The sequence below is a fragment of the Elaeis guineensis genome, chromosome 9 (assembly GCF_000442705.2).
Source record: "Elaeis guineensis isolate ETL-2024a chromosome 9, EG11, whole genome shotgun sequence".
NCBI classification, from domain to species: Eukaryota; Viridiplantae; Streptophyta; class Magnoliopsida; order Arecales; family Arecaceae; genus Elaeis; species Elaeis guineensis.
Window position 1 is genome coordinate 4,306,965 of NC_026001.2, and position 72,089 is coordinate 4,379,053.

General features: G+C 39.4%; 2 protein-coding genes across 2 annotated transcripts; both read left to right on the top strand.

Moving 5' to 3' along the window:
- The first annotated feature begins 12,581 nt into the window (after positions 1 to 12,581).
- LOC105052025 (G-type lectin S-receptor-like serine/threonine-protein kinase LECRK2) lies at positions 12,582 to 15,203 on the top strand. The gene has a single exon (XM_010932709.4). The coding sequence runs from the start codon at positions 12,598 to 12,600 to the stop codon at positions 14,950 to 14,952; it is 2,355 nt and encodes a 784-aa protein (XP_010931011.2). The 5' UTR covers positions 12,582 to 12,597; the 3' UTR covers positions 14,953 to 15,203.
- A 679-nt stretch (positions 15,204 to 15,882) lies between these two features.
- Positions 15,883 to 20,823, top strand: LOC140851646 (uncharacterized). The gene is made up of 3 exons (XM_073243611.1): positions 15,883 to 16,055; positions 19,667 to 20,390; positions 20,794 to 20,823. The coding sequence occupies exons 1-3, from the start codon at positions 15,883 to 15,885 to the stop codon at positions 20,821 to 20,823; spliced, it is 927 nt and encodes a 308-aa protein (XP_073099712.1).
- The last annotated feature ends 51,266 nt before the right edge of the window (positions 20,824 to 72,089 follow it).

Here is a 72,089-nt window from a genome sequence, read left to right on the forward strand (position 1 = left end):
AAAGAATTAAAAAAAAATAGAAATTATAATTGTAATTGAAGAACAAAGTTTATAAATTTTAATTTTAAGAAATAAGAATTATAATTGTAAATGAAATTAAAAATTTTATTTTAAATAACTAAATTAATTTAAATATAAATTTTTAAAAAATATTTTAAATAAAAGAAAAAAAATACGTAATAGAATATCAGAAAGATAAAAATAGGAAAAAAATAAAATTAAAATTTAAAATTATAAAAATTATAAATTAGATTAGAAAAAATATATCATAAAAGAATAAAATTAAATTAAATTATTTATTAAAAGATTACAAATAGATAAGTAAAAAAATAGAAAATAAATAAAAAAAGGAGAAAGTGCCATTCTCTCCCCTCCCCAAACCCCTTTTTCCCCTCCTTCTTCCTTCTCCCTTCTCCTTCTCCCTTCTCCCTTCTCCCTTCTCGATCTTCTCCTTCTTCCTTTACAAATTTTAGTAAAGGAAAAGAATACGTAATATATCATAAAAATGGAAGGAAACTTAAATTATATTTTTAAATTATAAAAATTATAAATTAAATTAAAAAAATATATCATAAAAAAAATAAATAAAAGAGAAAAAATAGTAATAAAATAGAAATTATAATTTTTAAAAAAAAATTAACTTTAATTTAAATTAAAAATTATCATTCAAATTACTATCCTCATTAAAAAAATTTAATAAATTAAAAGAGAATAGACAAAAATAATTAAACAAATAATGAAAAAAATTTAAAAATTTTTTTAAAAAAGAAAAAGAATAAAAAAATACCGAAGGGAACGGCGTTTTCTCCTTCCCCCCTTCTTCTCTCCTTCTCCCTCTTCTCCTTTCTCCCTCTTCTCTCATCTCCGGCATCTCTCCGACAGCACGGCGGTGAGCTGCCTCCTCTCTCTCCCTCTTCCTCTCTCTTCCTCTTTTTAAAAAATTTAAAAAATAAAAATTACCAGAAAGAAAGCCAAGGGATCGACTCACAGAGTGTGGCAACCAAAAATTTTGCGTGCCGTTAAACTCTTTTAGCCATGAATCGATTCATGGGGTCGACTAAAAAATATAAATCTTTTTTTTTTAAAAATACGCTTCCAAAAATATTGAAATTACCTCTAATAGATTATATATCTTTTGTTCTTGCTTTTGAGACTTCAGAATCATATCTGATAAAATTATAATTTTTTTTTTGAAATACAATAAATCTTTGTAACCATCAAAATCAATTCAAAGAGCAACATTTGATATATTATTATTTACGTTATAATTTTTATAGTCCTTTCAGCATAACATTTTCTCTCCTAATGTTTTGAGACACGTTCGAGTATGTGTATCCATATGCACAAATCATAATATCCAATCATTTAAAATTAAATAATATAAAATGAAATCAACATTTAATATTATTCAATAGAATCAAAATGTCAAATATACCAAAAAAAATAGTACAATAAAAATGTAAAAATACTAAATACAAATACAACAAAGACTAAGTCCCACAAGGACGTCGCGGCGCCCGTGGTCGCTTGGACCTTCTCAGGAAGGTCCTCGCCGGCTGCTCCTGCTGTGATGGCTCCTCTCCTATATCAGTGGAGGAGATCTGCTGATCATGCTGCTCAGGAATAACTGATGCTGTCGGATCATCTACGGACTGAGAGACCCGTTCAACTCTCTCATCTGGATACACGGATGGACCTGAAAAAAAAGTATCATACTCATGTGGCCAACTGGTACCCGGTGATGGCATCTGAGGGATGTAGGAAGAAGAAGACGCTGCCATCTGTGGATGAAAAGGTGGTGGCATCTGTGCAGTATCGAATGATGACATATGCAGAATATGCGGTGATGGCATATGTGAAGCATATGGTGACGGCGTATAACTCATATCTGGCACCCGAACTGCTCCATACCAAGGCGCACAGGTATGTGGATCAACACCAATCGCCACCAATGTTCCAGAACCTGTTCTCTCCATCTCCCGCAGTATCTGAATCCGCTCATCCTCATCAGTCGTAGATAAAGCACGACGAGCGTCCAATACGAGATCCGACATAGAATCAATCTATAAAATAAAAATAGAACAGTTAGTATAAAACAATCAGTAGTGTACAATATAAAACAAAAATATAACACAAATAACATGAAGTAATTTTCATAATCTTACCAAAAGACGTACAGTAGAACTTTCGCCCTCGTATCCAGAAACTGCATACTGAGACTGTCCAATGACTCGCACCGTAATGCTAAAAAACCAAGCTATGTAGTCATCAGTATATGAACGGCCTCTCAAAATAGGATCACCATGAACAATGTGATCTCGACGTGCATCCCAAATATCGATGTACTGTGCATGTCTGATACGCCAGTCGATACGAGCTCTCCCTCGTCGATCAATACGATGAAGTCCCTGACTGGTATCAAACTGCTCTGGGATGCCCTGAATCTGACCAAACTGCCGCAGGACACGATCGGGAAGATGCCACTCTACCACATCAAAATAAATAAGTGGCACCCTAGCAGTCCATATGTCGTGTCCAACTGTACACATCTGCGGCAGTATAGCCAATATCCCATCTGTATATGGCTCCCACAAAAACTGATATAATATAGTTAAAATAAAAAAAATTAGTAAAAAATTATAATAGATTATGAATACTGTAAATTGATATTTGTAAAAAATTCAAAATTTATCCGTCTAGATGTATCAACTAATGTATCCAACTGGCACCTATAAACCCGTGCCACTCTTGTCGATACGTGATGAACGTTGAATGCAACGTTCCATCTGTTTCACAATGTACTAATATTAAATAAATTTAAAATAAAAAAATTTAAATAAAAAAAATAATATTTCGATACCTGTATCCTAATGGTCCGTCTAGTCTGAATGGAACATCAGGATCCTGCTGCTCTGATGGCATCTCGAGCAACTGTCGTCGTAATGGACTGATAGTCGACATACGCTCCCATACCCAAATCTGCAAATTTCAAAAATTAAATAAATAATATATTCAATATAAAATATAATTAAATATTAAAAATAAAAAATTTAATTCACATACCTGTAATAATACAAGATAACCGCCAATCTCACTCTGATCACCATAGGAACCCCGACACATAGCTCGATATAGACAAGCTAGTACTGCACTGCCCCAACTGAGTCGACGAGCGAAGTCTAAATCCTCTAATAATGGCAAAAACATCAACTTCATTTTATTCGATGAAGTATCAGGTAACAGGACACCATCTAACAATCGCAGCACCTGACCCCTAACATACTGCTGCACCATCTCCTCTGGTGCATCATCCGCAATATGAAAATGACGATAACGATCATCCAAATACTCAATCCTGAGTCGTGAATGATCGAAAAAATATACATCGAGCTCAAACCCTAACAATCGCAAGCACAAAGCCTGCCACTCTGGAATGGTAAGTGCGGGATCAACTCCGGTAACTGGATCTCCATCAACTGGTAGTCCAGTAAGGATGCTGACATCCTGTAAACTGATGGTCGTCTCACCAAATGGAAGATGAAATGTGTGTGTCTCTGGACGCCATCTCTCAAGCAAAGCAGTAATAAGACCAACGTCCATCTGTATACGACCGATCCGATATACTCCATAAAATCCCAGATATCGTAAATAATCTAACACTCTATCTGGGATATCCTCTGTCCTCCAGAAATCTGCATCGGATCATCGTAGACGAAGATGTCTGGACTCCTGTAATAAAATATAATAATTAGATAACGTATATAATTTTTAAAATAAAAATTTAAAGAGTAAATAAGATTGTAATGCTTACGCCGCCATCTAAAATAGTCTGTGATCGATGATGCTCCTGCAATGTAAGAATACTGCTGTCTCGAGGACCGGGATATCATGGATCGTAAGCCATAATACGCTGTCTCAAGCAATATTATCACAGATATATTAAAAAAAATAAGACAATATATTTTAAATTTTTTTTTAAAATACAATATTATCACACAATACAACTTAAACACAAAATTCAGTTCATCCCAACATATTACACACGTAAATTCAAATACAATCTCACAGTAATTCATAAAACAATGACAAAAATAAATTTTCGAAGCTTTCAATTTCTTCCACTGCTTGAAGTTGAAGTATGTTGAAATATCCTAGGACAGCGACGACGATCATGACCCTGTTCCCTACAAATACCACAGTGGTTCTTATTTCTTATTTGCCTATCATCCATCTCATTTCGTAGTCTCGTTGACTTTGGTCTACCTTTCTGCTTCGGTCTCAAACGATGATGATCAGGCATACATTTGAACATACGTGTATGCATCCAATAATCTTTATGTGATAGTAGATTAAAATTACCGCTCCAAGCATTCATATATGCTGTAATTGTATATGCATCATCCACAAAACCACTAAAATGTACAGCAATTTCTTGACACACAGCTAAAACATGTGAACATGGATATTTGTACGTGCTCCACTTTCCACAAGAACATTTTCTTTCAGCTAATGTAACAGTATGAGAATTTTTTCCACCTCGTAATCCTCCGCCTGCTCTTCTCGTAAGCACTTCATATATACCTCTTTGAAGGTTGAATGCTGTTACTCGGTGCTGGTTAGCCTTAACTTGATCTTCAGCAATTTTAATTGCAACATGAGGAGTAAAAAGATTATTTTGATTCTCCTCTACATATCTCAAGGCTTGGGCATGCCTCGTATTGAAATATTTGACAAGACGATAAAATGTTAGTTGAACACAAGCTGTAATTGGCACATTTCTAGCTCCTCGTAAAACACTGTTAAAAACCTCCGATAAATTTGTAGTTAAAACACCATAGCGTAGACCATCATCATGTGCCAATGTCCACTTCTCCTTTTCTATCTCGGACAACCAGCTCCAAGCTTTTTCATTCACTGTTCTAATCCTACCCATGATAAAATTGAATTTACGAACTTGATGAGCACTTCCTGCTTGCCATACTGCTCTTTTCAGCTGCACATTTTTAAAATGAGTGTTAAAATTACTGCAGATATGTCTTAAACAGTATCGATGATAGGCACGTGGTGGACTCCATCCAATAGACTCATCTGTGATGGCATTTAATATACCTGGATGCCTGTCAGAAATTAAGCATATTCCATTTCTATCTTTAACGATATGTGTTCTGAGCTGGAAAAGAAACCAACTCTAACTTGCAGTCGTTTCCTCATCGACAATTGCATATGCTAATAGAAATATCCCATTCTCTGCATCAATGCCTGTTGCAATTAACATCTTACCTTTAAATTTTCCATACAAGTGCGTGCCATCAATGCTAATTACAGGACGGCAGTGCATAAAACCCTGAATAGATGGTTCGAAAGCCCAAAAAATATAATTTAAAACACGAACATTGGAATTCCCGGCTTGAAAAAAATTCCATGAAACAACTGTACCAGGATTTGCATATTGAAGTGCAGCCATATAATAAGGTAATTTAGCATAAGATGGCTCCCATTCTCCATAAATATCAACCAATGCCCTATGCTTTCCACACCATGCTTTCCTGTATGATACTGTATATTGAAATTGATCATTAACGGCTGCCACAATAGCTTCAACTTTAACACCGAGATCTTTCTCAACAATATGTCAGACTAATGTGCTAATCATCTTTCCACTGACATGTTTGTGGTCTCGACTCAATCCTATAAACAAACAAGTGTGAGGACCCTCATATTTTGTGATTTGAAAATATCCATGTTTTTTCAACGATGCAGCACGAAGCCTCCATTTACAATGCTGAACATTATCTGATGATGCGCATCGTACAGACCATAATTTCGAATGCGACTGAACTACATTGTATGTCCGATGCTTCATAATGTGATAAAGATCAACAGCTCTCCTTACATCATCTTTACTCTCAAACATTAAACCTTTAGAAAATTCAGTCATCGAAGAGTCCCAAAATTGATTGTCAGAATTCAATCTTCGACCAGCACTAACACAACCACCATCATCTAAATTTATATCATTAAAATATTATGGAGGTTCGTGCAAACGAGATTGAGATTCTTCCACATTAATATTAGCTTGAACATCTTCATCATCATTCTCATCTTCATCATCATCGTCATTACTGCTACTGTCCTCATCCATCCAACTGTCTTCATCTTCATTTTCATCTGACTCAAAACCCAGACTATCAGAATTTATTCCACCGACTACCCAATCATCATTTCCTATATGAGTGTCGTCTCCCGCACTTACCACTACTTGTACCAAAGGAGAAGTCACCATAGCAGAAGACACAGGAGAAGTCACCACAGCACTTGGAATAATTGGACAGCTAGGACCGGCAGTAATGGAATATTATTCTGCAAAACCAGCCTCAACACTATCGGTTTGAACAGCTTGAGTTAAAAACCGACTATGATATCCAAAGCTTGGTACATCTGCTTTTTCAATATATAATTCTAAAAATTGACAATCTGAATATTTCAAAGGAAAGGTCAGCATTTCTTCGACATCATCATCGTCATCAATTGGAACCAAGATATATTTACTCTGTATTAACTGTCCCGACAGATTAGGAGATCTCCATTTCAATTTTATTTCATATTTTTCTTTGTCTACAGGAATACTACTGTATAAATGATCCAATAATTCTTGACGTGATAATGATGAAGATATTCTAATCATCCGATTTGCAGGGTGACTATACTACACACCAGTTTGATCATTCTGTATCATGCCATCATAATACAATAAAACATGAACTCGAGTACTGGCCATTTTCTCAAAAAAATCTACAATAAAATCAAGATTAAAATATTTAATATTATTAATTATTTTATCATTACAAAAAATTTACATGATACATGTATCATATCATCAACAAATAGGTACAGATAGATCCTATCCCATTCGGGAATTACATTAATTCTATAGATTAATTACATTAATCAAACGATCCGCAAAAAGGACCGAAAGAAATTTCGACAGCATTTCCCCGTAGTTCTCCCCACACGACTCAAAATGTGTGAGGAGAACTAAAGAAAAATACTGTCCGAAATTTCTCTCGAACCCTCCGCATATCATTCGAATAATGTAATTATCTATAGAATTAAATGCAATTCCCAAACTGTCCAAACTGGACAATCAATTGACCAATGTATGTATTTTACGATATCCATATAAAAATATATATTTCATATATATTTTATATGGATAACGTAGAATATTATACATTGATCAATTGACGGGTCTACGTTTTCATGAAATGCAATATATTTAAAAATTTAAAATACAATTGAATCTAATTAGATAAAGATAAAAATAAAAATAAATTAATGAGATAAAAAAAAATAAGCGTCGGAACCCATGAGCCCCACCGTTATCGCAACCCATCGCATCGGAGCCATCGCCACGCGGGGGGCCCGCCTTCAGGGCACGTGGCCCCACCGACCGTCTGGGCCCACCGTCGAGACGCGGGGCCCGCCGTCAGGGCACGCGGCCCCATCGAGAGAGGCGGGGGCGAGGACCGCCGTCGGGGCGTGGGGCCCACCCTGGCCACCGGGGCGCGGGGCCCACCGCCGGCCGTCTGTGGCCGACGGCCAAAAAGAAGGGAGAGAGAGAAGAAGAGAGAGAAGAGGGCGCGGGGCCCGCATCTCGGGATGCGGGGGCCGCCGCCGGCCAAGGAGAAGAGAGAGAGGAGGGGGCCGGGGTCCACCGTCGGGGTGCGGGGCCCGCCACCGGGATGCGGGGCCCGCCGCCAGGATTCGGGGCCCGCCGCCGGCCGGCCAAGGAGAAGGGAGAGAGACAGAGGAGGGGGCCGGGGGCCGCCGTCGGGACGCGGGACCCGCCGCCGGGGCGCACGGCCCGCTGCCGGGACGCGCGGCCCGCCGCCGGCTGTCTGTGGCCGGTGGCCAAGGAGAAGGGAGAGAGAGAGGAAGAGAGAGAGAGAGGAAGAGAGAGAGGAGGGTGCCGGGGGCCACCGCCGGGACGCGGGACTCGCCGTCGGGATGCGCGGCCCGCAGTCGGGAGGCGCGCCCGGCCGCCGGCCGTCTGTGGCCGGCAGCCAAGGAGAAGGGAGAGAGAGAGGAAGAGAGAGAGAGAGAGAGGAAGAGAGAGAGGAGGGGGCCGGGGGCCACCGCCGGGATGCGGGACCCGCCGTCGGGATGCGCGGCCCGCCGCCCGCCGGCCGTCTGTGGCCGGCGGCCAAGGAGAAGGGAGAGAGAGAGGAAGAGAGAGAGAGAGAGGAAGAGAGAGGAGGGGGCCGGGGGCCACCGCCGGGACGCGGGACCTGCCGCAGGGGCGCGCGGCCCGCCGTCGGGGCGCGCGGCCCGCCGCCGTCCGTCTGTGGCCGGCGGCCAAGGAGAAGGGAGAGAGAGAGGAAGAGAGAGAGGAAGAGAGAGAGGGAGGAAGAGAGGGACCCACCGCCGGGATGCGGACCCGCCGTCGGGACGCGCGGCCCACCGCCGGCCGTCTGTGGCCGGCGGCCAAGGAGAAGGGAGAGAGAGAGGAAGAGAGAGAGAGAGGAGGGGGCCGGGGGCCACCGCCGGGACGCGGGACCCGCAGCCGGGGTGTGCGGCCCGCCGCCGGGACGCGCGGCCCGCCGCCGGCCGTCTGTGGACGGCGGCCACGGAGAAGGGAGAGAGAGAGGAAGAGAGAGAGAGAGAGGAGGGGGTCGGGAGCCACTGCCGGGACGCGCGGCCCGCCGTCGGGATGCGCGGCCCGCCGCCGGGACGCGCGGCCCGCCGCCGGCATGAGAAAAAGAGAGAGGGGAAGAGGGAGAGAGAAAAAGAAAGAGGGAGAGAGAGGCGGGAAGAGCTCACCGCCGTCGAGACCTCGCCGCCGTGCCGCCGTGCCGCCGAAGAGACGCCGGAGAAGATCGAGAAGGGAGAAGGGAGAAGGGAGAAGGAGGAGAAGGAGAAGAGGGAAAAGGAAGGAGAGGGGAAAAAGGGATTGGGGAGGGGAAAACGCCATTCTCTATGGCGTTTTCTCCTCTTTTTTTTTTATTTCTTTAATTATTATTTGTAATCTTTTAATAAATAAATTAAATTAAATAATGAAAATAATAATTTATATGATAATTTTTAATTTAAATTAAAATTAAATTTCTTTAAAATTTATAATTACAATTCTTATTTTATTATTACTTTTTTATTTTTTTTATGATATTTTTTTTTATTTATTTTAAAATAGTTATCATTTGAAATTATAATTTCAGTTTTCTTCCATTTTTATCTTTTTAGCATTCTATTACGTATTCTTTTCTTTTAATTAAAAAAATATTATTTTTTCTAAAGTTCAATTTATAAATTTTTTTTTCATATTTTTTCTCATTTTTTAACTTAAAACTGTATTTATTTTTTGATCAAAATTTAATTCAAATTAAAATTTAAATTTTCCTCCCATTTTTTTTCTTTATTTAAAATATTTTTTTAAATAATAATATTTAATTTAATTTAGTTATTTAAAATATTATTTTTAATTTCAATTATAATTTTAATTCTTATTTTTAAAATTAAAAATTATAAACTTTGTTCTTCAATTACAATTAGAATTTCTATTTTTTTTCAATTCTTTATATTTTTTATGAAATTTTTTTAGACGATTTTTAAATTTTATTTAGAAATTTTTTTAATTAAATTAATTTTAATTTGAGAAAATAATTTTAAAAAAAAAATTATTGCAATTAATCTTTAATCTTTTATTTTTTTACAAATTTAAATTTTTAATTCTTATTTTTTGTGACTTTTTAAATTTTAACTTTCTAACTTTTTAACTTTTCATCATTTTTTAACTTTTTAATGTATTTCTTTTTTTATCAAAATTTAATTCAAATTTAATTTTTTTAAGTCACATTTATAAAATACCCTAACAAAGAAATTGTAATTAATTTAATTTTATTTTATTCTTTTATGATATATTTTTTCTAATCTAATTTATAATTTTTATATTTTTAAATTTTAATTTTAGTTTTTTTCCATTTTTATCTTTTTGATATTCTATTACGTATTTTTTTTCTTTTATTTAAAATATTTTTTAAAAATTTATATTTAAATTAATTTAGTTATTTAAAATATAATTTTTAATTTCATTTATAATTATAATTCTTATTTCTTAAAATTAAAAATTATAAACTTTGTTCTTCAATTACAATTATAATTTCTATTTTTTTCAATTCTTTATGTTTTTATAAAATTTTTTAACCCTATTTTTAAAAAATTTTTGAATTTTTTTAAAATAAATTATTTTTAATTTCCGAAAGTAATTTGAAATAATATTTTTATTTCAATTAATCTTTAAATTTTTATTTCTTTTTAATTTTTAATTATAATTCTTTTTCTTTGATTACTTCAAATTTTTTTAAAAAAAATTTTTAAGACAAATATTTCGAATGATGTTTTTCAATTAAATTTCAAATTTTTATTTCTTTCATATTTCTTTCTCTTTTTTTTTATTTTCTATGATAATTTTTTTTTTCTTAAGATTTTTTTTTGACATCTTTTAAAAAAAATTTGAAATAAAAAATTTAAATTAATTTTTTTAATGAATTTCAAATTAAAATATTTATATTTTAAATTTCAATCCAAATTAAAATTTTAATTTATTTACTAATTTTAAATTTTAAAAAACAAAATTTTTCATTATTCCATGATTTCTTCCTTTTTTTTTTGTGGGAAAATTGGAAAACGTCATTTTGAATGGCGTTTTTAAAAACGCCATTCAAAATGGCGTTTTTAAAGACGCCATTCCAATTGGCGTTTCTTCTTGTTTTTTTTTTTGTTTTTTTGGGATGATGCCATGGTGGAAAAGGGGGGTGACGTGGAAGGAGAAAAAACGTCATTCAAAATGACATTTTTTCTTTTTGTATTAGTTTGATAAATAAATTTTGTTTTGAATTATTTTAATATTTAAATTTTTTTTTTAAATTATTTTGAAAAAAAACTCAAATTTATGTCCTTCAAAAATTTGGCTCACAAAAGTCTCCATCCCTAATTGCACGGCAGACTTTTCTGTCCTTTAAAAGGACAGCTGGCGGTAGGCCACTTCAAAAAGTATGCACAATGGTGGAGTTGGACGGGACAAATATCCGTAACTTCTTAGATAACGTAGTACCACCCGGAATGGACGGTAACGTCTAATGTGATACTGATGTTAGAAAGTAATTTTCACTTAAAAAAATTTTGAAAAAAAAGGTAGATAGTAATTTGAACCCGTGCATCCATAGTGGCCTTCTTTTTCATTGTAAAAAAAAATCTGTTACAATTGCGGTTCATATAGAAGTTTTCGCAGAATAGTGATTTTGATATTCGCGATTACCTAAAAGAAGGCCATATCTTTTCTGCCAGAAACAATATGTACGTACCTCCCATTTTTATGTTTACAGATTTTTCATGGTCCAAGTTGTGTCTTCTAAGAAATTTGTAGCTATTAAAGAAGCCTGTCACGCTCGATGTGACCACTCGTTGTGGAGTGTGTGATGGCATGAAAAGGTTGTTGGTTTCTGGTGTCGTTACCTTGGGGAAGTATTGATCTTTGTTATGACCTGTTGCTCTACCGTAAATGGTGAAAGTGGTTCTTGTTTGAAGGGAACGGGTGAGGAAAATCAGCATAATTATCCAATGATCATCTTATCTTTAGATGATTGTATAATAACCAAGATTCGAAGGCCAAACTATAACAAGCAACTACAACAGGAAGATATAATTAAGGGAAAATTGTAACTGTTGTGCAGAGAATTTCCTTCTCTTTTCTAACTATGAATATGAAAGTAAATGAGGGTATCATGCATCTTGTATACATTGATTGTTACTTCTTTGTAACTCGGAAAGCGAAAAGATTATTCCCAGCTAGTTAACCACAAACGTTAATATATAGATAGTTAGATACGTCTGTAAAACCACAGGATTAGGGCATTGAAAATGACTAAGGATTTTTCTTCTCTAGAAGACTGAGATGGAGCTATGCGATAATATCGGTATTAATATTAGAAATGAGATCCTCTATGGTACTAAAAAAGTATCGTAAGATGCTGTGCATATATTGGGACGTGTATAAAAAAAAAAAAAATTGTGTGATGTTTATCTAAATTATTCAAATATCTTTGGAGTTTATCCATTTTTTTTTACTTAATATTTTAACACGTGCGCGTAAATATGCACGATCATTTATCTTTTAATAGATATTTTCTAAATATATACAGTATCCTATATTTTTTAAGTACAATAAAAGATCTATTTCCTTAATGTTATCGGGTATTCTCAGTCGAGGATAGCGTGATCAGTTGTTTGTTTAGATGTTGAGGATGCAGACGCCCATAGCATGTGGAAGCTATGTAGTCTATGCGATCCGATCATTGATATAAATGAAAGAAGTGGACGCTATAGCCAAATTGCCTTGCTAAGTCAACAATGGAAGACTTCTTCGGGCACCGGAGGCAACCGACTTACCATCAGAAAAACGACACGAGAGGTTGAACCAGCGTCCAGGACATGCAGATAACCAATGAGGTGATGTTTAGCCAATCCAAAGCGAAGAAAATCTGATGGCTTCTTTTCATAAATATATCCCTCAGTGAAGGACAACATTCTCATCTTCCAACCATGGCTTCCGTACTTCTCTCAACCCCGTTAGTTCTCCTATTCTTACCTTCTCCAGCTATAGTGAATGCTCAAAAACAGACCAACGTCACTCCAGGCATGTCCATCTCTACCACTTCTGGATCCATGAGCTGGTCATCCCCCTCGGGCCGCTTCGCCTTTGGATTCTATCCAAAAGGCCAGGGCTTCGCCATTGGAGTATGGCTTGCAACAACGCCCAATATGACTGTCGTATGGACAGCCAACCGCAACGATCCCCCGATCTCCAATGGCTCCATTCGGTTTAGCGTTGGTGGTAGCCTTCTCTGGAGCGCCCCTGGTGGCCGGGAGGAGGTCATTGCTCAGCTTTCTGAGCCTGCCACCATGGGTTCCATGCTTGATACAGGCAACTTTGTTCTCTACAATTCAAGTCATGGGATTGTATGGTCCACTTTTAGTATTCCAACGGACACGCTCTTGCCAGGCCAGAGCTTACCGTCCCAAAATCAGCTCTATTCGAGCGTATCTGAAGCTGACCAAAGCCAAGGAAATTATCGGCTCAACAATCAGGAGGACGCAAACCTGGTGCTGTATGCGGTGGGCACGTCTGATATCGCAGATGATGCCTACTGGGCTTCAAACACCTTCCTGATTGGCTTCCCCTTGACACTGAGTTTGAACAGTAAGGGTGTGCTATACTTGGTAGGAAACAATAGTCGTTTCACAAAGAACCTGACACAGGCCAAGGCTTCCAGCTCTCAAGGTGGAGGCGAGATATATTACCGGGCGACGCTCGATCCAGATGGGATTCTGCGGCTTTACTCGCACACTTTCTGGAAGAATGGCAGCTCGACGAAGGCGGTGGAATGGGCTGCGCTTGACGACCGCTGCCTCGTCAAGGGTGTCTGTGGGCTTAACAGCTACTGTAGTCTCAAAGAAGATGAAGAACCAGAGTGCCTTTGCCCCCCTGGATTCGACTATGTGGACCCCAACCAGATTCAACGTGGTTGCACAAGGAACTCTACTTCAGGAGATTGCTCCAACGACCACTCCAATGGAAAGGACGCAGGACTGGAGATGCATGATATGAAGAACACAGCATGGCTCAACAAACCATTCTACATTTTTCCATCGACTACAAGCTTAGATGACTGCGAGGCTGCGTGTTTGTCTGACTGTTTCTGCGAGGCAGCCTTGTTCAAAGACAATGTGTGCACAAAACAAATGCTTCCGCTGAAGTACGGGAGGACGGATGGCAATGACACGCTGTTAATCAAGGTCGGAGCCATGAATCCCGGTGAGGGAGCTGTGACTTGTGAAAAGAAGAATGATGCTCATGCCAAGGTCATAGCTGTGAGTATTGCTTTAGCTGCATTCTCAATCATTGTGTTGGCCATATCAGGCTTTCTTTTCTGGAGGTATTGGAGATTCGGAAGGTATAAGACACTGAAGCATGACAACTCTGTTCTCGATGAGGAGACTACACTGAGATCTTATTCCTATAAAGAGTTGGAGATGGCAACAGAAGATTTCCGGGAAGAGTTGGGCAAAGGAGCCTTTGGCACAGTATTCAGAGGGGCATTCTCCAAAGGAGGAAGGATGATTGCTGTGAAGAGACTAGAGAAGATGGTGGAGGACGGAGAGAGGGAGTTCCAGAGAGAGGTGAAGGCTATAGGACGAGCACATCATAGAAATCTCGTGAAGCTGTTCGGCTTCTGCAATGAAGGCTCCAATAGGCTACTGGTTTACGAGTTCATGAGCAATGGTTCGCTCGCAAAGCTCCTCTTCAAGACCAAGACATACCCAAGTTGGGAGGAAAGAGTTGGGATCGCAATGGATGTTGCCAAAGGGCTGCAGTATTTGCATGAGGAGCTTGAGGCCCATATCATTCATTGTGACATAAAGCCTGAGAACATTCTGATTGATGATTTTGGAACTGCAAAGATAGCTGATTTTGGGTTGGCCAAGTTATTGATGCCTGATCAGACAAGAACCTTTACAGGGGTGAGAGGCACAAGGGGGTACCTTGCACCGGAATGGTACAAGAATGCACCAATAACAGTTAAGGCTGATGTCTACAGCTATGGAATTGTGTTATTTGAAATCATATGCTGCAGGAGAAACATGGAGCTGGAAGAAGATGGGAATGTTCGCATCCTTTCTGAATGGGTCTATGAACGCTTCCTGGCCGGTGAGCTGGAATGGCTGAAGAAGGATCAAGAAGTAGATGACACAGAATTAGAGAGAATTGTGAAGGTGGGGCTCTGGTGTGTTCAAAATGACCTCAACTTACGGCCTTCAATGAAGACTGTGATTCTGATGCTAGAAGATCACATACAAGTGCCTCTTCCTCCAGCTCCAGCTTCTTTTATGCTGTGAGACCATCTATAGTAAGAATAATCAGCCTTTTCTGCGAAGATGATCGAGAATTTCCGAGACTGGAGTTTATGTAGAAACTAATAAGGATGATGAGAGTTGCAAGATGTATTTAAGTTGTTGTAGCATCTTACATTTGAGTGTTGAGGGTGAAGCTAGCTTTATGTGGGAAGGGAAAAGAAAAATTCTAGCCTTGTATCTTTGTTTTAATTAATGGACCTGAAATCCAAGCTTAGCTTGTATCTTTTTAAAAATTCTACCAGCTATCTTTGCTTTGGCGAATAGAGGAGAAAGTAAGACACTTCCACCAAACTCTATTTACGGAAACGTAAATTACAGGTGATAGAAGGTGTCAATGCACAGATCATCTTCCATATCTGGTTGATCTATATTTGTCCTCTTATCAATGCATGAATCAAATTATATATTTGGTCTCTCCCTACTTAGCATGAAATTTAAAATGCTTCTCCAATAATAGCTGGCCTCCTTACTTAGCTTGAAATTTGAAATATTGTAATAACTGGCCTAGACCACAATAGCATGTATTTTGAATTCTTGTCATAGCTGGCTTAGACTACAATAGTATGTAATTTGAATTCCTGTAATAGTTGGTCAATTGTAATCTATACATTTCTATCAAAGGACAATGAAATAACAAGTGAAGAGAAATTATCTTTATCATGGTATCAAAGCATTGAAGCTCCAACGAGCATTTCTTCTCTTTCCTTCGGTGCTCTCTCATGGCCATCAGTTCATCTATCTCCACCTCCTCTAGTCTCTCTCCTTCTTCTCCTCCACCTAACATAATGACTCCTCTCACCTTCCCATCGGCACAATATTTTTTATCTATCAAGTTAAATGCGTCCAACTTCCTGATCTGGAGAAAGCAAATCACTCTTTTTTTAAAGGGTCAGGGTATGTTTGGATTTCTCGATGGCTCTCACCCACAACCCTCTGATCTTGTTGCCACTGCTGTCTGGCAACAATAAGATGCTCAACTCATCAGTCTTCTTGTTGCTTCATTATCTGAAGATTTTGTTCCTCTTCTCCTTGACAAAGAGACCAGCTTTGAGTGTTGGAGCATTCTTCATGAAGCCTTTGGTTCGGCATCTCCTACTCGACTTATATCCTTGCATCTAGAGTTATAGAATCTTTGTCAAAAATCAGATGAAACTGTCACCTCTCTTCTCTGACGTGCAAAAGTTGTGGCAGATGAACTTGCTGCATCTGGTAATGCCCTTAAGCCAACCGAATTTAATCTCCATGTGCTGCGTGCTCTATGTGATGATCTACAAGATGTGGTCTCTGGCATTCTCAATCGCCACACCCCTCTAACCTATACTGAATTTTATGGGCTCTTACTTAGCTATGAAAGCATGCGGTTATTCAGAAAATTATCTATTGTTGATCCAGCCCCTTCTACAAATCCAATCGTCAATACCGTTCAGCGATCCCCCCATTCCTCTAGTAACCTTGGGTCCTCTACTGGTCCTGGCTTTACTCGAGGTCATGGGGGGCGTGGCCGATTTGATCGAGGTCGTAGTCTTTTTGGTCCTCCTGATGGTCATGATTCTCAATGGTGTTCCTTTTGCAATCGCAACAACCACTAACGCAAACTGCTTTTATCGTCCTTAGCAGTTCTACTCGCACTTCTCCTCTCCACAATCCAATGCCAATTTCTCATATTCACCGCACCCAAATCCAAATCTAAATCCAAATCCATCTTACCATCATCCTAATCAACCACTTCTCCCTACCCCTCACCTCTCCACTGCCCTCACCTGGTACCCCAATACAGGTGCATCTCACCATGTCACTCCTGACATTCATTCTATGTCGTCCTAAGATGAGTATACTAGTTCTGATCAGGTGCATGTAGGCAATGGTAAGGGGCTACCCATATCACACATTGGTCATGGTTCTCTTTCCTCTCCTCACTCTTCTCTTTCTTTTCAGTTATCTAACATTTTACATGTCCCCTCTATTTCAAAAAATTTACTTTTCGTATAACAGTTTGCAAAAGATAATAATGTCTTCTTTAAATTTTACCCATCTTATTTTCTTGTGAAGGATCAAACCATCAAGGCCACACTGTTATCCGATCTGAGTAAAGGAGGATTATATACTCTATGATCCAACCCTTCTTTGTCTGCATCTATTCATGTAGCTGAGAGCACCACTCTTGATGGCTGGCACAACCATTTGGGCAATCCCCATTATCGCTTGCTTTACTCTATGGTGAAAAATAATAATCTTCCTTGCAAATCTATACATCTTCGTCCTCTTTGTCCATCGTGTCAGTTAGGCAAGTCTAGTAAGTTGCATTTATCTCCATCCCATCATCCCAGTCAGTTTCTCTTAGATCTTGTTTATAGTGTTGTTTGGGGTCCTTCCCCTACCCGTCTTTGTTAGGACACCACTATTATGTAATTTTTGTTGATGATCAAAGCAAATTTATTTGGTTTTATCCATTAATGTGCAAATCTGATGTATCCTCTACTTTCTTATAATTTCAAGCTTTGGTTGAACGGCAGTTCTCTCGCACTATCAAATCCATTCAAACTGACTAGGGAGGGGAGTTTCGCTCTCTTCTTATTTTTTTTTAGTAAAATTGGTATTATCCATCGTGTGGCTGCTCCTTACACACATGAGTAGCAAGGGATTGTCGAATGCCATCACCGTTATATTACGGAGACCGACCTCTCTCTTCTTGCTCATGGGTCTATGCCCATGTTGTACTAGTACTATGCCTTTGAAATAGCTATTTTTCTCATTAATAGAATGCCATCCAAAGTAACTAGTGGTGTGTCCCCCTTTGAAGTCGTTTACAACAAACCCCCATCTTATACTTTCCTACAAATTTTTGGATGTCTATGTTATCCCTATCTTCGTCCTTATAATCACCATAAAATGGAGTATCGATCTGTTGCTCCTAGATTGATTTTGATGACTACAAAATAGTTGGAAGGGATACAAATAATTTTTATGTGAAAATGACCTTATGCTCTACAGGGGCAAAATCATAATTTCATCAAAACTCTGATTTGATAGCATCATCGTGTAGAACAAATGATATGTAATCTATTGGTGAAAGTTTCATGGTTTTTGGACTTATATTTTTGGAGTTATGAAGGTTTGAAGTTCATGAGTCGACTCATGAGTCAACTCATGAAACTATGAGCTGATTGGCACGCAAAGATTAGCCATGGCACGCTGGTTTTCTGGCTTGGCACGACCTGTGAGTCGACTCATGAGTCGACCCACAAGGCATGAGTCGACTCATGAGTCGACCTCTGCTGTTTTGGGCCAAGAAAATTCAGAAACCCAATCTCTGGACTTTGCAACAGAGGTCGACTCATGAGTCGACCCCTGAGGCATGAGTCGACTCATGAGTCGACTCATATGACGGGATTTGCCTGTAACGGCTAGTTTTTGGCCAGATTTGGTTGCTTTTTAATGCTGTTTTTTGTGCTCTAACGGCTCTTTTTCTGCCTAGTTTGTTTTCCCTTGTCTCTTAAGGCTATAAAAGGTTTCAAAAGGTGGAAAATAAAAAGGAGAGAGATCCAAATATCCAAGAGGCATTCAAGTGATTTGAAAAGAGAAAATCAAGAGCATTCAAGAGGGCATTCAAGTGCATTCAAGAGAAGGTTTTTCAAGCCAACTACTCAACATCATACAAGAGCTCATTTAAAAGCCTTCAAGAAGCCATCAATCAAGCTCACCAACTCTTCAAGCATTTACTTCATCTCTCATCCACTTTGAGGAAATCCAAAAGGGGCTTCTTCATTTGAGTAAAGCGTATTTATTGTTATATTCGCTCACTTAAGGAGCTATTCTTGTACTTATTTGTACTCTAAACTGATTTTATCTTGTGAGTAATTGTTTTTGTTTTGGAGGGTTTCCAAAACAAGGAAAGGTTGATCCGAACCTGAAATCGGAGTGTATTGGATCGGCTTGTACCCAAAAAACAAGTGGACTAGCTTGGGATAGCTAGTGTCGGAGTTTTCGATGGTTGTATTCGGGTTGAATACAAAGTATAGTGGATTGGAATTCCCAAGTAGGAGCTTGGAGAGTGGATGTAGGTGCAAGGTTGGCACCGAACTACTATAAATCATTGTGTTTGTGGCATGCTTTATTGTTTCTCTTTAATTCTCCATTATATCCTTGCATTCTTGTTTTAAGTAATTAATCTCAAACTAAAGTCTCTCTCCTCATTCATCAAGCTTTTGATATATATTTTTTACAAGTAATTAGTTAAGCCTAAAATTTTTAAAACCCAATTCACCCCCCCTCTTGGGTTGCATAGCTGGGCAACAAGTGGTATCAGAGCCCGGTGCTCTAGCCCTTCTTTGATCTAACAATCAAAGAGCCAAAGATCTATGGCAACCCACGTCGGCACTTCTCTAGCCGAGGGGCAATCTACCAACCGACCTCCACTTTTCAATGGGTCTAATTACACCTATTGGAAAGCTCGGATGAAGATTTTCATACAAGCACTAGACTATGATATGTGGAGTATCATAGTGAACAGTCCACACACACCCACCAAGATAATAGATGGTGAGGAGTCAACCAAATCCGAAAGAGAATGAGATGAGGTTGATAAGAAATTGGCACAGTTAAATGCTAAAGCTATGAATGTTCTTTATTGTTCACTTGATGCAAATGAATTTAATCGCATTTCTACCTGTGCATCTGCTAAAGAAATATGGGATAGGTTAGAAGTAACCCATGAGGGAACAAATCAAGTAAAGGAGTCTAAAATAAACATGCTTGTACATAAATATGAGTTATTTAAAATGGAGCATGATGAGTCCATAACTGCTATGTTTACTCGCTTTACTGATATAATTAATGGTTTGAAGAGTCTTGGCAAATCTTATACTAACAGTGAGCTTGTAAGGAAGATTCTCAGGTCATTGCCAAGAACCTGGGAAGCCAAGGTGACTGCTATCCAAGAAGCAAAGGACTTGAACACTCTACCTCTAGAAGAGCTTCTTGGATCCTTGATGACTCACGAGCTTAGCATGAAGCAACATCAAGAGGATGAAGTCAAAAAGAAGAGAACCATTGCCCTCAAATCCACAACCTCTCCTGATGAAGAAACTGACGACACAGAAGATGAAGAACAGGATGAAGAAATGACACTCATCACCCGAAGATTCAAGAAGTTCCTAAGAAAGAGGAAACAGGGGATGAGAAAGAGACCTTTCACAAAAGGGGAACAAAGCAAAGAGAAAGAAAAAGATCAACCCCTTATATGCTATGAGTGCAAGAAGCCGGGGTATTTCAAATCCGAATGTCCACAATTGAAGAAAGGTCCCAAAAAATTCAAAAAGAAGGCAATGATGGCCACATGGAGTGCGAGCGATGACTCAAGCTCCGATGAGGAGACCTCAACAGAACAAGCCAACCTGTGCCTTATGGCACACGATAATGAGGTAATTTCTGAAACCCCTAGTGAATTTACTTTTGAAGAATTGCATGAAGCCTTCAATGATTTAATTGATGAATTGAAGAAACTAGGAATGAAAAATAAAGAACTAAAATTGAAAAATCAGTCTTTAGTAAAACAAGCAGAAAATCTTTCAATTGAAAAATCCACTTTGCTTCAAGAGAACCAAAGCCTAAAGAATGATATTAATAAGCTGAAACCTATAGTAGATAAATTCACCTTAAGTTCAAACAAACTAAATATGATTCTTGAAAATCAAAAGGCCGTATATGATAAGGCCGGACTTGACTATAACCCCTTAAAGAAATAAAAATTTTTGAAAAATATTTATGTAAATTATTCAAGTAACAAGCCTACCAATACTACTTGTTTTAAATGTGGTAGAATAGGACATAAATCTTACACTTGTGCAAACATAACTGTAAAGAAAATATGGGTTCCAAAAGGAACCATCTTGACTAACCAAAAAGGACCCAAGAAAGCTTGGGTACCTAAAACAAAAACTTGATATTTGTTTGCAGGTGTGTCTAGCATCCCATGGAGAAAACAGAAAATGGTATCTGGACAGTGGATGCTCGAGACACATGACTGGTGATGAATCACAATTCATCACGCTTGATGCTAAGGATGGAGGGATGGTCACCTTTGGAGATAATGGCAAAGGAAAGATCATCGAGATAGGTAACATTGGTATCACTCCCTCCAAATATATTGAAAATGTTTTGTTAGTTAAAGGTTTAAAGCATAACTTACTTAGCATTAGTCAATTTTATGATAAAGGGTATAAAGAAGTTTTTGAATCATCTGTTTGCATTGTGACTAGTCCTATTAATGATGGCATCAAATTTATAGGACATAGACATGGCAATATTTATATGGTAGATCTAAATGATTTAGCCAAATTAGACATGCAATGCCTAGTATCCTTAAATGCTAAAGTTAATGAGACTAGTTGGCTTTGGCATCGTAGACTTGCTCACATTAGCATGCATTCTCTTTCAAAATTAATTAAGAAAGAATTAGTTCATGGCTTGCCTAAACTGAATTTTGAAAAAGATAGGATTTGTGATGCATGTCAACTAGGTAAGCAAACTAAAGTTTCATTTAAATCCAAAAACATTATTTCAACTTCTAGACCATTAGAGCTTTTGCATATGGATTTATTTGGACCAACTAGAACCACAAGTCTAGGAGGAAAACGATATGGTTTTGTAATAATAGATGATTATTCACGTTTTACTTGGGTTTTTTTTTTGGCACACAAAGATGAAACTTTTCATATTTTCACTAAATTTCATCGAAAAGTCACTAATGAAAAGGGATCTTCAATTCAAAATATTAGAAGTGACCATGGAACTGAATTTGAAAATCAAGACTTTGAAAAATTTTGTGATGAGAATGGAATCGGCCATAACTTCTCTGCTCCTAGAACACCCCAACAAAATGGGGTAGTTGAAAGGAAAAACAGAACCTTAGAAGAAATGGCCCGTACCATGCTTTGTGAAAGCAACCTTCCAAGATATTTTTGGGCGGAAGCTATTAACACAGCATGTTACATTTTAAATCGTGCTTTGATCAGACAATTTTTAAAGAGAACCCCCTATGAACTTTGGAAAGGAAGAAAACCAAATATTGCATATTTTCATATTTTTGGTTGCCGATGTTTTGTATTAAATAATGGTAAGAAAAGACTTGGTAAATTTGATGCAAAATCAGATGAAGCAATCTTTCTGGGTTACTCCTCTACTAGTAAAGCTTTTAGAGTTTTTAATAAAAGAACTTTAGTAGTTGAGGAGTCCATTTATGTTGTCTTTGATGAATCTAACGATCTTCCTTCAAGAAAGAATGAGGGTGTTGATGATGCAGATCCATTAATAGAAGGTATGAAGGAGATCACTCTGAAAGATTCAGCCACTCCAGAGGACAAGGAACAAGAAGACAAACAAGATGAGATAGGTGAGGAAATTCAAGAACAACCTCAAGGTACAAATGACCTACCCAAGGAATGGAGGTATGTTCACAACCACCCTAAGGAGTTAATTATTGGTGATCCTATGCATGGTGTAAAAACTCGCTCTTCACTTAGAGATGTGTTTAATCATTGTGCTTTTGTATCTCATTTTGAACCTAAAACTATTGAAGAAGCTGAAAAAGATCATAATTGGATTAATGCAATGCAAGAGGAACTTAATCAATTTGAAAGAAATAATATTTGGACTTTGGTTTCAAGACCTAAAAACTGTTCAATAATTGGCACAAAATGGGTCTTTAGAAACAAATTAGATGAGCATGGTAATGTAATTAGAAATAAAGCAAGATTGGTTGCTAAAGGATATAATCAAGAAGAAGGGATTGATTTTGATGAAACCTTTGCACCAGTAGCTAGATTAGAAGCCATTAGACTTCTACTTGCATATGCTTGCTTTATGAAATTCAAATTGTTTCAAATGGATGTTAAAAGTACATTTTTAAATGGATTTATTGCTGAAGAAGTTTATGTAGAACAACCCCCTGGATTTGAAAATCATGCCCTTCCTAATCATGTTTTTAAATTAAATAAGGCTTTATATGGATTAAAACAAGCACCTAGAGCATGGTATGATAGACTAAGCAAATTTTTACTAAATAATGGTTTTTCAAGAGGTAATGTAGATACAACCCTCTTTATCAAAAGAAATCAAAATGATATGTTAGTTATACAAATTTATGTTGATGACATAATTTTTGGGTCTACTAATGAATCCCTTTGTCAAGACTTTGCTAAGCTTATGCAGGGGGAGTTCGAGATGAGCATGATGGGAGAACTCACCTTCTTCCTCGGACTCCAGATCAAACAATCAAAAGAGGGAATCTCCATCATCCAAAGCAAGTACACCAAGGAACTACTCAAAAGATTTGGAATGGAGAACTCCAAACCCATTGGCACACCAATGAGTCCCTCATGTAAGCTTGACAAAGACGATGAAGGTAAATGTGTAGACTTAAAATACTATAGAGGTATGATTGGATCATTATTATATTTAACTGCAAGTAGGCCTGATATCATGTTTAGTGTTTGTTTATGTGCTAGATATCAATCTAATCCTAAAGAATCTCATTTGAATGCTGTTAAAAGAATCCTTAGATACTTAAATGGTACTCAAACTTTAGGGTTATGGTACTCTAAGGACTCACAAATAGATTTATTAGGATATTCTGATGCTGACTTTGCTGGATGTAAACTAGATAGAAAAAGCACAAGTGGAACTTGTCAATTTCTTGGAGTTAACCTAATCTCATGGTTTAGCAAGAAACAAAATTCGGTAGCACTGTCTACGGCTGAGGCCGAATACATTGCAGCCGGAAGTTGTTGTGCTCAAATCTTGTGGATTAAGAAACAACTCGAAGACTTTGGAATTAAACTTAATGAAACACCAATAAGATATGACAACACAAGTGTCATAAATCTATCTAAAAATCCTATTCAACACTCAAGATCCAAATACATTGAAATAAGACATCACTTCATAAGAGAACATGTTCAAAACAAAAATATAATTCTTGAATATGTTTGCACCGAAAATCAATTAGCTGATATCTTTACAAAAGCCCTTAGTGAAGATAGATTCTGTGAAATTAGGAGAAATCTAGGAATTCTTGATCCATTTGCCTGAATTAATTTTCAAATTCCAATGATTTATGGTCAAAATTTCCTAAGAGCTCAATTTCCAACACCTTTCTTGGTCCCAAAAGCTCAAGTTTTTCATTCTAAAAACTCATCTTAGAGCTAAACTCCTTCTCCCCAAATTTCAAATTTTTCTGGAATTTATTCATATTTTTCCTGATTTTCTGAACTTCATGAGTCGACCCCCATGAGTCGACTCAATGGCAAACTTGTAATTCCCAGCAACTTCCAACGGGCTGAAGGGTTTATATTTTGAATTGCTGTTCGTGAGCCGACCCTCACACTCGTCTTCCTCCTTCCGAAATCCATTCTCCCTTCTCCCATTTGCTCCATTTCCAAGGCTTGAGCTAGTGGAACTCCTCCCGCCTCCTCTCCACCGCAAATAGCCACTCCGGGAAAGGTTCTTTTGTGACCTCTCCCCTTGTTCTTCACGGTTGGAGCGTGCCCTAGCACTCCACCATCCCTCTCAAATCCACTCATTCTCTCCTCCAAAACCTAAAATCACTCTCTTGTGATCCTTCCTCCACTCTCTCACTTGCTCCTCAAGTCTCCTCGCCTGGTATTGAAGAGGTTATGGCACCAAAAATGAAACTTCCCCAAAGGAGAAAGTCTGTCCGGGAACTTGAAGAAAGTGTCAGAAGGAAAAGGCAAGCGGCACAGTCCTCCTCTGCTCCCGTTCCAGCTTCAGTTCAAGGTCCTTCACAGTCTTCTCAAACCCCCAGTAAGAACCCTCTCTCAGATAGAAAAGTAGAAACCGGAAAAAACATTGACTTTCGGTTCTTTGAAAGTGAGGGATTTTCTTTAGCAAGTAAGATCAAAAATCAGGGATGGAGCTTTTACTGTTCACTCAAAGAAGTCACCTTTGTTGACCTTGTTAGGGAGTTTTATCAGAATCTTATTTATGGAAATGGGTCAGTAACTTCAACTGTGAAAGGGATTGATATCTGTCTGGATCCTGTCATTTTAGGGGAGATTTTACACTTACCTAGTGAAGGTTATGCATACATGGAACTCCCCGTGAAAGAAGAAGGTATAAGTGTTATACTTGGAGGAACCTACCAAGGGAATTTGAATAAACTAGAGGCCAAGATTTTACCTATAGAAATGAGAATCTTACATCAAATGGTCACAAAACTTTTCTTCCCTAGGAGTGGTAGGCACGATCTTCTGTCAGGCAGGGACATATGCATTATGTTTCACATTATCACAGAAACCCCCCTAAACCTCCCAGCACTTATGATAGAGGCCATGAGAGAGACTCTGAACAGATCTAAGGCACATTTGCCTTATGGTATGGCCCTGACTAGAGTTTTCAGGAGGTTTGGAGTTAGTTGTGAGGGGGAGGCTCCCACCAAACTGTCTCATGTTGATACCTTCAACCTACACACCTTGCATCGAATGGGGTTCACAAAAAGTGGTGGTGGTTGGATCAGGGGAGCTGAGGAAAGAACAGAAGAAAGAGCAGAAGAGAGAGCAAAAGAAAGAGCTGAGGATACAGCAGGAGTCAGAGCTGAAGAAGAAGAAGGTCCATCATCTCCTGTTCATGACTTCAGGGCAGCTTCACCAGATATACAGTTCTTTCCGGATCCAGAGGCTGGCCCTTCTGAGTTTACCAGGATATCCACACCTGTGCATCAGCCAGAGAGAAGAGCACCTCCGCCAGAGTTCACACTGTCCGATTATCAGATTGAGCGGATTGCACAGCGTATGGTCTCTTTGATGTCGAGTCAGATGAGCTGTACTTCATTTGTACCAGGGGCTACTTCTACTGATCAGACTTTGACTCCCCACATCTCCACAGTATATCAGATGATGGCAGATCAGTCCATGAGGATTCAGCAGCTTGAGGACACTGTTCTGAGATTGACTGGCAGAGTTCTCGAGTTACAGGGGCAGATCTTCGATTTGGCACACCCTCAGCCTCAGGAGTCTACGATTGAGGTCACTGATCTCACTGCAGAGGCCGGCAGACTCAGAGGAGCTCTTGAGGGTGGTTATGAGTTACTGAGGAAGGAGATCAGAGGATCAAGTGAGCAAGCTACTACTCAGTTCACTGCACTTCTCCAGGCTGTCTCCAGGGCACTGACTGTACTTGACTCCATCAGACTTACCCTTTCAGTTCAGTCCCTAGCTTCTCAGCGTTCTCAGCCACCCAGTTCCTCTCGTTCGCCTGCTCGTGCCAGTTCTTCCTCTCGTGCCAGAGGCAGACGGGGTCGAAGACGCATCTCAGATCCAGATCCATCTGCTCCTTATCACATTTCTGATGATTCTGATCATTGATCATTTCTAGATCCTAGGTCTTAGTGTTTAGTCCTCTCTAGGATCTGTATTTTTGGGGCCATGTATTGACATGAGCTAGTTGACTTTGTATGATACCTTTTATGTTACAATCTATGTACTGAAATAATTATGGCTTTACCTTTGGAATGATGATTATCTTACTTTGGTTATATATTCTCTTTTGTGAAATATTGTCTTCTCTTTATGGTATTATCATTTTATGATTGCTGTTAATAGTTGCTTCATTAAGGGGGAGCAAACCCTACAAGAGGAGAAATTAAAGAATGCTTCAGAAAAAGGACTTAACCTTGTTTGATGATGTCAAAAAGGGGGAGAAATTAAACACAAAGAAATCCATCAAAAGCAAACACTACAAACTATGAGAAATTAATACTTTAACATTTTTTTTACTACTCCGATACATTACTCAATTTTACTCTAATACATTGAAAAACTGTTTTTATTACTCTGATACTTTGCAAAATTTTTCTCTGATACTTTGTAAAATTATTTTCCCTACACTGATACATTGCAGGATTTTCATTTCTCTTGCTCTGATACATCTTAAACTTTAATGATCTAATACTCTTTCCAAATCAACTATTAAATATGCTTTGGCACACATGACTAGTTTTGAGAATTGAGAAAATTTTTTTTGCTCTGATAATAAAATCAAATTTTCTGCTCAAACACCAAAACAATAATCCAATGAGCAAATCTTCCAATCTTTAAGCAAATGGACAAACCATTGATGCATACAACAATTTGTATCACATGCAAAAAGAATCATACTCTTTTCAAGCATATGCACCTAAAATACAATCTGTTGAAATTCATGATTCAGAAAAATGCTTTTGTTCAAATGTTTTGTCATCATCAAAAAGGGGGAGATTGTTGCTCCTAGATTGATTTTGATGACTACAAAACAGTTGGAAGGGATACAAATAATTTTTATGTGAAAAAGACCTTATGCTCTACAGGGGCAAAATTGTAATTTCATCAAAACTCTGATTTGATAGCATTATCGTGTAGAACAAATGATATGTAATCTATTGGTGAAAGTTTCATGGTTTTTGGACTTATATTTTTGGAGTTATGAAGGTTTGAAGTTCATGAGTCAACTCATGAAACCTTGAGCTGATTGGCACGCAAAGATTAGCCATGGCACGCTGATTTTCTGGCTTGGCACGACCTGTGAGTCGACTCATGAGTCGACCCACAAGGCATGAGTCGACTCATGAGTCGACCTCTGCTGTTTTGGGCCAAGAAAATCCAGAAACCCAATCTCTGGACTTTGCAACAGAGGTCGACTCATGAGTCGACCCCTGAGGCATGAGTCGACTCATGAGTCGACTCATATGACGGGATTTGCCTGTAACGGCTAGTTTTTGGCCAGATTTGGTTGCTTTTTAATGCTGCTTTTTGTGCTCTAACGGCTCTTTTTCTGCCTAGTTTGTTTTCCCTTGTCTCTTAAGGCTATAAAAGGTTTCAAAAGGTGGAAAACAAAAAGGAGAGAGATCCAAATATCCAAGAGGCATTCAAGTGATTTGAAAAGAGAAAATCAAGAGCATTCAAGAGGGCATTCAAGTGCATTCAAGAGAAGATTTTTCAAGCCAACTACTCAACATCATACAAGAGCTCATTTAAAAGCCTTCAAGAAGCCATCAATCAAGCTCACCAACTCCTCAAGCATTTACTTCATCTCTCATCCACTTTGAGGAAATCCAAAAGGGGCTTCTTCATTTGAGTAAAGCGTATTTATTGTTATATTCGCTCACTTAAGGAGCTATTCTTGTACTTATTTGTGCTCTAAACTGATTTTATCTTGTGAGTAATTATTTTTGTTTTGGAGGGTTTCCAAAATAAGGAAAGGTTGATCCGAACCTGAAATCGGAGTGTATTGGGTCGGCTTGTACCCGGAAAACAAGTGGACTAGCTTGGGATAGCTAGTGTCGGAGTTTCCGATGGTTGTATTCGGGTTGAATACAAAGTATAGTGGATTGAAATTCCCAAGTAGGAGCTTGGGGAGTGGATGTAGGTGCAAGGTTGGCACCGAACCACTATAAATCATTGTGTTTGTGGCATGCTTTATTGTTTCTCTTTAATTCTCCATTATATCCTTGCATTCTTGTTTTAAGTAATTAATCTCAAACTAAAGTCTCTCTCCTCATTCATCAAGCTTTTGATATATATTTTTTACAAGTAATTAGTTAAGCCTAAAATTTTTAAAACCCAATTCACCCCCCCTCTTGGGTTGCATAGCTGGGCAACACGGTCTCAACCGTGTATGTTTCTCGGCCACAGTTTCTCTCACAGTGCCTATCAATGTCTCGATTTGACAACAAATCATACCTATATCGCTAGGTATGTTCGCTTTGACGAATCTACCTTTTCTTTTCAATCTCACTCCCTATTGAATCCTCCACCACAATCATCTCCCTCTTCCCCCCTTGAGGTGTTACATTTCTTCAGCCTTTACAAAAGGCCACCCCACCACTAGCATCCATCCCTCCACCAATTCTCTATTCTCCTTTATCGGTAGTATCTCCTCCTTCTAGCATTAACGACTCTGCACCTGTTCGAACCAAGTTACTTACTGACTTCTATCGCAACCCTTTATCAGCAACATCGTCCCTTCCTACACCTTTCCCACTAGCTGATTTCTAGCTAGACATGCCCTCCTTTGACCCACCTACTCAAACCATCCATACCCATCCCATGGTGCTTCGACCATGTCCAAACCAACCATCTACCCTCACCACCATTATCCTCATCAAGGAACCTACTTGTTTTACACAAGCATCAAAACACCCTGAGTGGCGTGCTGCAATGACAGTAGAATTTAATGCTCTAGTTCGCAATGGTACATGGTCTCTCATACCACGTTCATCTCACCAACAAAATTTAGTTGGGTGTAAATGGGTGTACAGAATCAAGCGAAAGGCTAATGACTCTCTTGAGTGCTACAAAGCGTGCTTAGTGGCTATGGGATTTCACCAATAACTTGACCTCGACAACAATGAGACATTCAGTCCAGTTATCAAGCCTACCATAATTCAGGCTGTTCTAAGTCTCGCAATCTCTCAGGGTTGGTCCATCAGGCAATTAGATGTTCACAATGCATTTCTACATGGCAACCTAATAGAAGAAGTCTACATGTCTCAACCGTCAGGTTTTGAAGACCGCGACCATCCAAATTTATTTGTCATCTTCACAAATCTCTATATGGGTTAAAACAAGCACCCCATGCCTAGTTTCATCATCTCTCTAATTTTTTTCTTGGATTGGGGTTTGTTGCCAGCAAAACTGATTCTTCAATATTTATTTTGAGGATGATCTCTCATGTGATCTATGTGCTCATCTATGTTGATGATACTTTGGTAACCAGTTGTGACTCCAATTAAGTCTTTCTACTCCTTCATCAGCTGGCTACAGAATTCTTTATTAAGGATCTTGGTGATCTTCATTTTTTCTTAGAAATTGAAGCTATTCGAAACTTTACCGGTTTGTTATTATCTCAAACCCGCTACATTAAAGATCTACTTTCCAAGGCAGGTATGGTTGACTATAAACCTGTTCAGACTCCAATGGCTATACCACAAGCTTCTAATTCAGGGAGTGCTCCACATCCAAACTACACATAGTATCGCTCTATTATTGGAGCTCTTCAGTATGTCACTCTGATACGTCCAGATATTTTTTTTGCAGTGAATAAAGTATGTCAATTTATGCAGTCTCCTAGTGCTGATCATTGGGTTATGGTCAAGCAAATCTTATGGTACCTTAAAGTAACAACTGATTATGGGTTACAGATTAGCCGATCGACATCTCACTCTCTTCAAACCTTTTTTGATGCAGATTGGACAGGTAGTGGGACTGATCGGTGCTCCATTGGGGGTTATGCACTTTTTCTTGACCCCAACCTCATTTCTTGTGCATCTCGCAAACAGAAGACAGTTGCTCGTTCTTCGACAGAATCTGAATATAAGGCCTTAGCTTATGCATCAGCTGAACTAATCTGGCTTGAATCTTTATTTCAAGAGCTAGACCATCGTATCCATAGTCCTCCAATTCTATGGTGCGACAATATTGGGGCCACTTATCTCTCGGTCAATCCTATTTTTCATGCTCGTACGAAACATATTGAGATTGATTTTCATTTTGTTCGTGAACGTGTTGCACGACATGAACTATCTATTCAGTACATTTCCACCCAAGATCAACTTACTGATATTCTCACCAAGCCTTTGGGTACCGCACGATTCAGATTCTTACAAGACAAGCTGAAGATTCGTGGTCAATGCACAGATAATCTTCTATATTTAGTTGATCTATATTTGACCTCTGCATGAATCAAATCATATATTTGGTCTCTCCCTACTTAGCATGAAATTTGAAATGCTTCTCCTATAATAGCTGGCCTCCTTACTTAGCATGAAATTTGAAATCTTATTATAACTGGCCTAGACCACAAGAACATATATTTTGAATTCTTGTCATAGCTAGTCTAGACCACAATAGTATGTAATTTGAATTTCTGTAATAGTTGGTCAATTGTAATCTATATATTTCTGTCAAAGGACAATGAAATAACAAGTGAAAAAAAATTATCTTTATCAGAAGGGATTATGTACAGAAGAGAGGAAGGTCTGCTGTCAAGAGTCTTACAGGTTGCTGTTAAGATCAAGCAACCTATTCCATTTTAAAGAAATAAGAGAATCCTTCTCGTTGGATTTTCTTTTTGAAAAAAGAAAAAAAATAATAATAAGATAGGTGTGCGCCGCTTAGTTCAGCCACCAAAATGGAAGATGACTAGCAGAGACACCAAGTTTAAGGGATTTCTGGTTTAGATTAAATACTAGGGATTAGGTGTAAGAACCCTGAATTTTCAAACTCCCCAGCACAACTCCTAAAGCAAGAAAAGGATTATTTTTTCGAGCTAGTTAACTGCAAACAAGAAAACCGGGCCTGTAAAACCACAGGATTAGAGCATTGAGAACGGCCAAGGATTTTTCCTTATCCAAAAATTCGAGATGGACCAGCATTAAGCGTGACCAGTTTTTTGTTTAGATGCAGACACACATAGAATGTGGATGCTATGTAGTCTTTGTGATCCTATCGTTGCTATGAAAATGAAAGAAGGGGACGCTATAGCCAACTTGCTTTGCCAAGTCAACAATGGAAGACTTTTTTCGGTACAAGAGACGACCAACTTACCATGAGAAATGTGATACGAGAGGTTGAAGCAATATGCAGGAGATGTAGATAACCAACAAGGTGATGTTTAGTCAATCCAAATCGAAGAAAATCTAATGGCTTCTTATCATATATCCCTCAGTGAAGGACTACACTCTCATCTTTCCACGACATTCATTGAACCAATTCTCAATCAATCGATGAAGTCCGCCATGTGAGTCTACCAAGGAAAAAAATTTACAATCTTAGATGGTGATCGATGGTCACACTTACCATAGCACGCCAAAGCATGGGACCAGTATTTGGTCAATCCACAAAATAGCAACCACAAAACAGAAAGAAAGCAAGCGCAGAGGGCTCCACGTTGATAGAGACCTAAGAATACACTGAAGATGATGGAGAGAGAAGAAAGAGGAAGAAATGAAAGAGGGGGAAAATGATGAAGAACAGAGAGGGCAGGGACTCATAAAGACTACGTATAACTAGTAAACATGCCTTTCCCAAGCAATAACCAACAAACTTCGTTGAATCTCACGCGCTTCTTAACGCTTACAAACAAAATAATAGAAACAATTCAGAATCTTAGATGGTTCTTGGCGGTCAAGTGTTCACATCTGCACATCATGGCACGTCACGACATTTATTGGACCAGCCGCGTCAATCCATGAAGTCCGCCATGTGAGTCTACCAAAGATAAAAATCTACAATCTTAGATGCTGGTCGGATTCGGCGGTCACACTCATTACAGCACGCCACGGCATTGAACCAATGGTTGGTCAATCCACAAAACAGCAACCACAAAAGAGAAAGCAAGCACGGAAATCTCCACGATGATAGGAAGCTCCAGGATAAGCAACAGAGGCATAAGAATGCACTCAAGATGAGGGAGAGAGAAGAAAGAGGAAGAAATAAAAAAAAAGGGGGAAAATGATGCAAAACGAAAAGGGCAGAGGGGGTTGGGATTTTTTTCTTTTTTTAATAGAAAGAGAAGAAAAATCCATCTAAAACACTGATATTTGTTGTGCCATCAGAATCCAATACTATACGATGCAGCAAGAAGAAAAAAGAAAAAATAAGATAAAAAACATAATACAAATACGTGGATCGGCCTCAAGCCTACCTCTACAGGATGTGCAAGCTTTATTATGAGAGAATAAAATAAAATCAATACAAGAGAAACTCATCACTCAACCTTTATACAATAGCCTCTCAAGAAAAAGCCCCAAACCTCACAAAAGCTCTCTAAAACCTCTGTTGAAACCTTTCTGCAACTCCAGGACATCACCAGCTCTCTAACGCAACAAATGATTCATCAATCAGAGCTATATAGGCTCTAAAATAAAAAAATTATTGTTTCAGTAGAAAACAGAGTTCCAATCAAGCTTAGAACCATCCGTGGCTGTCCAATTATGACTGGCTCGCATCAGAGCCATCCGATCGTACAAAATATCCTCTGATCACGCTCGGATTCATCTTCGGCCATTTGATCATGATCAACTCCGATTTGGACCCTCCGATCGCACAAAAAATAGCCTAAATCACGTGTGGACCGCATGTTCGGTCCACGCCAGTCCTATGGACCGCCAGTGCCTCACAGTCCACAATGGACTGCACGGGGACACTGGCCTGGGCACCCGCGAGTGCTGGGCCGACCGCTCTTTTTCCATCGCTGGGCCTGCCTGGGCGCTGGGCCACGAGCGTCTCCATCGGGCCCGGCGGCGCTTCGTCGGTCCCAGCCAGCCCGCCGCTGCCTCGTGCACAGTACCACCTGTTTCAATCTTCTTTTGCACGTATCTTCTCCATTTGGACTCCGATTGGGCTGTTCTTAGGCTCGTTGGACTCAGTTTTTCATCCTGGACCTCGCTATGGAATCAATGTGGAGGTATATTTTTTAACAATTTCTATCTCGACTCAATATTTGGCCTCCATCTATCTTTAAAAGTCTGTGATCCGTCTCATCTCAATGCCCTGGGGCATGCTTGCTGTCTCATGAATCGACAAATGTGGGAGTGGAGCCAGGCCACTCGATCCCATCTCCATCATGGACTGTGTCACTCTAACCAAAGATCTGCTTGGGAAAGTCTCTTGCGACAATAGAAATCTTATCCTGCGACATCGCCTCTCATCCTCCTGAGTCTCCCATCTAGTGCCTGATCCACCTCCACCTGGAGCTCCACCTCGCTCTGGATTTCTCCTGCCTCCTGAAACTCCACCTCGCACTGGGCTCTTCGTCAAATAGTAATATCCTCTCGTCCTCTTCTTCTCTTCCAAAATAATCCTATCACCGTGCAACATCTTCAGGACCCTCCACGAGGATCTTCTTGAGACGTATTTCCTAATAAATTTTAAATTTTAAATTTTTTTTAGTATTTCATCAATATTTAAAATTCAAATTCTTCCTTATAAATGAAAATACTAACATTCAAATTTTAAAATTTAAATTTTAAAAATGAGAGACCTCTCTCGTATCACCGTCATCGCCGACCATCAGAAAAGATATTGATTTAACCTATCTCAACAGAGGAGAGGAAGGCCAAAATCCAATCTAAAGTCTAGAGAAGATATCTGGCGGCTACTCAACAGCCAGATCTAACCAGTAGTCAGGTCAGAAAAAGGCCACACCAAAGCACAAGTAGAGAGACTTCCAGGCTGGGGGAGGTTAGCAATTGAGAGAGTAGAGACTTGTAAAGACTACATATCACTAGAAAATCATGCCTTAAACAAGAAATAACCAATAAACTTTGTTGAATCTTACACCTTTTCTGTCTTTTTTTTTTTTCCGTCGTCCTCCCTTTCCTATATGAATGTGTTAATCATTTTTCATCTCCTTTTATGCACCGTTATCTATCTTGTTAAGTCGAGCATCAGGTTACGGAAAATCGATGGAGTCCAGGAATGTGTCATTGAGCTTTGAAAGTGGGCAAGTACATCCGGTGGTCATAACCCTCGTACCTTGCAATTTGTAAGGTGTTTTTTATAAAATGCGGCCCGCCGCCGGCCAACAAAAAAGAGGGAGAGAGAGAGAGGAAGAGAGAGAGAGAGGAGAAAGCTCACCACCGTCGAGAGCTCGCCGCCGTGCCGTCGGAGAGACGCGAGAGAAGAGGGAGAAGGGAGAAGGAGAAAAGAGGGAGGGGGAAGGAGAAAATGCCATTCCCTTTGGCATTTTCTCCTTTTTTTTCTCTCTTTTCTTTTTTTTGGTTTTTTTAATTTTTTTTTCTTATTTTTTTTAATTATTTTTTTGTAATTTTTTAATCAATTAATTTAATTAAATAATGAAGATAGTAATTTGAATGATAATTTTTAATTTAAATTAAAATTAATTTTTTTTAATTTATAATTATAATTTCTATTTTATTACCATTTTTTCCTATTTTATTTACTTCTTTTATGACATTTTTTTTAAATTCAATTTATAATTTTTATAATTTGAAATTATAATTTTAGTTTTCATCCATTTTTATCTTTTTGGCATTCTATTACGTATTTTTTTCTTTTATTTAAAATATTTTTAAACAATTATATTTAAATTAATTTAGTTATTTAAAATGATATTTTTTATTTCAATTATAATTATAATTTTTATTTCATAAAATTGAAAATTATAAATTTTATTTTTCAATTAGAATTAGAATTTTTATTTTTTTTTTCAATTCTATTTTTTCCTTTTTTTCTTTTTTTAGGGTATTTTTTATTTTTTTACTACATTTTTTTTTCTTGAGATAATTTTTTTAAAAAATAATTTGAAATGGACAACGTAATTTGAAATGATATTTTTTATTTGAATTAAAGTTAAAATTTTTTTTTTTAAAAGTTTAATTTACAAATTTAATTTTTTTCATATTTTTTCCTCATTTTTTCACCTTTTTATGGCATTTATATTTTTTATCAAAATTTAATTCAAATTAAAATTTTAATTTTTTTTAATTCAAATTTATAATTATATAATTTTTCTATTTTTTCATTTCTTTCTATTTTTATGAAATTTTTTAGTCTATTTTTTTATTTCTTTGGAATATTTTTTAAATAAATTAATTTGAATTTGAGAAAGTAATTTGAAATGATATTTTTATTTTAATTAATTTTAAAAATTTTATTTCTTTTAAATTTCAAAATATAATTCTTATTTTTTTTATTTTTTTTAAATTTTGATTTTTTAATGGTACTTTTTATTTTTTTTAATTTTTTATTTTTTTGAACATTTTTGGCAAGAATTTGAAATGATGTTTTTGAATTAAATTTAAAATTTTTATTTTTTTTAAATTTAAATTTATAATTTTTATTTTTTTCACATTTCTTTCTCTTTTTTTTCTTTTTTTATGATTTTTTAATTATTTAAATTTTTAAGATTTTTATTTAGATATTTTTTAAAAAAATTAATTTGAAAAAAAATAAATCATCTAAAATTATCTTTTTTATTTGAATTATAAATTTAAATTTTTATATTTTAAATTTTATTCAAAATTAAAATTTTAATTTATTTATTAATTTAAAATTTTTAAATTGTTACGCATCGAAGTATTCCTTATGTGAAGATCCAATGGAGCAATCATAGCGAGAGAGAGGCTACATGGGAACTCGAGACAGAAATGAAGATAAAGTATCCACAACTCTTCGAAAACTCAGGTATGTAAATTTCGAGGACGATATTATTTTAAGGAGGAGAGATTGTAACGGCTCAAGTTTCGAGCCTGTAAACTTTTGACAGCCCAACAAAAAAAAAAAATTTACAGAAGGAGGAAGACTCCTAATCGAAGTCTTCTTCCTTCCCATTTTCGATGAAATCAGACTCGAAGAGTCCGGCTAGGGTAGAAAACCTTCATTATAAAGACCCCCTTCCTCCCTTAGGATCTTTCAACAAAAATTTCAAAGAAATTTGAGGGATTTGTTGGATTTTCTCAAAGAAAGCATCATGAGCGGTTGATCAGAAGAGAAGAGCCGTCGGAGCTATTTTTGGCCGTCGGAATAAAGTACGTTCCTTCTTCCTTATTTTTGAATTGATCCTCCGGCCATCAATGTGCTTGGAAGCCGACGAGATGCTGGTTCGGGCTCAAACAGGGACATCCCTGTTTACATTGTTCTCTCCTTTCGTCGCCGGCAGCAAAGAGGGGTGGGGCTGCCACCGGGACGATAGCCTCGCCGTCGTTGGAGTTGCCGGGGAGGATGGCCGGAGATGGCGTACCTGGCCGAATGATGGGGAGGTGCTCGAAAAGGGCTCCGGTCCCCTATTTTTTATCATGGAGAAGAGGAGAAGAAATCTCTTCTCTCTTCTCTAAATAAAAAATTAATTATATATATATAAATATATATATATAATAAATAAGTAAAAATAAATAAATAAATAAATAAATAAGGGGACATAGGTAAGAGTTTCGATAAACCTCAATATACAATTTTTTAGAAAATCAATTTGGTTAAATTGATTTGTTTGATAGGAGAACAGTCCAACGACCAGGGGGACAATGAGTAGGGTTTTGATTTTCAGACTATAAGGCTGTGAATTTAATTTCTCATTGATCGAGGTAAGAATCTTGTACATGATCATCACTATATATATGTTATTTATTCGTTAGTCTTATAATGTTGAATTTGCAATACTGAATTTATAATCGATGAGTTTTCTATGCTTGAGATAGTGATATATGGCTTATATGAATTTTTTAAAATATGATCATGTTATGAAAAGATTTTTATGATTGATGGTATGAGTCTTATGGATATGATTTATCAATTTCATCATTCTATAATTTAAAATAATTCGATAAAATTAAGAATTAAATGAAAAAGATATGGTTTGGACTAGCCTCGACATATGGATCAGTCGGCCAGGAGCTCATGCCTGGGACAGCCTGCCAGGAGCTTATACCTGGGATAGCCCCCACTGGCTTACAGATGGATCAGCCGGCCAGGAGCTCATGCCTGGGACAGCCCGCCAGGAGCTTATGCCTGGGACAGCCTCTCACGGGCTTTCGTATGTGGGATAGCCGGCCAGGCGCTCATCCTGGAACAGCCTTGAAAGGCTTATATATAAAAAAAATAAAAAAAAAATTAGATTGAAAAGAGATTGAGGTATGGTCTAGGTTAGTCCAAAGCCAAAAAGGGATAAAAGATTGTCAAACCGAAAATTTGAAAAGATGCAACATATAATATGTAATTCAATAATGAATGAAGACTTCACTTGATGATATATGATGATCCATATTATTAAATACATATTTATGACAATATTCCAGTTATTATATATATATGAGTCTTCACAAATTGTATTGATTTCAGAAATATTACTTTTATCTACTGGCTTGATGTACATGTGCAGTGATTCTTACTGAGCTGGAGAAGCTCATATTTTCTTCTTATTTTTTTCAGACTCACAGGATGCTTAGTTTGGATGGTTTGGACGAGAGTAAATAAGAACTGAAGCCTTTAGTAGTTCAGTTAGTTTAAGTTCTCTGATACCAATAAACATTTGAATAATTGTATTGAACAAAATTTACATTTGATTTGAAGTTGTGACTCGGATGATTGATTTGGTATTTACTTGGTTATTTAAATTTTGAAGTGTTAAATTATTTAGGCCTTACATGATCCTCAGGATGCTGCTCTAGGGTTGTGTGGCCGTGTCACGTGCCCAACTCAAGTGCTGGGTTTGGGGCATGACAGAGTGGTATCAGTGCCTAGGTTTAGGAATCCTAAGGTTCATTTCAGAGAGAGAGTATATGGGTAGACTTTTAGATGAGAATTGACTAATATGAGATATTTTTTCTTATATTTTCTGACTAAAGTAAAACTATGTAGGTTGACATGGCATGAGGGACTGAGCGTGGGCGAAATCGGAGACCTACCAGATTTGCGGATGGCTCTAATACTTGGGAGCCAGCTATGCAACAAGAAAATGCTCCACCCTCACCGGATGATGATGCACCACAATAAGAACATTCTACTGAGCCTGTAGAGATCACTCCCGAGGAAGAAACTCCAGGAGAACCTGAAATTCAATTTGGGGAATAAGTTACTGCAACTCAGTTAATACAAGTACTAGTTCAACAATAAGTGGCTGCAAGAGAAGATATGAGGAGGATATTAGAGGTGCAGCAAGGACAACAACAGCAGATCATACAACAAATATTTCAGGAGTGACAGTCCCAGCAGCAACAAGGAGCAGAAAATCAGTATGAACATCAAATCAATTTATTAGATTTCAAAAAGTATGCACCACCGGCATTCTCAGGGACCTCAGATCCTATGGAAGCTGAAAGCTGGCTAAAAGCAATAGAAAAAGTTTTTCATACTTTGAGATGTTCTGCTGAAGATAAGGTCACTTTTGCCACTTTTATGTTACAAGATGAGGCAGTCGATTGGTGGGAGATGGAAATTGAAAAGATGAGGCCAAATGATGTACCTTTTACATGGGAAGAATTTAGAAAGGTCTTCTATGAGAAGTATTTTCTCCAAAATATCCAACTCCAAAAATTTTAAGAGTTCGATCGACTGGTACAAGGCCACATGACAGTTGCTCAATATGCAACTAAATTTGAAGAATTGTCGAGATATGCCCCTGCATTAATAGCTGAGGAAAATATTCGAGCCAGAAAATTTGAGAATGGATTAAGGGATAGAATCCAATAATTAGTAACTGTATTTGAGCTGCCCACTTATAAGGAAGTTATCAACAAATGCTTAATAATAGAAAAAGGACTTAATGATGCTCAAGTAGCAAGAGAGAAAAATATGAAAAAAAGAGGTCGAGCAATTGATTCTCAAGGTCAAAGTATCAGAGCCTTCAAACCAAAGACCCCAAAATCAAGCCAGACTGCCATTGAAAGTAAAGTACAACCTTAGGGGAGTGTTATATGTTATAGATGTGGAGGATCCCATCTTAAACGAGATTGCACATGGCCTGGAGGACAATGTTACAAATGTGGACGAGATGGCCATAAAGCAATTGTATGCCACAGTAGAGGAGAATCGCAGAGACAGCAGATGCCTCAAAATTTCCAAAATACCCCCGCAAATCGGGCACCCCAAGATATACAAAGATAAGATGCAGGACAACAAAAATCAAAGACCCAAAGATGAGTCTATGCACTTACACAACAGGATGCTAATGCTTCTAACTCAGTGGTGACAAGTACTGAACCGATCTCCTAAAATTCTTTTATATATATGTCATGAAATATTATATGCTTAGATATATATAGACATATAGCCCTGAATGATAAATGAATATTATGTAAATATCTGACAGATATGATTAAAATAGCATCCAACGATGTCTATCCTCTATTTGACCCTGGAGCTACCCACTCCTTTATAGCAACTAGTTTTATTAAGAAGACCAATGAGATGTCTCCTACACCATTAGAAAATGATCTTTATGTCTGCACACTAAGCGGGGAGGTGATCTTGGTTAATTCAATTAGCAAAGATTGTATACTGAGTATTGAAGATAGAAAGATGAAAGCAGACTTATTAGTCTTAAAGATGAAGGACTTTGACCTAATCCTGGGGATGGATTGGTTAGCAGCATATCATGCTATAGTTGATTGCTTCAAAAAGACAATAAGGTTTCAAATTTCAGATCAGTCAGAGTTTAGTTTTATGAGTACTAAACCCTTCTTTCACCAGAAGTTCATCTCAGTTATCCGTGCCCAAAAATTTCTTAGAAAAGGATGTGAAGGATTTCTAACCACTGTATTAGACACTCAAGATAATAAGCTCAAGTTACAGGACATTCCTATTGTGAAAGAATTTTCTGATATTTTTTCAGATGACCTACCTGGACTACCTCCTGATCGAGAGATTGAGTTTTTTATTGACTTGATCCCTGATACGAGTTCAGTTTCTAAAGCCCCTTATCGAATGGCTCCAGCAGAATTGAAGGAATTACAAAAACAATTACAAGAGTTGTTGGACAAAGGATTCATTAGACCTAGTGTGTCACCTTGAGAAGCTCCAGTACTTTTTGTGAAGAAGAAAGATGGTAGCCTTCGGCTTTGCATAGACTATCGAGAATTAAACAAGGTAACAGTGCGAAACAAATATCCTTTACCATGAATCGATGATTTGTTTGATCAGTTGCAAGGGGCACAGGTCTTCTCAAAAATTGATCTTCGTTCTGGCTACCATCAGTTAAAGATACAGTCTGGAGATATATCAAAAATAGCCTTTCGGACTAGATATGGGCATTATGAGTTTTTAGTCATGCCCTTTGGTTTGACCAATGCACCGGCAGCCTTCATAGATCTTATGAATCGAATGTTTGCATCATACTTGGATCGATTTGTAGTTGTATTTATTGATGATATTTTGATTTACTCGAAAAGCTCACTCGAGCATGAAGAACATTTGAGGATTGTATGACAAACTCTGAGGAAAAAGAAGCTGTATGCAAAGCTACAAAAATATGAATTTTGGATGAACAGTGTTACTTTCTTCGGGCATGTCATCTCCAAGGATGGTATTTTAATTGACCCAAGAAAAGTGGAGACAGTAGTCGACTGGAGCCGACCTACTAATATATCGGAGGTACGTAGCTTTTTGGGATTGGCTGGCTACTATCGAAGATTTGTGGAAGGTTTCTCTTGTATTGCTATGCCTCTATCTCGTCTAACATAGAAACAAGTAAAGTTTGAATGGACAGATGAATGCGAGCAAAGCTTTCAAGAGTTAAAAAGATGATTAGTGACTGCTCTAATCTTAACCATTCCATCCGGAGCAGAAGGTTTCACTATCTATAGCAATGCTTCTCGTAAAGATTTCGGTTGTGTTCTGATGCAAAAGAAAAAGGTGATAGCTTATGCCTCTCGACAATTGAAGTCATATGAGCGAAATTATCCTACTCATGACTTAGAATTAGCAGCTGTGATTTTTGCTTTAAAAATATGGAGGCATTATTTATATAGAGAGCATTGCGAGATTTTCACGGATCATAAAAGTTTAAAATACATCTTTACTCAGAAGGAGTTAAATTTGAGACAAAGAAGGTGGTTGGAACTATTGAAGGACTATGACTTGACAATAAATTATCATCCTGGGAAGGCGAATGTTGTAGCCGATGCTCTAAGTAGAAAATTTTCTGGTGGTTTGGCTGCTCTAATTACCTCACAAAAGCCTATATTGCTAGATTTGGAGAAATCAGGAATTGAAATACGACTACATGATTCTCAAGTTCAACTTGCAAATCTTGTACTACAGTCTACTTTGATTGAAAAGATTAAGGCAGCTCAAAAGGAGGATTCAGAGTTACAAAAGGTCATAGAAGCAGTGGAATCTGGTATACAGACAAAATTTTGGACACATGAGGATGGGTCATTAAGTTTGATAACAGACTGTGTTCCCAAGGTTCCAGGATTAAGGGATGAGATCCTGGAGGAGGCTCACTGTTTGACTTACACCATTCATCCTGGAAGCACAAAAAATGTATCAAGATTTGAAAAGAAATTTTTGGTGGTCTGGTATGAAAAGGGATATTGCACAATTTGTAGCCCAATGTTTGGTATGTCAACAAGTAAAAATCGAACATCAAAGACCAGCAAGACCATTGCAGTCTCTTCTTATTCCTCAGTGGAAATGGGAGCATATTACTATGGATTTTGTGACTGGGTTACCAAAAACACTTCGGAATAATAATGCTATATGGGTAATTGTTGATCGATTGACGAAATCAGCGTATTTCTTATCCTTTCGAATTGGCCTTTCCTTAGAAAGATTGGCAAGCTTGTATATAGAGCAGATAGTACGACTACATGGAGTACCAGTTACTATTGTGTCAGATCGAGATAGTAGATTTGTTTCTCAATTTTGGAAGAACCTTCATAAAGCCCTTGGTACCAAGTTAAACTTCAGTACAGCTTTTCATCCTTAAACTGACGGACAATCAGAATGAACCATACAGATCCTAGAGGATATGTTAAGGGCTTGTGTCATGGACTTGGGCGGAGCATGGGATAATCACTTATCATTGGTTGAGTTCACTTATAATAATAGTTACCAAACAAGCATTCAAATGGCTCCTTTCGAGGCATTATATGGAAGGAAGTGTAGATCGCCCATTTGTTGGGATGAGGTGGGAGAAAAAAAACTGTTGGGACCAGAAATAGTGCAACAGACAGTGAAAAAAGTACACATGATCCAGGAACGACTTCGTATAGCTCAGAGCAGGCAAAAGAGTTATGCTGATAATAGAAGAAGAGAGCTGGAATTTCAGGTAGGCGATCATGTCTTTCTAAGAGTTTCTCCCACTAAAGGTGTAATGAGATTTGGAGTTCGTGGTAAGTTGAGTCCAAAGTATATTGGCCCTTTTGAAATTTTAGACAGGATTGGAGAAGTTGCATATCGGTTAGCATTACCGCTGACTTTATCTGGTGTACATAATATATTTCATGTATCAATGTTGAGAAAGTATATTCCAGATCCAAGTCATGTGGTGAGTTATGAACCTTTGCATCTTCAGAAGGATCTGACTTATGAAGAATATCCAGTACGGATTGTTGACAAGAAAGATCAGGTGTTACGGCATCAAAGTATTCCATATGTGAAGATCCAACGGAGCAATCATAGCGAGAGAGAGGCTGTTGGGAATAGTGTCCCAAAGCCAATCGTCAGCTTGTTGACGGTTGTGCTCATTTTTATATATGTATATAAATTATGAATTAATAAAAATTATTTTAGCATTTTTCATCATAAAATATTTCATCTTCTAATGAACTCCTATGTTGTGGTGAAGTCCTTAGGACTATTTAGACTCAATAAAGGAGGATTTGTCATTTAGTCCTTAAATCTGTTCGCGACCAAATGATACGTTGTTACCAAGAACGACAACGTTTATCAAGCATAGGTCGTTGTGTGCCATATAGGTTGGCTATCCTCTTAACCAATGATTGTGGAGACATTGGTATAGCATACAGGTGAGATGTAGGGGTACATCTGCACTGAACGTGACCGATCCCGGAGCTATTTCTACTGTCAAGATTTACTCCGATGGAATATAGGTATAAATATCCCTCCGACCTGAGACCGCCATGGTGACTTGCAAGCAACTCACTGCACTTAGGCACTGGACTACCTGAATTTTTAATTCAGTGACGGAAGGCTGCTGGGTGTAGTCAAGTACTTGACTTGTCGGTACATGTGTCAAGATGGGATTGACCACTCCAGTTTAGGAGCTGTGTACAGTCGTATTTCAGTTTAGCAAAATCTTGACCAGGGTAGTCTTTATGAGGAGTCACAAGACTGTTTGAGTTGAGCATGATTTGGATGATCTGATCAGGGTTGACAGTTTAACCCTGAGTCATCCTAAACACAGGGGTCAAAAGGATAAATTATACAGTAACCATATTCATGTAGGTTCTGAGTGTTGTGATTGTGACTCTTCGACCTATCCGGACGTTGGGTACCATTGCTAGATGGTCACTTCGATTAGTATAGGAATTGGTTCTTGTGCTACCGGCTTAGGTTCGAACCTGCGGGGTCACACACATTAGAAGTTCCTATCTATCTGATGGCTGATGTAGAATCCTACATATTTGGGACTCAGTGATCAAGAATCAAGATTCTCTGATCATGAGTTCCACACATTTTGAGTACCGAGGTCAACAGTCCCACTGGTTTAGGACTCTTCGATCAGGATTACATATCGATGAATTCTGATGTCCGATTATCCATCGGATTTGCACTCAATATTTATGAGAGATTTAATTAATGATTTGATCACTAATTAACTCAATTTGATTGAGTAATTAATTTTGGATCAAGTCCAATTGAATTGGATTCAGTTGGATTTGATCCGATTAGGTTAAGAGTTGACCTAATCGTCGAGATGGTTTGGTCCCTGATTTGATCAGAGGTTGGGCTTAGTAATTCCTGATTTGATTAAGATTTTATTGAGCCTAATTAAGCCTAATTAAGTTGATTTTAAATTAATCTAATTGGACCTAACTTATTTGGTTCAATTAGGTTGGTTTAAATAATGAAACCACCTTGACCCAATCTCCATGCGCCACCTCACTTCCATTGCACCCATTTGAATTCATGAGAAGAAACTTCTCATGAATTTTTTTCTCACGCCAAGCCCTCTCCTCACTCCACTTTAATGTGCCAAATGAATGGATAAGGATGATTGGTTGGCCATTCAAATTTAAAATAAAGTTTGAATTTGAATGGGCAATCAATCTTTGCACCTTATCCCTTTTTTTTACGCCCCATTTATTACATGAGAAAAAGTTTCTCATAAAATCACTCCATGCACAATTTAAGCCACACCTCATGCCTTTAGTGGATAAGGGATGAGTTGGTGTCAATTTGAATTCAAAATTTGATTTGAATTCAAATGTGCAATTACTCATCTTTATCCTTTCTTTTGGATAAGACGTTTGACGTTGTTATAAAAGGAGGAGAAGAGTGGGGCGTGCAAGAAGAAGATTTTTGGAGAAAAATTCTGGAGTGTGAGAAGTCTTGTGCGTGAGAAGGAAGTCCATGTCCTTCCAAGAGATAAAGAAAGAAAAGAAAAAAAAGTGGGTGCAAAGTTTCCGGTGAGTTCCCTAGAGTTTTAGCCTGGGGTTTGGGAAGTGAAAAAGTGAGCTACGAGTTTCGTGAGCCCATAAAATCTCAAGGAGATCTTCAACATCCTCTCAAGCACATCTGTTGATAATCTGAAGTATCCAAAGAAATGACAGACATCGATCGAAGGAGTTCGATCAGCATCGACTATCAAAAAGGCTCTACAATGAGCTAGCACTCGTGAGGAGTCGATCAGATCGGGAGCTTCATGTGGATAATTCGTAAAGGTCAGACATACTGTGTGGCTGCATCGTGATGATCAGACTCTCCCGATGATGATCAGATTGTGACGATCTACTACCCGCACAAAGGTATTGTGTTCTTAACACATTACAATAAAGTGTTTATTGTTCAAATTTGAATTTTAAATTTAAAAGCATGTATGCTATATATCATATTTAGATTCTAATGTAGGATAAATTCTTATTAATTAATTATATTAATTAATATTTTTTTCTATAAAATAATAATTTTGAAAAAGTTTTAAAATTACCATTTTACCCCTGCACTAAATTTTTCCATAAATGGTATCAGAGCGGGTACTTAGATATGATATATATATTTACATGCATAGATTAAGTTATAATTTAAAAGTTTAAATTTAAAATTTGAAATTTAAATATTTAAATTTTGAATTTTGAAAGTTGTTCAAAATTTAAAATTTAAAAATTTGAAATTCAAATTTTGAAATTTGAATTTTGAAATTCAAAATTTTAAATTTTGAAATTCAAAATTTGAAATTTAAAATTTAAAATTTGATTGAAATTTCAAATTTAAAATTCAAAATTTAAAATTTGAAATTTGAAATTCAAAATTTTAAAATTTAAAATTTATTTGAAATTTGAAATTCAAAATTTAAAATTTGAAATTTAAATTTTGAAATTAGTATATTTAGATATACTTGATCCAAGTAGCAAGTAATCGAATTGGGTTGGTTGCCATGGCCATCCGGTCATAGGAGAAAAGTAAGATTTAAAGACCCTCTCCTCCCATTAGATGGGGTCTCCTATGGTGGTAGGGGTGCCGCTGCAATTATATCCCATGCAGATGAAATAGCGAAAGAAATTAATTATAAAGATATAATTATAAAATTTATCATGAATATGTTAGATTAGATCTAAAGAAATATTCATGATTTATTTTAATTGAGTTATTTTTTATTATATAATTAGCAATAAGATTGCTATTTATGAAATGTGCTGATCTATTTGTGAAATGAGTCAACATATTTGGTGAACAGAAAATAAAACTTTTCAAATTTAAAAATTATTTTCAAAATGCCAAACCCTAACCAATCAGCCCAAATACTTAATTAAAAAAATTAAGTATTATCTAGTAGGTCTAGAATTGTGAATTAAGATCTAAGACAATTGCATAAACTTGTGGGTCAATGGGTTAGATGGATTAGGTTCATAATTGGGTTAGACCTAAGGTTAGCTTATAGAAATAGACTAAATTAGAGTAATTGATCAAATCTAATCAAAAGTTGAATTAGATTAGGTCAAGGATACTCTAGACTCAACTCCAATAGTTGTAGTTGAATGGGTCCATATCTTTAACTAGACCAAGATGGACTTAATTCATGACTACGTGGTGGAACCCTATTTACTAAGTTGATCAAATTAAAACTAATGAACCGGTTGGTGTCTAAGGTAAGTTTGGCAGTTTGACCAGTGGTTTTTAAGCGGGAGCTACTCGCAGTGATTTGATCTCTGATGAGTTAATGGCTTATCCCCACCACTGATCTCACTTACTTGGCCAACCTGGTGAATTAGGTTTTGATTAGATCACTTGGTGATTAGGGCTCACCCAAGTCATTAGGTAAATCAGTTTGACTGATTTAGGTGCTCCTAATGCCAGCTTTAATTAAATCTTTTTTTAATCTGACTTGGTGAAGTCAGTGGGAGGATTGAAATTGGTTGGATATTTTCTTTTCATCTATCCTTTAATAAAATCTTCAAAAATTATTAGGTCCCTAAAAATAATTAAGTTATATTGATAACTAAGTCATAGCCTCCCATTAAGTGAGTGATAATGAGTCCATTAGTTTAATAATCATTGGAGGCCCAAAGGCCTCATGCTTATTGACTAATGAAATTATCATTCATAATATGATAATTTGGTTTGAGTCTTTCTGATGGTGATCAGATTGGCTGGCCAAAGTCAGGCCTGATCATTTATTGATCCGATTCACCAAATCAAATCATGTTAATGGTTGGACCTAACCAGATCTTTTCAGTGGAGGCCAAAGCCTACTGATTAGATTCTGGGGTAAAATCAATTACTAAAAGTTGTTTAGAGAAACAACTAGTTATGAACCGACCCATAGATGCACATGGGTTGACCAACCAAAGTTGGGCTCGTGTGTAGTCTGTGTGGATTCTAGTACCCACTAAGGAATTAAAGTAATTTTTCGAATTAGAGGTTGAGGCTACCAGTTCATAAAAATACTGGGAGAAACTTTAGACTAAAATCCAAGTCTTTAGTATTTATAATTTATGTACTAATAGAGGTCTGGTTTTCTTTTATGCAGCTATGGCCACTATCCTGTCCCTCCGATCATTATTAGATAATGACAAGCTCATGGGACCTAATTTCGATAGCTGGTATCGAAAATTAAAAATCGTCCTTGAGCATGAGTGGATCCTTTATGTAGTAACGGATCCGACACCTGAGGAGCCAGCCCCGAATGTTAGAGGGACGGTCCGAGACACTTACCAGAAGTGGCTCAACGACCGCACCACCGTCCAGAGCATTATGCTGGCGGCAATGAATGATGAGTTCAGCCACAGGTTCGAGAACGCCCAGCCACAGGAAATGCTTCAAATGTTGAACGACTCCTTTGGCATGCCTGACGATGTTGAAAGGCATAAAACTAGTTGTGCCATTTTCAATGCTCAGATGAGAGATGGAGCCTTAGTCACTGATCATGTACTGTACATGATCGAAATGATTGAGCGCCTAAGTAAACTGGGCATTCCCCTGCACGAGCAGCTCGGTAAGGATGCGATCCTTAATTCATTTCCCAAGTCCTTCCTCCCCTTCCTTATTCATTTTCGGATGATAAAGCCTGCAGTAAACTACCATGGCTTGTTGGGGTTGCTGTAGAACTTTGAGAAGGATCACCAGCTCCATAAGGAGTCGGTGAATGTTGTGGGAGGATCTTCTTCTGGTCGTCGACCCTTTAAGAAATGGAAGAAGAAGAACAAGAAGAAGAAGAATAAGAAGGTGCAGCTGTATGCTAGGACGTCTGCACAGGGTCAGACCAAGAAGCGTAAGCCCGATCAGAGCCAGGCAAAGTACTTCTTTTGCAAGAAGCAGGGGCACTGGAAGAGGAATTGTCCTCTATACATTGCTTCCCTGGACCCGAACAAGTCGAAGAAGAAGCAAGGTACTTATATGATAACACCTTGCAACTTTTTCATTTGTGATACTACTGCCTGGGTATTGGATACCGGAAGTCCTTATCATATTTGCAATTCGATGCAGGGTCTGCAAGTCAGTAGAAGATTTGATAAAGGCGAGAGGTTCTTGAACGTTGGAGATGGAAGCAAAGTTCTAGTTTTAGCATTAGGAATCATGAACCTTGTAATCAATTCTCGAAATGTAATTCTGAGTGAATGTCACTATTGTCCAAGCTTTTTATTAAATATTATTTCTGTAGACCTTTTGGCCATGTACGGTTATCAATTTTTAATAAAAAAAATATTTGCAATATCATTTTGAATGGTGTTACAATGTTTGTTGGACAACTTAATAATAGAATTTACTTTCTATCACAACATGTTAATGTGGTTCAAACCTCTGGTAAACACCCTAGATAGATAATATGTCAGAAGTCTACCTTTGGCACTATAGGCTAGGTCATATCAATAAGAACAGGATAAACAGATTAGCTCAAGAAGAAATTTTTGAAGTAGATGATTGTGAATCACTTCCAACCTGTGAGTCCTGTCTTCTTGGTAAAATGACCAAGTCACCTTTTACTGAAAAAGGCGAGCGAGCCAGTGAACTCTTGGCTCTGGTACATTCTGATGTATGTGGACCCATGAGCTCAAGTGTAAGAGGTGGATATTTCTACTTCATAACCTTCACAGACGACCTATCGAGATATGGGCATGTCTATTTAATGAAGCAAAAATCGGAGTCATTTGAAATGTTCAAACTATTCCAAAATGAGGTAGAAAAATAAACTGAAAAGTGTATTAAAACTCTTTGATCTGATCAAGAAGGTGAAACCTTTCCAATGAATTTCTGACATATCTTGGGGAGAATGAGATTCTCTCTCAATGGACGCCTCCTATAACACCACAGCATAATGGTGTATCTGAAAGGAGGAATCGAACCTTGTTGGACATGGTTCGATCCATGATGGGGTTTGCTGGTCTGCCGATCTCTCTCTGGGAATATGTGCTCGAATCGGCTTGTTACCTTCTAAATAGAGTTCCGAGTAAGTCTGTAACCAAAACACCATATGAGATATGGATAGAACGTAAGCCAGTACTCTCGCACCTTAAGATTTGGGGGTGTCCGGCTTATGTTAAACGTTTAATTACGGATAAGCTAGGACCTAGGTCTGACAAGTGTAATTTTATAAGATACCCAAAAGAGACCAATGGATATTATTTCTACCTGGCTGATGAGCAAAAAGTGTTTGTCAGCCTTAAGGCAATCGTTTTGGAAAAGGAGTTCCTTGGTGAAGGGACTGTTGCCTCTAAGATCGAACTTGACGAAGTTCGGCAGGTGAAAAAACTGACACAAGTTACTAAACCTGAATTGGATTTGGTTAGATCAAATCTGAAGCCCATTGTTCAAGCACCCTTAAGGCGATCTGGTAGAGTACCACGTCAATCGGACAGATACTATGGTTTCTTAGTCCGAAACGACGATCCTATCAAACTTGATAAAAATGATAAAGATTCGATCACCTACATGGATGCAATGCAGAGATCCGACTCTGAGAAATGGCTGGAGGCCATGAAATCCGAAATGGAGTCCATGAAGGTCAACGATGTGTGGATATTGGTTGACCCACCTGAAGGAGTAAAATCCATAGGATGTAAGTGGGTCTTCAAGAGGAAGAGAGGTGCAGATGGAAAGGTGGAAACCTACCAAGTCCATCTGGTTGCCAAGGGATATCATCAACGTTATGGTATAGACTATGACGAGACCTTTTCTCCTGTGGCAATGCTCAAATCCATTCGGATTATGCTTGCGATAGCAGCCCATCTGGACTATGAAATCTGGCAGATGGATGTGAAGACAGCTTTCCTAAATGGAGAGCTGGATAAAGAGGTGTATATGATACAACCTGAAGGATTCACATCCACAGATGAGTCTAAGGTGTGCAAGCTACAGAGGTCCATTTATGGACTTAAGCAGACATCACGGAGTTGGAACATACATTTTGATAAGATGATCAAAACGTATGGCTTCGTTAAGAATGGAGAAGAGCCATACATTTATAAGTGGGCTAATGGTCCAGTAGTTGTATTTCTTGTATTGTATGTGCATGATATTTTTTTAATCGAGAATGATGTCCCTGCATTACAGGGAATAAAGATTTGACTGTCGTCACAGTTCTCCATGAAGGATCTGGGAGAAGCTTCCTACATCCTAGGGATGAGGATCTATAGGGATAGATCTAAAAGGTTGCTTGGTTTATCTCAGTCCACGTATATTGATACTATGCTGAAGAGGTTCAGCATGGAGAATTTCAAGAAAGGCTATCTTCCGATAGGCCATGGAATTTCTTTCTCAAAGAGGGATTGTCCATCAACACCTCAAGAGAGAGAGCGTATGGGTAGGATTCTATATGCTTCGACAGTGGGATCTATCATGTACGCCATGACATGTACACGATTAGATGTGGCATACTCACTAGGGGTAGTGAGTAGATACCAATCTGATCCAGGGGAGAATCACTGGAAGGTTGTTAAAACCATTCTGAAGTATTTAAGAAATACTAAGGACCAGTGGCTTGTTTATGGTGAATCGGACTTGAGACTTATAGGGTTTACAGACTCTAGTTTCCAATCTGATCACGATGACAACAAAAGTGTGTCGGGATTTATTTTTACCCTTAATGGTGAGACTATCTGCTGGAAGAGTTTCAAGCAGCACACAGTGACTGATTCAATTTGCGAGGCAGAGTATGTCGCTGCATCAGATGCTGTCAAAGAAGCGGTGTGGCTAAGGAAGTTCATCACCGAGCTCGAAGTAGCACCCTCCCGTGTTGGTCCAGTTCTGCTCTACCGTGATAGCTCTGGAGCCATTGCTCAGGCGAAGGAACCCAAGGCACACCAGCGGACGAAGCATATTCTGCGCCGCTACCATCTCATCCAGAAAATTACGGATCAAGGTGACATCGACCTTCAGAAGATCGACGGAAAAGAGAACCTGACCGACCCATTCACTAAAGCCATTGCGGTGAAGGAGTTCGACAACTACAAGTCGAATATGGGTATTAGATACTGCACCGATTGGCTTTAGGCCAAGTGGGAGATTGTTGGGAATAGTATTCCAAAGTCAATCGTCAGTCTATTGACAGTTGTGCTCATTTTTGTATATGTACATGAATTATGAATTAATAAAAATTATTTTGATATTTTTCATCATAAAATATTTCATCTTCTAATGAACTCCTATATTGTGGTGAAGTCTTTAGGACTATTTAGACTCGACAAAGGAGGATTTGTCATTTAGTCCTTAAATCTATTCGCGATCAAATAAAATATTGTTACCAAGGACGACAATATTTATCAAGCATAGGTCGTTGTGTGCCATATAGGTTGGTTGTCCTCTTAACCAATGAGTGTGGAGACACTGGTATGGCATACAGGTGAGATGTAAGGGTACATCTGCACTGAACGTGACCGACTTCGGAGCTATTTCTGCTATCAAAATTTGCTCCGATAGAATATGGGTATAAATATCCCTCCGATCTGAGACCGCCACGATGACTTGCAAGCAACTCACTGCACTTAGGCACTGGACTACCTGAATTTTTAATTCAGTGACGGAAGGCTGCTGGGTGTAGTCGAGTACTTGACTTGTCGGTGCGTGTGTCAAGATGGGATTGACCACTCCAGTTTAGGAGCTGTGTACAGTCGTATTTCAATTTAGCAAAATCTTGACCAGGGTAGTCCTTGTGAGGAGTCACAGGACTGTTTGAGTTGAGCACGATTCGAATGATCTGATCAGGGTTGACAGTTTAACCCTGAGTCGTCCTAAACACAGGGGTCAAAAAGATGAATTATACAGTAACCATATTCATGTAGGTTCTGAGTGTTGCGATTGCGACTGTTCGACCTATCCGGACGTCGGATACCATTGCTAGATGGTCACTTTGATTAGTACATGAATTGGTTCTTGTGCTACCGGCTTAGGTTCGAACCTACGGGGTCACACACATTAGAGGTTCCTATCTGATCTGATGGCTGATGTAGAATCCTACATGTTTGAAACTCAGTGATCGAGAATCAAGATTTTCTGATCACGAGTTCCACACATTTTGAGTACCGGGGTCAAGAGTCCCACTGGTTTAGAACTTTTCGATCAGGGTTACATATCGATGAATTCTGATGCCCGATTACCCATCGGATTTGGACTCAACATTTATGAGAGATTTAATTAGTGATTTGATCGCTAATTAACTCAATTTAATTGAGTAATTAATTTTGGATCAAGTTCAATTGAATTGGATTCAGTTGGATTTGACCCGATTAGGTTAAGAGTTGACTTAATCGTCGAGATGGTTTGGTCTCTGATTTGATCAGGGGTTGGGCTTAGTCAATTTTTGATTTGATTAGGATTTTATTGAGCCTAATTAAGCTTAATTAAGTTAGATTTAAATTAGTCTAATTGGACCTAACTTATTTGGTTCAATTAGGTTGGTTTAAATAATGAAACCACCTTGACCCAATCTCCATGCGCCACCTCATTTCCATTGCACCCATTTGAATTCATGAGAAGAAACTTCTCATGAATTTTTTTCTCATGCCAAGCCCTCTCCACGCTCCACTTTAATGTATCAAATGAATGGATAAGGGTGATTGGTTGGCCATTCAAATTCAAAATAAAGTTTGAATTTGAATGGGCAATCAATCTTTGTACCTTATCCCTTTTTTTTAAGCCTCATTTATTATATGAGAAGAGGTTTCTCATGAAATTACTTCATGCATAATTTAAGCCATGCCTCACGCCTTTAGTGGATAAGGGATGAGTTGGTGTCAATTTGAATTCAAAATTTGATTTGAATTCAAATGTGCAATTACTCATCTTTATCCTTTCTTTTGGATAAGACGTTTGACGTTGTTATAAAAGAAGGAGAAGAGTGGGGCGTGCAAGAAGAAGATTTTTGGAGAAAAATTTTGGGGCGTGAGAAGTCTTGTGCGTGAGAAGGAAGTCCATATCCTTCCAAGAGAAAAAGAAAGAAAAGTGGGTGCAAGATTTTCGGTGAGTTTCCTAGAGTTTTAGCCTACAGTTCGAGAAGTGAGAAAGTGAGCTACGAGTGTCGTGAGCCCACAAAATCTCAGGAAGATCTTCAACATCCTCTCAAGCACATCTGTTGATGATCTGGAGCATCCGAAGAATCGACGACATCGATTGAAGGAGTTCGATCAACATCGGCTGTCAAAAGGGCTCTACAACGAGCTAGCACTCGTAAGGAGTCGATCAGATCGGAAGCTTCGTGTGGACGATCTGCAGAGGTCAGACATACTGTGTGGCTACATCGCGATGATCAGACTCTTCCGACAGTGATCAGATTGCGGCGATCTACTACCCGTACAAAGGTATTGTGTTCTGAACACATTACAATAAAGTGTTTATTGTTCAAATTCGAATTTCAAATTTAAATGCATGCATGCTATATATCATATTTAGATCCTAGTGTAGGATAAATTTTTATTAATTAATTAGATTAATTAATAATTTTTACTGTAAAATAGTGATTTTAAAAAAGTTTTAAAATTATCATTTTACCCCTACATTGAATTTTCTCACAGAGGCTACATGGAAACTCGAAACAGAAATGAAGATCAAGTATCCACAACTCTTCAAAAACTCAGGTATGTAAATTTCAAGGACAAAATTATTTTAAGGAGGGGAGATTGTAACGGCCCAGGTTTTGGGCCTGTAAACTTTTGACGGCCCAACAAAAAAAAAATTTACAGAAGGAGGAAGACTCCTAATCGGAGTCTTCTTCCTTCCCATTTTCGATGAAATCGGACTCGAAGAGTCCAGCTAGGGTAGAAAACCTTCACTATAAAGACCCCCTTCCTCCCTTAGGATCTTTCAACCAAAATTTCGAAGAAATATGAGGGATTTGTGGGATTTTCTCAAAGGAAGCATCGTGAGCGGTTGATCGGAAGAGAAGGGCCACCGGAGCTGTTTTTGATCGTCGAAATAAGGTACGTTCCTTCTCCCTTCTTTTCGAATTGATCCTTCGGCCATCAGTGTGCTTGGAAGCCGACGAGATGCCGGTTCGGGCTCAAACAGGGACACCCCTGTTTATATTATTCTCTCCTTCCGTCGCCGACAGCAAGGAGGGGTGGGGCTGCCACCGGGATAGTAGCCTCGCCGTCGTTAGAGTTGTCGGGGAGGGTGGCCGGAGATGGCCTACCTGGTCGGATGATGGGGAGGCACTCGGAAAGGGCTCGGGTCCCCTATTTTTAATCGTGGAGAAGAGGAGAAGAAATCTCTTCTCTCTTCTCTAAATAAAAAATTAATTATATATATATAATAAATAAGTATAAATAAATAAATAAATAAATAAAAAGGGAGGACATAGGTAAGAGTTTCAATAAACCTCAATATATAATTTTTTTTAAAAATTAATTTGGTTAAATTGATTTGTTTGATAGGAGAACAGTCCAACGACTAGGGGGACAACGAGTAGGATTTTGATTTTCAGACTATAAGGCTGTGAATTTGATTTCTCATTGATCGAGGTAAGAATCTTATACATGATCATCACTATATATATGTTATTTATTCGTTAGTCTTATAATGTTGAATTTACAATACTGAATTTATAATCGATGAGTTTTCTATGCTTGAGACACTGATATATGGCTTATATGAATTTTTTAAAATATGAGCATGTTATGAAAAGATTTTTATGATTGATGGTATGAGTCTTATGGATATGATTTATCAATTTCATCATTCTATAATTTAAAATAATTCGATAAAATCAAGAATTAAATGAAAAAGATATGGTTTGGACTAGCCTCGACATATGGATCAGTCGGCCAGGAGCTCTTGTTTGGGACAGCCTGCCAGGAGCTTATGCCTGGGACAGCCCCCACTGGCTTATAGGTGGATCAGCCGGTCAGGAGCTCATGCCTGGGACAGCCCACCAGGAGCTTATGCCTGGGACAGTCTCTCACGGGCTTTCGTACATGGGACAGTCGATCAGAAGCTCATCTTGAGACAGCCTTGAAAGGCTTATATATATAAAAAAAAAAATGGATTGGAAAGAGATTGAGGTATGGTCTGGGTTAGTCCAAAGCCAAAAAGGGATAAAAGATTGTCAAATCGAAAATTTAAAAAGATGCAACATATAATATGTAATTCAATAATGAATGAAGACTTCACTTGATGATATATGATGATCCATATTATTAAATACATATTTATGATAATATTTCAGTTATTATATATATATGAGTCTTCACAAATTGTATTGATTTCAGAAATATTACTTTTATCTACTAGCTTGATGTACATGTACAGTGATTCTTACTGAGCTAGAGAAGCTCATATTTTCTTCTTATTTTTTTCAGACTCACAGGATGCTTAGTTTGGATGGTTTGGGCGAGAGCAAATAAGAACTGAAGCCTTTAGTAGTTCAGTTAGTTTAAATTCTCTGATACCAATGAACATTTGAATAATTGTATTGAACAAAGTTTACATTTGATTTGAAGTTGTGACTTGGATGATTGATTTGGTATTTACTTGGTTATTTAAATTTTGAAGTGTTAAATTATTTAGACCTTACATGATCCTCAGGGCGCTGCTCTAGGGTTGTGTGGCCGTGTCACGTGCCCAACTCAGGTGCTGGGTTTGGGGCATGACAAGCTGTGACCCTAGAGTTTGAGATGACAGATTTGGGGCATATGTCATATTTTCTCGACTTAGAGGTCAAGCAAAACAATGAAGGCATCTTCATTTCTCAAGAAGCATATGCAAAGGAGATTCTTAAGAGGTTTAAGATGGAAGATTGTAAGCCAATAAGCACCCCTGTTGATTGTGGAGTCAAACTATCAAAATTTGAAGAAGGTAAGGTGATGGATCTTACTCTTTATAAAAACTTAGTTGGAAGCTTAAGATATCTCACATGCACAAGACCGGATATTCTATATGGAGTTGGCTTATTAAGTAGTTTCATGGAGGAATCAAAATCTACACATTGGAAGGCCGCAAAAAGAATTCTTCATTACATTCGAGGTACTATATCTCATGGATTAATGTATTCTCCTTATTATGATTTTCGGCTTTTTGGTTATTCGGATAGTGATTGGAGAGGAGATTCAAATGATAGAAAGAGTACAACCAGATTTATTTTCTATATGGGTGATACGGCATTCACTTGATTTTCTAAGAAGCAAGCTATTGTAACTCTTTCTATTTATGAGGCGGAATATGTTGCGGTATCTTCATGTGTTTGCCATGGCATATGGCTTAAAAGATTGTTACAAGATATCTATCTCTCTCAAATTGATGCTACTAAGATGTATGTGGATAGCAAGTCGGCAATGGCATTAGCAAAGAATCCGATCTATCATGAAAGAAATAAGCATATCGATATTCATTTTCATTTCATAAGGGAGTATGTAAAAGAGAAGAATGTGGAGTTAACTTATGCAAAGACTTATGATCAAGTTGCTGATATCTTCATTAAGCCACTTGCAGCAAATCATTTTTACAAGCTCAAGAACTTACTTGGCATTAATTGTACTATTATTAGTATTGAAAATCTAAGAGTTTTGAAAGTCCAAGAGTCATATAGATACTCCCATTATTTAAATATGCATGAGTAATTATGAGTTAATCTCGGAATATAGGTGTGATCTTTGGGAAGAAGTGTTATAAATGCATATTTAGTGATGTATTATGTCTAGTAAGTTTTTCTAGTGGCTATAAATATCCATGGGATCATTTTGTAATAGAACAATGAGTATTTTGAACCTTTGAGTACCTTCAAAATATATAATATGATTTTATTTCAAGCCCATCATTCTTCCTTTGATAACTTCAGAAATATGGAAGTGGAGCTGGACGGACACGGGAATGAGCTCGTTCTCTCTGAGTGGGTCTACAATCTCTATGCAGCCAGGGAGTTGGAGAATCTCTTACCAGGGGAAGACGTGGACATTGCCGAGCTGGAGAAACTAGTTGGGGTGGGGATTTGGTGTGTTCAATCGGAGCCAGACTCACGGCCTCATATGAAGAAAGTGGTGATGATGCTGGAAGGATATATGGAGGTACCGCCGCCGCCACTACCACCAAGATCTTTTCCCTAAGTTGATAAGGTCATTAGGCGATTGTACTGGTAGAGGCGATGAACGTAGTAGTTTGAATGGCTTGGTATTGCTGCTGCTCCAACGCAATGATCTAGTGCTGATTGACAGATTGCTGACTCTCGTTGCTTCTTTGCAAAATTGTCTTTTCTCAGCATTATTGAGAAGCTGGGTTTCCCTTGACAAACCATCTCTTCTTGTAATATCATTAAGCATGTAGCGTTGTTTTTTCTCTTCTGCTCATAATATTCACGTAATAATTTTTAATTGGCATTCTCGCCTAATTTTAAAACAACGTACCTTCCTCAAAGAAAATATATAACAATCTTATGCACGGATTGCCGAACTGACGATTGGTATCCGCTTATCTTCTCAACGTGCAAGATACTAGCTAATTACCAGGCAAACCATCCCCTAGAACTGCCTCTGGACTTGTTTCTTTTCTTTCCTTTACCTTACTAAAAGATTGCTTCTTTGTTTTTCTAGTAGAACCTTGTTACGCAACAGGTGATTATGACAATAATCAACGATATAATAAGTAAATTTGGATCACTGTTCCTAAGCGATATCCCTTCTATTTGCTGAAGCCTGGGATATTCAGAGGTTCTGCAACTGGTTTTTGTATAGGTCAACATAAAAGGTGACTAGCCAACCTTGGTCTCAACCCTTATTAGACTTAGGTGATTATGCCAGTTCTATAAAATATCCACATACTTTTGGAAACTATTGAAGGCTATAAGGTCCAGCAAGTAGATAGAGAATTTCATTTAGTTGTTGACTGGCCTGCAAGAACTCAAATAGGATCTATAGACTGGTTCAATAAGGAGAACTTGCGCACAATTAGATTTTTAAATTTATACTTGGACTTGCCAACGTGTTTGCCGATACTGATTGTGACAAACATTTTGTTTAATAAAAAAATTAGTAGTTGAATCCAAGCGGATTCTGTAGTTGTCTGATAACCAATTTGGATCTTCTGCTTTACTTTTGAAGGGGAAGGAAGTGCCAAACAAGGTTAGGGACGGGCCCTCGCCATCAAGGCAGCAGGAATGGTTGGCCTTCCGCCTTGTTTTTCCATAAAATACATTTAATGTTCTATAAAGATATTTTCTGCAATATTTCTTTCTCCCACTCACCAAAGTAATCTTGCGAGGTATCTACCATCAATTGTAATAAAGGGGTGTGCGTGAGCGCGCGGCTCCAAATGCCTTCGAACAGCCTGAACCAGGATCGATGTAACATCATCGTAAAGAGTCTGATAGAGTCGTCTCATTTATTCCGAGGTCAATGCAGCAGCATTTCCTTTCCGCTCATTTATCTTTTATTTAGTATACGAAGGTTGGATTAAAGGAACGATGGATAAAAAAAAAAAAAAAAAATGTGATAGAGGATAAGTAGATCTTTTATCCATCTACTTTTATATTTCATAAAATATAAAAAGATAAATAGAAATGATTCTCTCCTTTATTTAGTATATAAAGAATTAAATAAAAAATGAATAACATTTGAATGATATTTTTACTAAACTATTAAAAAATATTATTATTATCAATTTATAATATTATTTTTATATTCAATAAGTAGAGTAATATATAAACTTATAAGCTTTATAATTAACAATTATACAAAAATTATATATATATATAATTTTAATTAATTTAATAAATAATTTTATAAACTAATTATATATGCATAAACATATAAATTTATTATATAAGTAAATAATTAGTTTATAATTTAATTTAGATAATTAATTAATTTTAGATAAATATTCAACTAAAAAATTGTCAATATAAATTAAAAAGAAGACAATTCTAATATTTATTTATAATTAATAAAATTATATATTAAAATTAAAATAACTAATAAAGAATTTAATAGGATATCATAAATAGTATAAATAAAATAAAAAATATAAACAAAATTATTGGAGCAGAATTTCGCCGACGTCGGAGAAGCTGGAGTCGAGAGGATCGCGTCTGCCGTCGGGACCTGCAAGGAAAGTCTAAATCGGAGTTGGGGGTGCTCCGGCAAGACCCTCCGATGCTCAAGTCAGTACTCTGCCTCAACAGAAATGGAGCACTCAAATGGGATTTTAGCAGAGTTTCGGGATAGAGTTTAGAACTTAGAGAAGAACGTATCTGGGATCCCTTTTTATAGACAGAGAGCATAACTGATTGACAGCGATGTCTGTAACTACCTGGTAGTGGGCCGTTCGGGGCCACGCGGAGTTTGTTACGGAGAGTAGCGGCATCAGGGGGCCGTTCAGGGCCATGTGAAATCTGTTATGGAGAGTGGAGTGGTGTCCATTGTCGCGACTTGCCAGAGAGTGGTGGGGCTACGTGGAATCCATTACAGAGAGTAAAGTGGGATAGTGGCCATTGTCGTGACTTGCCAGAGAGTTCGGGCCTGACGGTTGAAGCTCGGTTGGAACATCTGATGGAGCGGAATGGCTCTCTGTCTCTGCAATCTAAGAAAAGCTCGGATGTTTTCGAGGTTGCTGACGAGTCCACTGTTGTCGGGTACCTTGGGTGCTGAGACTGCAGGCGAAAGTCATCTGCTGTAGAAGCTCGGACGGAGACTTTCTGTTGGAGAAGTCTAGTAAGAGTCCGAATGCTAGAGGAGTCCGTCTGAAATTTGCCTGATGTAGAAGCTCGTCTGAGGACCGTCCGTCAGAGAGGCCTGGTTCCATGAGGAATCCGACAGTGGGTCGATCGATAATGGAGTTCAGATGGCATTGTGGAAGTTCATCCGCTGGAGGAGTCTTGAGGATACTGTGGAAGGTCGAACGTTGGAGGAGTCCGAGATTCAATTCTGTTGTAGAAGTTTGGACGGAGTCCGGCTCTTATAGGAGTCCGGACGAAGTCCGCTTATTGTAGAAGCTCAGATGAAGATCGGTTGCCGTGGAAGCTCGGATGGAGACTTCTTATTGTGGAAGTTCCACTACTGGAGAAGCTCGATCATTGACGGAGTCCGGCTCTTGTAGGAGTCCGGACAAAGTCCGCTTATTGTAGAAGCTCGGACGAAGATCGGTTGCCGTAGAAGCTCGGATGGAGACTTCTTATTGTGGAAGTCCCGCTACTGGAGAAGCTCGATCATTGATGAAGTTCGAAAGAAGTTTGGAGTAGAGATCCGACTGGTGGAGCCCGTCCGTCGTAGAAGTTTGTCTGGGATCCATCCACTGTAGAAGTTCGGATGGAGTCTGGCTCTTGTAGGAGCCTAGATGAAATTCGAAAAGCGGTCGACCGCCATAGAAACTTGGATGGAGTCTGGTTACTGTAAAAAATTGACTGATAGCGAAGCTCAGAAAGTATTTCGAGCAGCCCGGTAGATGAATGGAGGAGCTCATTATTGGAGAAGTCCGGATGGTATTATGGAAGCTCGGACGGTCGAGGGAGTTCAGAAAGACGTCACACAAGGTCAGAAGCCAGAAGAGCCCTGGAAGGATCGGCCTTTTACGAACTTCGGCTGGGGGTATTTTATACCCAACACCAGTCTCCCTACTTTCGAGTTCGGATTTCGAATGAAGGAAGTACAAAAAAAATTTTCACAACCAAAGTTGCCTCCCTCGATTTTCGTACTCGATTATTTCCAGATATTTTGGTGTTTGGCACGCTGGTGCTGGAGCCTTTTCAAATCTAGACGATCCGAAAAGATTTTTTTTAAAATTTTTGCTGGAGCATTGCTCTAGGTACGGTGCAATAATGATTCTGTCAGTTGTCGGTCGCTTTCAGTCGCCTGCCATGATAAGTGGGACACGTGGCGGTTGTAGATCGGCCAGAGGAGTTTTGCGATCATTATTCCATCGGACCTTGTCGCCTATTTAAACCCGCCTTCCTCATTCAGGGGTCTCACTTTGTCTGAAAGTTTTTTCGATTCCTCCTTTCTGAGAGTTCCGTTCTTCCCCAGCATCTTTTTCGGCCTTAGACGTTCTTCGAGTCGTCCCCATCTCAGCATCTCTGCATCCTTCAGACCAGCCTAGGTTAGTTCCAGAACTCTCCTCTTTTTTTTCTCTTGCAGTTCTTCTTCCATTTTTCTTCTTTTACATTCCACCTGTTCGATTTTCCACGAACGTCCCGTTTCTTATTTTTTTTCAATTTTTTTGGGATTTTTAGGGTTTTTGCTCAATTCAAAATATCCTCCAGCACTTCCTCCTCTAGCAGTTTTAGGAGTTCGTCCATTTCAACCCTCCAAAATCTTAGTTCTGTAGATGAACCTCATCCGATCTTTGTACCAGACACCATCCCCAGCTCTCTGACTCTGGAAAAATTCTTACTGATTAGGATTCAGTACGGGGTTCCTCCGGAGTACGAGCTAGAGCTTCTCGAGCCGACTGACCGGGCTAGCATCCCTCCTCCTGGCCACTTCTACTTAAGAAGCTTTCCACGCCGGGCTTTGACTTCCACTTTTCCTTTTTTCATGGCTCTATTTCTAAGCTGTGCCGATCTTCTTTCGTTGTAGATATGGATGCGAACGCGGCTCGGATGTTAACCAAGAGTCTCAAGGCCCACAAGAGGAAAGACGCTGTAACTTCTGGGTCGGCGAAGAAGGTGAGGGTAGAAGAGACAGATCCGATCGTGCTTCGCCTTGATTGCCCAGAGCCCGCGCTTGTGGTACATCTTCGACTGCGAGTACTTTTCAATCCCACGAAAAAGAGAAGCAGAAGGGGGACTGGTAGAAGAAGTTAAGTACTTAAAGCAATCCTCGATGATGGCTGGAATCGAGAGTTCGAAGTCTGAAGGAGCCGAGCTTCCTTAGAGCTTTTTACCTTTTATTCTACGTATTCCTTTCTTTTCTTGTTGCTTTTTTTTTTTGTTGGCCTTCAAAGGCTTTGTAACGTGCACTTCACTAATGGAATGAAAAGAAAATTTTTTATTACCTTGTCCATTCTTGCATTAAGTTATCATTTACCGAACTTCTTTTGTCTTCTGTCTTAGTCGATGTCGACGTTGTTCGAAGATTCCTGATCATCGTCGTATTTATTTGCCCTTAGGGACTGAGGATTTTCGACAAGGATTTTCTTCCTCGTTGAGACAAGGTCCTTTGAGTCTTGGATGTAGTTCATTTTTTTATCTCTGGTGTAGCTCGTCACTTTTTCTTCTTCTCTTTTTTTTTGGTGTTAAGGTGAGGGTTTTCCTTCTGCTCCTAACGGGATTGTAGGGGTGTAGAGGAGTTGCTGAGGGGCTTTTCCCTTCATCCAGTCTCAAACGATCAGATCTTCGTTTATGTCAGGACGAGGTTCTCCTCCTGTTCCCTACACAATCAATTTTAGCTCATGTTAGGATGAGGTCTTCCTCCTGTTCCTAACAGGGCTGCGGGGGCGCATAAGGGCCGTTGCAAAGGCCTCTCCCCCCATCCGATCTCTAAATAATTGGGCCTTCGACTTTGCTCATGTTAGGACAAGGTTCTCCTCCTGTTTCTAACATGGCTGTGGGGGCACATAAAGGCCGTTGCAAGGGCCTCTCCCCCCATCCGGTCTCTAAATAATCGAGCCTTAGATTTTGCTCATGTTAGGACGAGGTTCTCCTCCTGTTTCTAACATGGCTGTGGGGGTGCATAAGGGCCGTTGCAAGGGCCTCTCCCCTCATTCGATCTTTAAATAATCGGACCTTCGACTTTGCTCATGTTAGGATGAGGTTCTCCTCCCGTTCCTAACATGACTGTGGGGGCGCATAAGGGCCGTTGCAAGGGCCTCTCCCCCCATCCGGTCTCTAAATAATCGGGCCTTCGACTTTGTTTATGTTAGGACGAGGTTCTCCTCCTGTTCCTAACATGGCTGTGGGAGCGCATAAGGGCCATTGCAAGGGCCTCTCCCCCTATCCGATCTCTAAATAACTGAACCTTCGACTTTGCTCATGTTAGAACGAGGTTCTCCTCCTGTTCTTAATATGGCTGTGGGGGCACATAAGGGCCGTTGTAAGGGCCTCTCCCCCCATCCGGTCTCTAAATAATCATGCCTTCATTCATGTTAGGATGAGATTTTTCTCTTGTTCCTGACATACTCAATTTCGATTGTTTGAAGGAACTACTCCCTGTCATCATAAGATTATACCAAAGAAAAAGATATGCAAATATGAAAGAAACTTTTATTTAAGGCAAAGTTATCAGTAATACATTCATAGATTTTTTGAATTCCATGGTCGTGGAAGGTCTGCTCCTTCGAGCTCTTTTAGATAGTATGTTCCGGGCTGAACCACCTCCCTGACTTCATACGGACCTTCTCAGTTAGGGACGAGTTTTCCTTGATTCTGAGGTTGTGAGACAGCGGCTCACCGAAGTACTAAGTCCTCCACTTTGAAGGCCTTGCTCTTGACCCAAAAATTATAGTAGCGGGCCACTTTCTAATTGTAGAAGGCCATCCGAACTTGAGCTGTCTCCCACTTTTCTTCTAATAAGTCGAGGTTGGCTTTGAGATCCTATGAGTTGCGCTGCTCGTCGAATGCCACAACTCGCGCTGACGGAAGTTTGAGTTCAATCGGGATCACAGCTTCTGTTTCGAAGACTAAGGCAAAGGGAGTCTCCCCTGTGGGCAGTCTTTGGATAGTTCGATATATCCACAACACATGATAAAGCTCATCTGCCCAAGTTCCTTTTGCTCTTTCAAGTCTCACCTTGATTCCTTGCAGCAGAGTCCTGTTAGTAACCTCAGCTTCACCGTTTGCTTGCGGATGGGCTACTGACGTGAAGTTATGGGAGATGTTTAAGTCCTCACAAAATTTAGCAAACTTTGCCCCAGCAAATTATCGCCCATTATCAGTAATAAGAGTTCTGGGTAGGCCGAACCTACAGACAATTGACTTCCAAACGAAGTCCTGCACCTTAGCTTCTATAATTTTCGTCAAAAGTTCAGCTTCGACCCACTTGGTGAAGTAGTTAATTGCCACCAGGAGGAACTTCCACTATCCGGATGCCATGGGAAAAGGTCTGAGGATATCCATCCCCTATTATGCAAACGACCATGGGGCACTCAAGGGTGTAAGTTCGGAGGTGGGCTACCTTTGGATATTTGCATATCTCTGACACCGATCACACCTTCTGACATATTCGATGGAGTCATAGTACATGGTAGGTCAGTAATAGCCTTGTCAGAGCAGCTTGTGGGGTAAAGATCTGATCCCCAGGTGACTTCTGCAGACTCCCTCATGTACCTCCCATAAGGCGAAGTCGGCTTCAGAAGGTCAGAGATATTTCAGAAGGGGCAAAGAGTACGATCTCTTATACAGCTTGCCTTCATAAAGAATATATCGGGAGGCCTGGTTTCTAAGCTTTCGAGCTTCTTTTGCATCAGGAGGAAGAACTCCGTCCTTGAGGTATGCAACCAGTGGGTCAATCTAGCTGGGTTCATGGTTGATCTCCATCACAAGCTGCGGTTCTCCGTACTTGGGCACTTCAGAACTTCGAAGAAGACTTCCTTGGCAGTTCAGCCGGAGTCATTGTAGCCAACTTGGAGAGAAGATCGGCCCTGATATTTTCTGCTTTCGGAATCTGCTTGATGTCAAAGCTACCGAAGGCAGGGATGATCTCTTTTACCTTTTTGAGATACTTGGCCATACTGTCCTCCCGAGCTTCATAGTTTCCGCTGACTTGTCCCACCACCAATTGGGAGTCACTATAGACTTGAAGCTGATCTACTTCTAACTCTTTGACGATCCTCAGTCCTGCAATCAGAGCTTCATATTCTGCTCCATTATTTGTCGCAGAAAATTTGAAGCGCAGCGCATACTCCACAATAATTCCTTATAGATTGACCAAGATCAGGCCTGCGCCTGCGCCTGACATGTTGGAGGAACTGTCCACGTAGAGGGCTTAAAAACCATCAGGGAGATCTGTTCTTTCTTCAGGAGAATTTGACTGGAGCCCTGAGTTGTTGGCTCCACCTCGTTCAAGTTCGGCCTCTTCCAAAATAGTGCACTCCACTATGAAGTTTGCTAATATCTGGGCTTTAATCACCGACCGAGATTGATAGTTGATGTCGAACTCCATGAGCTCGACTGCCCATTTCGCTATCCTTTCGGAAGCATCCGCTCGATGCAGAACTGCCTTGATCGGCTGGTCGGTGAGCAGTGTTATGGTGTGCCCTTGAAAGTAAGGTCGGAGCCTTCGAGCTGCAATCAACAATGCGTAAGTTAGTTTCTCTAACTTAGTATACCTGATTTTGATGTCTCTCAATACTCAGCTAATGTAGTAGATCGACCGTTGAATTTTTGCTTCTTCTTTAACCAGAACTGCTGCGAGAGTCACAGGAGAGACCGTCAGGTACAGGAACAACTCCTCTCCAGGTTCAGACTTTGCCAATAGCGGAGGTGAGCCGAGGTAGCTCTTTAATTTTTTGAATGCTTGCTGACATTCAGTGGTCCAACAGAAGTTTTTCGACTGCTTGAGGGTCTGAAAGAAAGGCAGGCATCTTTCGACCGACCTTGAGATGAGCGATTCAGAGCTGCTACTCTTCCAGTAAGGCGCTGAACTTCCTTTATTGACTTCGGGACGGTCATTTCCTGTATGGCATGAATCTTTTCTGAATTTGCATCGATCCCGCATCCCGATACCATGAAGCCCAAAAATTTTTATGAGATTACTCCAAAAGCGTACTTGGCCGGGTTCAGCTTCATCTTATATTTTCAGAGGGCGCCGAAGGTCTCCTCAAGGTCGGTGACGTGGTTCTTTATGGATTTACTTTTTACAAGCATATCATCCACGTAGACCTCCATGTTGCGGCCGATCTGCTCTTTGAAGATCTTGTTCACCAGCCGTTGATAGGTTGCCCCTGCATTTTTTAGGCCAAAAGGCATGACCCTATAACAATAAAGACCACGATTAGTAATAAAAGCAGTTTTTTCTTCATCCTCCGGTGCCATCTTGATTTGATTGTAGCCGAAAAATGCATCCATGAAAGTGAGAAGCTCGTGGCCCGAGGTTGCATCCACCAATTGGTCAATTCTGGGTAGAGGGTAACTATCCTTCGGGCAGGCTTTATTTAGCTTTTTGAAGTCTATACACATCCTCCACTTGCCGTTCGCCTTCTTGACGAGAACCACATTGGAGACCCAATTCGGGTAGTTGACTTCTCTGATGAATCCGACTTTCAGAAGTTTATCAACTTCCTCAGCTATTGCCACTTGCCTTTTCAATGCATGACTTCGGATTTTTTCCTTCATCGATCGATATTTGGGATCAATAGTCAGGCGGTGTTCCATGACTCCCGCATCAATCCCTGGCATGCCCGTCGAAACTCAAGTGAAAATATCCGCATTCTTTTGTAGAAAATTGATGAGCTATGTCCATACCTCTTCTCTTAGGTTAGAGCCGATCTTCACCACATGCTCCTCATTCCCATCGTTCAAAGGAATTGAGACAAGATCTTCAATTGGCTCACCCCATTCTTCAGCAAGGTTGTCGCGGGTGTCCAATCCATCAACCGAACAGGGGTCAAACTGATCATTTCTTTGAAGGGCTATGTTGTAGCAGTGTCTTGCCAGAGCTTGATCTTCTCTGACCTCTCCGACTCCTTGGCTAGTAAGAAATTTCAGCTTTAAGTGGTAGGTCGATACCACAGCTCGGAAGGCATTGAGGCCAAGTCAGCCGAGTATTGCATTGTAGGCAGATGGCGCCCTTACTATCAAAAAATTCACTTGTGCTCTTGATTGCTTTGGATACCGGCCTGCAACCATGGTTAAAGTTATTACCCCTTCCACTGGCACAGCATCGCCAGTGAACCCTACCAACGGGGAGTTTATCGGCCCTAATCGACCATCCAGAATTGATATTTTCAAGAATGCATCGTAAAATAGAATATCGGCCGAGCTTCCACTATCAACAAGAATGCGGCGTACATCATAGTCAGCAATATTTAAAGAAACTACAACTGCATCATTATGGGAGAATTGAATCTCCTAGGCATCTTTTTCAGTAAAGGTTATAGACTCTTCAGTCCTCTGCCATTTGGGCGATAAGGTTGATCCACTGACTGCTCTCCGTCGGGGTCCTCCAGAGATGGTGTTGACGATCCCGGTTGGAGGTTGATCTTCAGGCTATTCCTCTCTCCTTGGCGGCTCCGATTGTGGCAAGGCCCTCGGCCGATCTTCCCTACCCTCAGGCCAGCATCGGATAAATCTATCAAGCCGACCTCGTCTGATGAGCTCCTCGATCTCATCTCGGAGCTGAATGCACTCCTCCGTGTCGTGGTCGTGGTCATGATGATAGAGGCAAAATTTGTTAGGGTTGCACTTTCCGAGGTGTGTGCGCATCCTTTCCGACCTTGGCAGCTACTCCCTGACCTCCATCAGCACTTGAGCTTTTGGAGCATTGAGGGGGGTGTAGCTGTGGAATCTTCCTGGAAGAGAGCTCCGTCAAACCCTGCGGTCCGGGCTCCTCTGCTTACGAGCCTGGAGAGGAATGCGGACATGTTTGTGTTCGGAGGAAGTTTGAGAACATGGTCGAGCTTCACTCGGTCCTTTTTCAACTGCGAGCTTGCTGGAGTCATCCGCCTGTCGCTCCTTCGCAGCCTCCTCGTCCTTCAGCTTGAAGGCTTCCTCTGCTCGGGCATATCCTTCGGCCCGAGCCAGCAGATCAGCGAAGTTTCTAGGATACTTCTTTTCCAGGGAGAACAAAAGATCGTTCTTTTAAAGACCGCTCTTTAGGACGGCCATTGCTATCGATTGATCCAAGTTTCAGACCTCCAATGCGGCAGCGTTAAATGGATTGACGTAAGTTCGGATGGATTCTCCCTCCTTTTGCTTGATGTTGATGACGGACTCCGAACCTTTTCGGGGACGTCGGCTACTGACGAAATGAGCAATGAACTGGTGGCTCATCTGATTAAAGAAGAAGATAGTACCTGACTTCAGTGTCGAGTATCAATTTCTTGCTGCTCCCTTCAAGGTGGATGGAAAAGCTCGGCACAGGATGGCATCTGGCATGCCATGGAGCAGTATCATTGTCCGAAAGGCCTCCAGGTGGTCAACCGAATCCGAGGTCCCGTCGTAGCTTTCGAATTGGGGGAGCTTGAAGTTTGACGGGATTGATTCCTGCATAATCATTTGAGAGAAAGGAGGGTCAGTACAAATGTCCTCACCGTAAACAGTGAGAGCATGACGGAGCTCTTCGATCCGCCGGTTCATCTCTTGGAATCTTTGATCCAGGAGGTCCTCTCGACTGCGAGTCTCGAAGGTCTTCTAGTGGAATGGAGGTAGAGACCCTCCGGGGGTGGAATTGTGATCGGATGGAGGGCTCTCCGCCTTTCGCTTCCCCTTTTCGAGGAAGACAGGGCGACTGGCCTAAGTGGCCCACTCGAGCATCAGATTCTGGAACTCCGACGATGCTCTTTCCAGCCGCACTGATGCCTGCGACTGTTGCGGCTGCTGCTGCATGGCCTGTACTGCTTCAGTGAGGCCCCTGACCTGCTGAATCAGCAAGTCGAACTACTCCATGCCGACTGTCGTTGCTGGAGGAGGAGGAGCCTGAAAAATTGGAGATGAGGCCAGAGCTTGCGGATCTCGCTGAGATCTGACCGCGGAGGCCGTGGATCGCCTGGTGGATGCCTTTCGAGGAGGCATCAGGTGGAGATTTGGCAGGAGAAGAAGGAGAAAATGTCGAAGAAGATGATCGAAGACAGTCCCGTTGAGTACTCCTTTAAGAACAAGGATACTGTGAAGACAGGCCCTTCCTCTAGCGCCAATTCTGTTGGTACAAAATTTTGCTGACGTCGGAGAAGCTGGAGTCGAGGGGATCGCATCCGCCGTCGGGACCTGCAAGGGAAGTCTAAACCAGAGTTAAGGGTGCTCCGACAAGACCCTCCGACGCTCAAGTCAGTACTCTGCCTCAATATAAATGGAGCACTCAAATAAGATTTTAGCAGAGTTTCGGGATAGAGTTTAGAGTTTAGAGAAGAACGTATCTGGGGGTCCCTTTTTATAGACGAAGAGCGTAACTGATTGACAGCGACATCTGTAACTGCCTGGTAGTGGACCGTTCGAGGCCACGTGGAGTTTGTTACGGAGAGTAGCAGCATCAGGGGGCATTCAGGGCCACATGAAATCTGTTATGGAGAGTGGAGTGGTGTCCGTTATCGTGACTTGCCAGAGAGTGGTGGGGCCACATGAAATCTGTTACAGAGAGTGGAGTGGGATAGTGGCCATTGTCGTGACTTGCCAGAGAGTTCGGGCCTGACGGCTGAAGCTCTACTGGGACGTCTGATGGAGCAGAATGACTCTCTGTCTCTGCAATCTAAGAGAAGTTTGGATGTTTTTGAAGTTGCTGACGAGTCCACTGTTGTCGGGTGCCTTGGGCGCTGAGGCTGCAGACGGAAGTCATCTGCTGTAGAAGCTCAGACGAAAACTTTCTATTGGAGAAGTCCGATAAGAGTTTGATTGCTAGAGGAGTCCATCCAAAATTTGCCTGATGTAGAAGCTCGTCTGAGAACCGTCCGTCGGAGAGGCCTGGTTCCATGAGGAATCCGGTAGTGGGTCGACCGACAATGGAGTTCGGATGGCGTTGTGGAGGTTCATCCGCTGGAGGAGTCTTGAGGACACTGTGGAAGGTCAAACATTGGAGGAGTCTGGGATTCAATTCTATTGTAGAAGTTCGAACGGAGTCCAGCTCTTGTAGGAGTTCGGACGAAGTCCGCTTATTGTAGAAGCTCGGACGAAGATCGATTGCCGTGGAAGCTCAGATGGAGACTTCTTATTGTGAAAGTCCCGCTGCTGGAGAAGTCGGTTATTAATGAAGTTCGAAAAAAGTTCAGAGTAGAGATCCGACTGGTGGAGCCTGTCCGTCGTAAAAGTTTATCTGGGATCCATCCACTGTAGAAGTTCGGATGGAGTCCAGCTCTTGTAGGAGCCCGGATGAAATTCGGAAGGCGGTCGACCGCCGTAGAAACTTGGAATGAGTCTGGTTACTGTAGAAAATCAGCTGATAGCGAAGCTCAGAAAGTATTTGGAACAGCCCGATAGATGAATGGAGGAGCTCATTATCGGAGAAGTCTGGATGGTATTATGGAAGCTCGGACGATCGAGAGAGTTCAGAAAGATGCCACATAAGGTCGGAAGTCGGAAGAGCCCTGGAAGGGTCGGCCTTTTACGAACTTCGACTGGGGGTATTTTATACCCAACAAAAATAAATGAAAAAGTGAAGAAGTATTATGATTTTGTCAAAAAATTAACAAGGGGTAATTTTATAAATATAGAAATATATCCTTCATATATTTCATTCATCCTTTATTGCATCCTTTCAATTTCAGAGGATACATATTTGTGGCCTGGATAGATGGCACTTTTTCTTTTAATCCATTTTTTATATTTTTTTTTGAACCAAATGATGATGGAGGTCATTCATCCTTTAAATTCAAGGGTTTTGGCATATGTTGATTGACCATGTGTGATAGCCTAATCCAATTGAACCAGCCTATCACCTTAATTGGCCCAAAACCCATTAGGAAAAAAAAATCTAAGAAGAATATTTTGAATGGGAGAGTCTATTGGGAGTCTTCTTCCTCATTCAGTCTAAAAAGAGAGGGCTCTCAGGGTTGCCAAAATCCTAAAAAATCTCCTATAAATTCTTTCTTTTCCTTCCAAAGGACTCCACAATAAGCATCAGCCCTCCTCTCTTCTTCTATTTTCTTTCTTCCCTGTTTTTGTCAATCCTTCAAGACCTGTGCCCATCAAAAGTCAAAGCCGAGAGCCCAGTAGAGCCAAAGTAAGGTCCCGATCCCACCTCCTATCTGTCTCTTTTGCTTCCTCCCATGACCTTAAGTATCATTGATGACCCCTAATTTTGTCGAAAAATCCATCAAAAATCAAACCCTCGTTTAGCCCCTGTTGTGGCCAAGCCTTCATGCTCTTTTCCGACCACCGTCATCACTATCTCTTGGTGCCACAACCCAACTCATGTCGCCCAACCCCCCACCATCCTTTTCAAAGGTCAAGGCCGCTGGTGATTGACTAATGACTAGAGCAACCATGAAAGGGGCAGATCCCCTATATTTTCTAAATTTTTTTTTAAAATTTTTCACTATTCGGCCCTCATCACCAACCGTCCACCACTGCCCACTATCCGCTATGCCATATCACCAATTGCCAAAGCTCCCAGCATACTGTCGAACCATGACCAAAGCCAACAAAAAAAATCGATGAAAGCCACTTCCCCTGATTCTCAAGAAAGAAGAAAGAAAGAAAGAAAAGTAGAAGAAGATCAAAAAAGAAAGAAAAAGAGATAGCTCTCTCCCTTGTGTCTCTTTTGACTCTCTCTTTCTTTATCTCTCTAAGAGCACCCTCTGAAGTTCTGTCTTCTATCACGTTAGATCCGATCAAGATTTCTTTCTTTAGGAGAGACAAGGACTCTCTTATTTTCTCTCTTCATCCATTTTTTCTCTCTATGAAGACTTATAGACCCCATATCGAGTCATGCCTTCCTCTCCTAGAGACTTGCATTGACCTCAATAAGAAGACCCCAAACTACCTTGGTGCCCAAG

Excerpts from the sequence above, each read along its gene's own strand:
- LOC105052025 (XM_010932709.4), top strand. The coding sequence starts at position 12,598 with ATGGCTTCCGTACTTCTCTCAACCCCGTTAGTTCTCCTATTCTTACCT.
- LOC140851646 (XM_073243611.1), top strand. The coding sequence starts at position 15,883 with ATGGCTCTCACCCACAACCCTCTGATCTTGTTGCCACTGCTGTCTGGC. Across the intron at positions 16,056-19,666 it reads TTCATGAAGCCTTTGGTTCG|GTTAGAAGTAACCCATGAGG; the intron begins GCATCTCCTACT and ends AATATGGGATAG. Across the intron at positions 20,391-20,793 it reads TTATGGCACACGATAATGAG|GACATAAATCTTACACTTGT; the intron begins GTAATTTCTGAA and ends GTGGTAGAATAG.